At 42.8% G+C, this 72,089-nt stretch overlaps 1 protein-coding gene across 2 annotated transcripts; it reads right to left on the bottom strand.

The window, feature by feature from the left end:
* Nucleotides 1–24,789: 24,789 nt before the first annotated feature.
* On the bottom strand, nucleotides 24,790–53,166 carry LOC148028055 (pentatricopeptide repeat-containing protein At2g13600-like). 2 transcript variants are annotated; one of them, XM_087689751.1, is made up of 3 exons: nucleotides 52,885–53,166; nucleotides 28,147–28,229; nucleotides 24,790–28,064 (listed from the first exon to the last, which is right to left on the bottom strand). In XM_087689751.1, the coding sequence occupies exons 2-3, from the start codon at nucleotides 28,161–28,163 to the stop codon at nucleotides 26,267–26,269; spliced, it is 1,815 nt and encodes a 604-aa protein (XP_087545877.1). In that variant the 5' UTR covers nucleotides 28,164–28,229; nucleotides 52,885–53,166; the 3' UTR covers nucleotides 24,790–26,266. The 2 variants fall into 2 exon arrangements, with proteins under 2 accessions (XP_087545877.1, XP_087545876.1); XM_087689750.1 differs by having other exon boundaries at nucleotides 24,790–28,072.
* Between the last annotated feature and the right edge of the window lie 18,923 nt (nucleotides 53,167–72,089).

The following is a 72,089-nucleotide window of genomic DNA, read 5'->3' on the forward strand; positions in this document are numbered from 1 at the left end:
AGAAAAGAGAAAAGCCTGTATTTGCATCAAGCACCACAAAAGCACTAAGCACAACGTGTGAGTAAGGATCAACGCTGCTTTCAAGTAACAAGGAACACATCTGGATACCTAATAACATTAAGGAACCCACTAGTAGGAGGAGACCCCAAGACTTAGACAGGTGCCTGAGCGCCCTACTAGTAGTACGTGGAGAAAACACAAAGACACGGAAGCAACAAGATAGAGGAGTGGAAGCTACCGGAACTAATTGGATTCATCGACAACCTCGTGGAGCTGGAAGCAAAAACAATGTCAGGATCAAGAGGCAATCGAGGAGAAGACCAATTAGATTTAGGAGAATTTCCAACTTCGGTCCAGAAAAGAACTGGTACACGACTACGATCTACTCACCAGGACTGAGATCCAAGGTAGACCTGTAGAGGAAGTGGTGGCTAACCTGGAAGAAGAGAGAAGAGCTATCAAGAGAGCATTGGAAGGCATAATTTCCTACCACCATGAGCAGAGGGCTAGAAGGCTGCAGCAGGACGTGGATATGTACGAGGCTAGACGAGTACTAGACCTAGCTGGGGCAGCCAAGTCCGGACCGAATGTAGAGAGGGAACGGGCAGTAGAGGCTGGCATGACGTTGAGTGAACTCGTGGCAAAGTGACTCATGGACAATACATCCTTGGAGAAAAGTGCTACTGCCCTAGCCACCGCGCTACTGTCAGGATTGGGAGTCACGCAAGAAGCTAAAGGGCAGGCTAGAATCCCCATAGTAGCGAAACAACTAGCTCGATACGAACCTAGTAGTGACCCATACAGTTTCATGGAGCAGTTCGAGCAAGTATGTGAGGCGAACGGTCTTATTGACCCTGCGCAGCAAGCTCAAGCTTTTGGCCTATGCTTAGGCGACAAGGGGAGGACCTGGTACTCTAGTGTGGATGACACAGAACGTACAAACTTCGCTCGTCTTAAGGGTCTCTTCATCAAGAGGTTTTCGGAGGCAGGGTACTCAAACAACCTCATTGTTAGGTTGATGAATATCAGTCAAAGGGAGAAGGAGGACGTTAGGGATTACGTTACCCAGGTACGCAGTCTCCATAAGAGAATCCCTGCCAATGAGCGATCCACCGAGAGGGTAGTGTCTACAGTGTTCATGAACGGGATTCGAAGCGAGGAGCTCTACAAGGCTTTGGCCAGTAACTCCACCTTACAACGAGACATGCTAGCTCGAGTCTTCGAGGAGGCAATACGCGTAGATGATCAACTCAGGGAACGGAGCATGAGGATTACCAACCGAGATAGTGTGAGCCAGAGGGACCCTGAGAGATCAGCCATCTTAGGGGAAAAAGTAACTGCTAGTGCTTAGGACAAGGGAAAGAGTGTAGACCACGACCAAGGGATGGCAGAGATGAGACTGGAGATTGCGTGATTGCAAGAGCTCATTAGAAAGCCTGTGAGATCGCATGTACAATGTGTGTAGCTCTCTGAAATACGTGTGTAACTAAAATTTTCCACATATAGCTACAGCAGGCCTCTCGCTGTCCTAATGCTCAATGATGGTGCAAATCATACATCAACCCAACCCACTATGTGGAAATAATTGAAAAAATCAAGGGATGACCCTCAAGTGTAGCGCATCAAATACCGGGATGTGCAATAGTCTTGATCAGAAATCACACATGTTTCCAAGATGTTTGGAAGCTTCCAACAAACTCTAGCTCAAACCTATCCAGAAAACTCCAATCTCAACCAGAGCTATCAAGTTTCCACTACTCAAAAAATCCAAAAAAAATAACAAAAACAATTCCTAAGCTACTAGACAAACACAGAAAATCCAACTATGAGATGACAAAACAAACAGCCACGCAAACAACTAAGCTAACAAAAATCCAACCTATCTATAGGTTTTAACGCGCATTCCCCAACTCCACCACCTCACGTTGTCGGAGGGGTTTTTGTCAAAAAAGGTCGAATCCACCGGGGATTAGAGGTAGAAGGAAGTAGAGATAGGAGATGGAAGAGAAGAAAGAGAATACACAAGTGGTAAATACAACAAAGACAAAGCACAATGAATTGAATCAATATGTATTGAAAGAACTTGGAATCCTTGCACTACTCAGGAACAATCTCCATGCATTAGATCTCCTAGAGCTTCTTCATTAAACAAAGCGTGCATCAAAATTATAGCTCCTTCTCTATTGTTGGAAACCCAAATCTAATGGCTCAATTGGCTTCGAAAGGGGGGTAAAACTCCAGGATACTAGGACACCTACTCACGGATCTCCTAGATCTTTCCTTCTTCCTTTTCTAGTTCAAACGGCAATTTTCAGCCCTGTCAACAGCGATCATGACGTGCGCAATTTCATCAATATGTCTTTTTTATGAAAATCCTATAACTTGCTAAAAAAGCAACTTGCTTTTTGCATGCCATCCTAATCTAGAAGCTTTTTAACTTTTTTGGATTTTTTACAATAAATAATATCAAAAATAGACTAAAATTATCCAAAAATCTAGTATTTTTGAATAATCCATACCACGAACACTAGCACTAGAGACTCAGATCACATTGACTCTCTACATTAACAAAAATGCTAAATGATGATGCATTCCATGCTTTTTCACACTGTATTTGCATAGCATCACGACATCCACTCCCTCTGAACTTGCACATCCTCCAGTATGTGCCAAAATCCTAGTTGTCATCGGATTTTGAGTCCTTCTCATCTTTTGTAACCATATCCTTTGCTTCTTCATTTTCCATATCTTCCTAGCTACCCCCTCTATCGTGGCCACCATTTTCTTCCAATTCTGGCAACTCATAGGCAGTAGATTTCTGCCTCTTGAATAATTTGATTCTTTTCCCTGCTACTGGAAGATTTATGGCTATCCCATCCAGTTCATTTAATGCATAAGTAGCATTATCAAATGCATGTCTCACCACATAGGGTCCAAACCATCTTTTGAAAACTTTACACGCACTATGCTGGTTATCTAAACTGCTATCATAAACCAATACCCAATCCCCATCTTGTATGGTTCTTGGTCTCAATCTATGTCTCTTATCAAACCGTTTCTTGTTCTATATCCTTGTTACCCTTAACTTTACAATCGCTGCCTCTATGTCTTATGACTTTCTTTCCAACTGTCTAATGCGCAAGGCCAACAATTCCTCTCGATTCAACTCCTCTTCCCAAGGTAGCACACTCCATGTGACCCTCATCTCTTCTATCGGTATGATATATTTTTGACCATATATCAATTCTGTAGGTATATATCTTGTAACAGCACTATGAGTTGTTTTGTTAGTCCACAAAGCATAAGGGAGCAATTGTGGCCACTCTTTTACCTTCTCTTGACACGCTTTTGCCAATGCCTTTACAATAGGTGGATGACCTCTTTCACTTTTTCCATTTCCTTCAGGGTTATAGGCTGAATTTAAAGCAAGCTTTATCCCCAACCTTGCAAAGAAATCATGAGCTTCATCTGCATCCAACTCACCCCCTATCTGCTGTAATTTTGACCACACAACCATACCTACAAAAGACCTCTTCTAAGAGAAAAGTACACGTGGCATTTTTTGTCTTAGTACGTAAAGCTCTCCCTTCCACTTGATTAGTCAAGTCTTCACGGGCAAGCAAAAGATACCTCATTTGCCAAAGACCTATCACTTAAAATGAAAAGACAATGGATATGTGGGCTGCAATCCATACCGATGTCTCACAGATGAATACATTTGACATGTCGTACATGTTTCCACAAAGTGAGCAACATACTTATAGATACCCTACCACCAATATCTTTCTTCGATATTTGCAAAAGTACCCCAAACACCTCTATGACCAGTCCACAAGCTTTCATAAAATTATTGCATAACATTTACTTGTGAAGCTCTATCACCCAAAACTCGGAATGGCATACCCTGTTTCTTTTTAGCATATTTCCATAAGTATCCATCTTTTAAGAAAAACCCAAAGGCTTTCCTCTTAATTATTTTAAACTCCTCATCTGACCATTCATCTCTCTTTGTTAATGTACTGAGGTATTGGCCAATTCTTAACCACTCTCCTGCATAGTTGTCTTTCAGAAACACTTCTACACAAGATGCAAAACATCTAATTTAGTGCCTTCTCTTTGTTGTCCAAGATTGTGTTAATGATGTAGCAACACCTTGCATTGCTAAATTCACTCTTGCAACATCATTTTCAGTCGCAAGAAAGTCATCATCTTCCTCCTCATCCATCATCCCATCTTCATTCTCATAGTGTGCTCGAGATAACGTGTCTGCCAACCACTGGGTTATCTCTTCTTGCAATATGCTGAAATTCAGCCTTCAAAGATTTAATGTATGCAATCAACCAAAGCATAGCAATGTCCGGGGTAGCACAACTAGTAATCATACTCAATACCGCCAAACAATTAGTCTCAATGACTACATGAGCACCCATAAAATACTCCTTATCACATTTAAGGGCTGTCACAATTCCCTATAATTCTATTTTAACCTGTGGATACCTTCTCTGTCGTTTGGTCAATACTTTAGTACCAAAGCGTATTGCATATCTTTGCCCTTCCTCATCATCTTGCCCAATTTCCCATCCAATCCCGATTGGGCTTGTATCGACAGTAATAATGATAGACTTTCTATGTGAATAGTCAGCCTTTCTCAATGTAGGAGCAAATTTTAAGGCATACTTCAATTTCTTCATTGCTTTCTGATGCTTCCTTTCCCAATGAAATCTCTAACATTTCCTCAGAAGCTGATAAAGAGCATCGGCTACACGTGCAAAGTGAGGAATCCATATCAAATAGAACACACATGCATCCAAGAATCTACGCATCTCTGAAATATTCGTGTATACATCTTGCATTCTATCAATCCCATCTATTTTTGCTAGTGATGGTCTTCGCCCATAAGGCCCACACATATGCCCAACAATCAAAACCTCTTCAACTCTAAAGACAGAATTTTGTCCAAAAAGAGTTAAATGCACCTCTTCTAAACGTGTCAAAATCCTCTCACAATCCACAATATGGTCTGCAACAAACTGTTTGCATCCATGAGCATTCATCTCTTCATTCTTTTCATCCACTGTACACGTTTTGATTGGAACATCATCCAAGAAGGGCATAGTCAATTGTGGTATAAAATCCCTGAGTACCCTATTCATAGCATTTGTCATGTGTGCCACTAAGTTTGTTGCACCATGTGGGAGAGTACACATCCGTACTAACCCCAAGGGAGTCTTCATGGTTGTGATATCCCTGCTTTCAATTACAAGCTGAAACTGATCATATCCCGAGTAAAGATCACCCAAAGAGTAGATCACTCTGTCTGCAAAAGCCTCTGCAAATTCATCAACCACAAGACCTACACCCACATTTCTTATGGTCACTTTATTGACCGGTTGCATCTCTTGACTAAATCTCAAAGCCCCATTCTTTTTTGGCACAATAAACCAACGATTTGAGTACAGGGCTGAAGAAGGCTCCAAGATCTTCATGCAAATCTTTTCATTCAACAAATCCATCAGCTTTGGCAAGTAAGCTTTAGGCACTAGAATAGGCCTCAAGTTCCATGGTACATGTGGCACAATATATATGACCATAGGAGAGACAACATTTGGATCCACACAACCTATTTCACTTGGCTGAAATGCAAATGCCTTTCCATGCCTAGCCAACATCCGCATAAAACAGTCTCTCTCAATATGCAAAAGAAATCCTTTTGCACCAACTTTCAATTCATGTAATGTTTCAGATGTAAACTAATAACCTATATCTTTAGGATCCCGTAAGCTTGCCTGTCTTGACACTTTTTCATACAAACCCTCACTCTCTGGTGGAAGTGGAAAAGCAATTGGTTTCACATTTCTTTCAATTGTCTTATACTTTGTCTCCACAAGTGCTTCAGCCCATTGTAATCCTTCCTGCTGAGCAAACAATGCTATAACATCATACATGTCCAAAGAACATACTGACAGCACTCTATTTTCAGCCTCATTTTCTGCATGTATAGTTGCTGAAATTTCAACCATAATGTCATTAATATTCATCCCATAAACGATGTCTGAAATGCCTTCATTTTCAGCTAATAGTCCCAATGCTCTCAGGTCCTTAGTAGCCCGTTTCATAGATATGTGTTCGGCCTTGCACATAGCTTCCATAGGCTTAAACCAACATGATTTGTTTGCTATAAACTGAGAATAACCAATCATGAATACATGCTTCATACCATCAAGAGGCAAGTACATCTTTTGAATAGCACTACTGTAGCCCCGTATTACATCAGTGCTTAATAAAAATTCAGGTCTTTGAATTCCCTTGTATTTGGAGCCAAAGGAGACTCTCGAAGTGTATCACAATTTCTAGGATAATTAACACAAACAATAAGAAATTGGAGTGCTTTCCTCCCATCCTTGCTTCTAACTCTTGCATAAGCAAAACCATCATCAAGCACATTTGTTTCCATATGCACTCATGTAATATAGGGTTGTCCCAAAATCATTGCTTATGAGGAATTATCTTGCACAAAGAAGTGTTTCTCTTCTTGTACATCACCCATTGTCACTTTTACATTGGGACATGCAGCATAAAGCTCTCCCGAAGAATTATTTGCAGCCCTCATATGCCAACCATGATCACTGTCTACATGCCTTGCACCATTTTCATACAATCCACACTCAATGACATTTATCTCAAACCCATGGTCAAGTAAAGCAACACAAGGAGTTTCACGCTCCCCTATTTTCACTATCGTTTCAGTGGTAGCTCTAGCCCAATGATTTCTTGTGTAGTGACTTTGAGGAATAAATCCTAGATTCTCTTCCCTATACTGTTGCATCTTCCTTACTCCACCATGCATATTGCTACAAGACAATGCATTTTCAACCACTTTCTTCTCTTTTCCACATGTTGTCCACTGATTAGTAGCATCCTGCATAGATAATACAGTACTTACTTCATGCTCATATTTAGCCTGTATACGTAACAAACCAGTTTTCTCTTCAAATTGCAGCAATGTACTAGTGGTATCACCAGGAAAGTGATGCTTCTTCTTAATTATGTTAATGATCTCATCATGAAATTCTCGCTTGGCAATGCCAAGCACCTCTCCCAATGTAAATTCCACCCGATTGTTTAAGATACATTCTTCAAGCACCTTATTAAGATCTGTGGCTGTCTCAATATAACATTGTAACTTATATCCTAGCTGCTTGCCCTTCCTTTTGCCCTCTTGTTTGTTATCCTATTTTTGCTCCTGATTGACCTATTCCATAACATGCTCGGGAGGTGGCTAATTTGCAGCTTTAAGCTGATCCACACTTCTTCTTGTCATTCTTTAAGATGTCCTTGCATTATCCTTATCTCTTTTTCATTTTTGTTCCACAAGTACATCCGTGTTTTGTACCTTTGCTAAATATGCAAACACTAAATATGCATCTACCGGTGATTCCCAACCAGTTATGCCACGAATGTCTTGCCCTACATGAGATATTTCACTATCAGTGACCTTTCTCTTTTCAGCTGCATGTGAAGCATGTGTCCATATTTCACCCTTTGGACCAACCATCACTTAGCCATGCATTCTATCCAATTGTAGACCAAAATTAGAAGCATGTACCACCACATAAGCATTTGAACTACCAAGTCTTTCAACAACTTCTGCATACCTCCCTTTCCAAAATTCAAAGCAAGAGGCAATCCCATTTCTTGCGCATGGAATTTGCCACCTTTCCAAAAGATGAGCTATCATGCCAAGGCCTCCTGATAGGCAACACAATCCTTTCTCTCATACTACAAACTATCACACCACATACATCTTTTTTCTGGCTTAGGGGCTGCTGCATGTCCCCTTTCCTCTTGTCCTTTTTCATTCAATTTTGCAACCTTCAATTGAAGATCCCGCATGCCTTTGACCAATTCATCTAAGACATCTTCCCCTAGCAGAGGGAACAATAGCAGGTACAGCGATAGGGTTAGCCACAGAAGTAGGTGGTTACTGGATACATCAACTGTCTTGCCCGTGATAGTGGGCAAGCTAGAGACATGCATTCTTTCTCTTTTTCTATGCTTCTTCACAAGTGCAGTAACAGCTTCCTTGACATGTCTCCACTCTATTTTAAGACTTGCCTCTGTAGTCTAAGACGTGGGAGAGAAGAGCACACACAATGTTGGTGCTATCAACAATGTTATGACAGCCTTATTGCACTTTCATATATATATATATATGAATAAAGAATATGGGCGGTCACTGTACATGGGCAGGCCCAAGGGCCTTTTACCCCAACACCTCCCTCTAAAAGGCCAATGGGCCAAGGAGTGAAAAAACAAAACAAAACAAAAGAGACAAGGTGAGGAATCATGACATCTCACCCAACACCCAATCTCAAAGCGAGTTGTGCAATAAGTGGCGAGAACCTCCTCACAAGAAGAGTCAAGCATCCCTAAGTCCATGACATCCAGGAGATAAGCGATCCCATATCTCTAGACACAATAGAGCAATCCATGACTACTTTCCATGAAGCAAGAAACACAACTCATAAGTGCACGACTGTAAAGCATCAGAGTGGCGCATAGCATCAACGCAATGCATGAAAGATAGCGGAGAGCATACAAACTCTCCAAGGTCAATCATCGAAAGAGGGCCAACATCCCGGCGGCAGACACAAGTCGAGACACAAGTTGGACACAAGTCAAATGGGGTCTCAAGACAGTATGCGGCCTCAGCAAAGCGAAAGACTGATATACGAATGTAGAATCAGCCATAAAGCGCATTGAACATGCATCGAGTGGCCTGAGAGGTGTCTGTGTCTCATAAAAGACAACATGACGGCTGCATAGATCCTTTTGGGCATCTAAATCCCAAAACTTGTAAGCCGTAAAGTCACCATCTCCATAACCAAGGAGTATGCATCTGCGTGACATAGGCTGATGTGGCATACTAACAGATGCCTGGTAGCCAAACATCCTCAAGTGATCATAGGAGGGTCTCATGCCACTCCATGTCTCATGCGGAGTAATAACATCCAAAGATAAACACGACGTGCAATTAACCAAGTAGACTGCTGTCATAAGGGCCTCAGCCCAAAAGCCATAAGACAACATAGTTGTGGTAAGCATAGAAGCAACCTTTGCCTGTAAAGTCAGGCACATGCCATGAGCAATCCCATAATACTGTGGGCATAAGAAATCAATGCCATAATGCTAACAAGAGATCAATAAGCTGGGAGAGATAGCATGACTCTCATAATCCATCTGCAAGCATCTAGCAATGCTACCAGCAGAATCCATAAACCTGTCAAGCTTAGTAACAGCATCCTCAATCCGTACCAAAGGGTAAGCCCAAACACGATGGGTAGCATGATCCATGAAGGTCACAAAATACGATGCTCCACCAAGTGACTGGGAAGGCATAGGTCCATATACTGCAACATGAACTAGATCTAGAGAAGCTTGCCTCACACGATCGCCATAAGCCAAAGAGGCCATAAGCCAAAGAGATGCTTAACCTTAGAGACATTCTCTCACTCTTTCCTCTTCTAGGTACTTAATCTTCATGAGCAAAGCAATGAGGTTATCTCAATAGCCAGCTTCTACAAAGCACTTGATGAATAGATGTTTAAGCTGTATAAATTCTATTCTTTCTCATCCTTTGAATATATACAATTTAGGGTCAGAATTTCCTTGTCCCTTTGGGCATCATGCCCATTATATGGTCTTTTTAGAGGCAGCCATGGCTCTGTTTACATGCTTATAGATTCTCATTCTATGATTGAAAATTGAGTAATACATTTGACAACTTCAAAGTATTCAATGGGATTATTTCAACTTGCATGGTGGCTCTCATCAAAATAATACGAGAGTGGATTTTAAAGCTAGATTTTAAGTGTGAAAGAAGCCTGACAATTCGTAGAAGATGCATTTTTTGTGAAAAATGAAATAGTTACAAATCGAGGAGCTAGATTTTTCCTAGATGTGTTTCTATGCCAGGAACCTAATGCAAGTGTTCATTCGTCAATCATCGGAGTCTGCTTGATCCCCCATTTAATGGTCGCAAGGTTTGGCGTTATGAAGCAACTACTGGATCCAAAAGCTGAAAAGCATGTGATGGAGGCTAGACTGATAGATTTTGATGCCAAACGGTCGTCTATTCACTCGGACTACAATATTGAGATCATTTAACCCTCCAACTAGGAGGGCTAGAACCACTTTACGCAAGTGTTAAAGGCTCAAAATAGAACTAAATGAGCTTTAGGTTAGTATTTAATTATGATTAAGAGCCCAAAAACTCAAGAACTAAAACAAAGGGGGAAGGGAGGGGACACTTTTTTTTTGACACCTCCTTCTCCCCTTTAAAAATGATATTTTTAGCCTACAACCATTCCTCTCCTGCTCTTTGGCATTAGATGCATCATTTTTCCACTCTCCAATGCTTCTAGTGCACTGAGGGGCACACTCGCTATAGAAATACGGCCAGGGGAGGGGCGCGATGGCAATGGCCAATGGAACGTGGGAGAGTGGAACAGGAGTGAGCATGAGGGAGAGGCGAGGGGGTTGGCGCGTGTTAACCCCAACGCGAAGAAAGCAAAAGAAAGTAGAAAAGACGCAGGGCAAAGGCAGAAAAAAGGTAGCCCAACTGAAGAAAGAAGAGGAAAAAAGACCAAAAGCGCAAGGGCAACCTTAAAAGTCCAAGGCAAATGCCGAAGGGGAAAGGCGCATTTTAAAATGGAAAAGGCGCACCCTGAAATCTTATAAAAGAGCGCAGGGCTCTCACCCGTGCAATTTGTAAATGTAGACAGGCGGTGGAAAGGAAGCCAGGAGGATAGACGGACAATGAGAAAAGGAGCCTAGGCTAATGGCCGGCCATGAAAAAAAAAGGGATGACCGCCCATGGAAATTAGGGCATGTATATAAAGTCAAAAAGTAAATGAGAAGCTCATTCTCGTGTGTGGCAGAAAGCGTCTTCTTCTTCTCCTCTTGTTTCTTGCCTTCTTGCCTCCTTGCTTGTGCTTGAGAGAGGGATTGAGAGAGTGTGAGGGAGTGAAGTAGTGATTGTGTGAGGGTGAGGGATCTTGGAGAAGAAGCTCTCCATCTTCTCTCTTCATCGTTTCCTCATCTCCTCTCTTCTCTTGTCTCGTACGTGGCTATGGAGGATGAAGCTCATGGGAGAGGGATTGAGGTTTCTTGAGCTTGCCTCAACGATCGTGGAGCTGCAGGGGTGCAAGAGAGAGGAAGGTACTCGATCGAGCATCAAGGTCAGCTCACTACACCCATAAGGTAGGCATTGTGCGATGGCTATGTGAGAGGTAGCCATGGCTGCTCAGTTCGAAACACTTGAGCAATAAGTGGTCCGTAGATCTCGGGGTAGAGCTTGAAGAGCTCCCACATTTTGGTTCAGTTGCCGGGACCACGGATTTGAGCTTTGAGTGCTGCGCGCATTAGATAGAGCATGGAAGAGGGTTTGCAGCCTGAACCAGTGCTCGAGATAACTAGGAGACTTAGGAGGTTTTAATCTGAGGAACAGGTAAGTATTTGGGTTTGTTGGAAGCATTAGATTGGGACTACTGTTCTGCATTTCTGTTTTTCATATTGGCTGCACTAGATTGAGGTTAGATTAGGGTAAAACCAGAGAAAACGGAGTTCTGGCTGCTGTTGGAAACAGGAAAACAGGGGACCAAACTCAAGCTTCTGGGTAAAACAGGGACAGGGAACTGGCTGTAAGGTGTTGCAGTGCTGGAAAAGAGCCTTAAGAGGCCTGGGAGGCTAGGACTGACCTCATTTTCTTAGTTGGCTTTGTTTGTGAGAGAGACAGAGAGAGAGAGTTTCTGGTTCACAGGACGAGGAAACGCAACCCCAATTCTAGGCGCATTCGATTCATGCTACTTCAGGTGAGTCCAGTGTGTTCCAGTAGAGCTCTGATCGGTTATGGGATGTTTTGTGATGATTGAGTGCAGCGGGCATTAGAAAGGATTCAGACGCCCCGGAATCGCGCCCATCGCCGACGTAGTCGGACCAACCTACAGTGGTCCGATTCCCAGAATCGGACCGCCCGAGTTCTGGAGTCGGACTGTCTGACTTCCAGAATCGGATCGTCCGACCGAGAGTGAGTCGGACTAGTCTGGTCTGATTACCATAATCGGACCAACACAATCGGACGTGCCATGTGGCACTCGGACTACCCCTTACAATCGGACACTCAACTGCCCGATCGGACCATCCTGTCCGATCGAACCAATCGGACCGGCCTGTCCGATCAAACACCTCGTCCGATCGAAGAAATCGGACCCACCCCTGTTCGACTCGGACCAGTCCAGAATCGGACCAACCCCCGTCTAACTGGTAGAGTTGGACCATACTGTTAGAGTCGGACCATCCCGGTCTGATTTCCAGAATCGGACCATCTTGCCAGAACACAAAGATAAGGATCCTTTGCTGACCTGACCACAGATCTGACCCTAGGACGCAACCTTGAACACCCCCAGAACCCAAATTTGGCCATTAGAACCTCAGAGATTTATCAAACTCAGGGTGCGGAAGGACCATAGAATAGCCGGGAACCGAGTTGAAAACTCAAATTAGGCTCACAACGTGGGTAGAAACAAGGTGGAGTTTGCATTAAACTCTTTTTGCATCGGCATTTCACTTTTGTGCTCCACTAAACCTGCACATCAAGAAAAGAGAAAAGCATGTTTTTGCACCAAGCACCATGAAAGCACTAAGCACAATGTGTGAGTAAGGATCAACGTTGCTTTCAAGTAACAAGAAACACATCTTGATACCTAATAACATTAAGGAACCCACTAGTAGGAGGAGACCCCAAGACTTAGATAGGTGCCTGAGCGCCCTACTAGTAGTACCTAGAGAAAACACAAAGATACGGGAAGCAACAAGATAGAGGAGTGGAAGCTACCGGAGCTGATTGGATTCATCGACAACCTCGTGGAGCTAGAAGCAGAAACAATGTCGGGATCAAGAGGCGATCAAGGGGAAGACCAATTAGATTTAGGAGAATTTCCAACTTCGGTCCAGAAACTAGTGCACGACTACGATCTACTCACCAGGACTGAGATCCAAGGTAGACCTGTAGAGGAAGTGGTGGCTAACTTGGAAGAAGAGAGAAGAGCTATCAAGAGAGCATTGGAAGGCATAATTGCCTACAACCATAAGCAGAGGGCTAGAAGGCTGCAGCAGGACGTGGATATGTATGAGGCTAGACGAGTACTAGACCTAGCTGGGGCAGCCAAGTCCAGACCGAATGTAGAGAGGGAACGGGCAGCAGAGGCTGGCATCCCCATAGTAGCGAAACAACTAGCTCGATACGAACCTAGCAGTGACCTGTACAGTTTCATGGAGCAGTTCGAGCAAGTATGTGAGGCGAACGGTCTTACTAACCCTGCACAGCGAGCTCAAGCTTTCGGCCTATGCTTAGGCGACAAGGGGAGGACCTGGTACTCTAGTTTGGATGGCGCAGAACGTACAAACTTCGCTCGTCTTAAGCGTCTCTTCATCAAGAGGTTTTCGGAGGCAGGGTACTCGAACAACCTCATTGTTAGGTTGATGAATATCAGTCAAAGGGAGAAGGAGGACGTTAGGGATTACGTTACCCAGGTGCGCAATCTCTATAAGAGAATCCCTGCCAATGAGCGACCCACCGAGAGGGTAGTGTCTACAGTGTTCATGAACGGGATTCAAAGCGAGGAGCTCTACAAGGCTTTGGCCAATAACTCCACCTTACAATGAGACATGCTAGCTCGAGTCTTCGAGGAGGCAATACGCGTAGATGATCAACTCAGGGAATGGAGCATGAGGATTACCAACCGAGATAGTGTGAGCTAGAGGGACCCTGAGAGATCAGCCATCTTAGGGAAAAAATTAACTGCTAGCACGCAAGACAAGGGAAAGAGTGTTGACCATGACCAAGAGATGGCAGAGATGAGACTGGAGATTACACGATTGCAAGAGCTCGTTAGAAAGCCTGTGAGATTGCATGTACAATGTGTGTACTGCGGTGGCAATCACCTCCCAGTGGAGTGCCAAGATCCTAGATCTCGGCCGTGCTCAAATTGTGGTAGATTTGGACATGATGCAGCGCATTGTAGAATGCCGAGGAGACTCCCATATACGCAGCAGTACAACCCTCCATACTTAGGTAATAGGCCACCTAATTTCTTTGGCAGGGGAACCCAGTTAGCTCTTCCAGCACCAACTGACCCAAGACCTGTCGTGCCTAGGCTGGAGATGAACCCAACTGGTATACCTAGGTCACCAGGGCCTTTTGTGACTCACCCACCTAGCGATGCTCCTGTTCACTTTGTGGAGGAGCCCAATAAGGAAGAGGCATATGTCAATCCTTATGTATCCTACGACGAGAAGGGCAACCCAGTCTTGATGGACTATCGGCCAGTACCGATAATGGCCTTAGGAAGAGGATGAGGCAGAGGCTTTGGAGGGCCAAGCCACGATCCGGTCACATGCTAGACTTACGGCCGCCCAGGCCACATTTCATCACGCTGCCCAGAGCGAGAACAAGCTAACAAGGACAAAGCGGATCTCCGATGCACAGAGTGTGGAATCAAACATCTGTTTACTGATTGTCCTAGGCGGAAGCCATCAACGAGCGCTACCAACATGCCATCGGTGCCTTTGGGGCTCTTTGGAGTTGAAACTTTTGGTAGTGAGGATATGCCCATCCCACTACATGCTATGACGCGAGCTCAAACGAAACAAGCAGGCATCTCCTTACCAGGGCCAAGTAACCTTAATGCAACCTCAATAGGAAAGAAAAGCCGGAGGAGACAGAAAAAGAGAATTGATGCGAAGATAACCCTTAAAACCGAGGAAACGACTACGCTGGTAACGGGAAAGAGAGTCACAGATGTAGAGGCAGAGACCTCGACTCCTAGGACAGCAGAGCAAGGGGGTGCCAAGGTAGGGGAATATCCCCATCCCAAAAGGCAACTCGAAGCTATAGCCAAGGTCAAGGAGTGGGTCAAGGACACCCAAAAGCACCTTGAAGATGCCGAACCCATATTGGAAGACCCTATGGACGACTTCTCCAGTGTTAGCACACCAGTCTCACCCTCAAAACCATAGGCTAGGAACATGCCTGTACCACTAAAAGCGGCTCAACAGCAAGACCGGGGGGAAGCTTACCAGGGCAGACAAGATGCATGGCCTAGAACTGTCGGCGTCAGAGGAAGACAAGGGTCCAATAGCCCCCTCACAACCTGTCCACCCCAGTAACTCTAAGCCTAGAGGATCTGCTTAGGAAAAATCACTCCTTGTGGCAGGAGTTAAAAGACTCAATCGAGGGACACACAGAATTTGTGGGCACTGATCCGCAAGATCATGCCGCAGTTACACGGATCCCAAGTCTAACTCTACACGCAGATCCTAAGTCTTTACATATCAATGCTTTTTGGGAAGGCACTGAAATGCACGCAGTTTTGCCCGTCCTAGCCTTAGGGGACATGACTCGAAAGGGAATTGTAGACACAAGCGCCGGTGTTAGTGTGCTAAACCATGCAGTCCTAGAGGCATGGGGAAACCCTCCTGTAGAGACCGCTAGATTCAATGTCACGCTAGCAAACGGAATGAAGGTAAGACCATTTGGGGTCTTAAAGAATTGGCCGGTAAAGATCGCCGGTTTGCAATTCTCGGTAAACTTCATTGTCATGAAGGGAGTGGATTATGACATACTATTTGGCCGACCTTGGATGAGGAATGCACGAGTCATAGAGGATTGGGGCAATGGATTGATTTTCCTAGGGAACAGAACTAGTGCAGTGAGGGTAGAGATGGACACTTGGATGACGACATCTGTTGACCTGGCTGCCATCTCAGCCATGCTAAAAGGCAATACTCAACTGACCAAGCCCTATGGATCGCTAGCTAGATATATTCCTTGCCCTGAGGATGAGAGGGATTGGATGCACGTGCTGGCAACCATTGACTTACCATTCTCGAATGAGGAAGGACCACATCAGCAGGCTGCTAAAACCGCCACCGGGCCAACTGAGGAGCCAATTATGCCGCTTTGCATGATGGTAGGAAGCTCGCTCAACCCAGGCAAACCGGCCTTGTCTCGCATCCCCAACAACAAACTAGAGCTTCAGGAGATCGTAGAGTATCTGACCGATAAATTGAACGGCAATTTGGCCACTAACTTAAAGCCTCTACATGACCTTTTAGCTACACCAGAATGGAAATGGAACAAAGTCCATGATCTGAACTTGTTATATAACTGGGCTTTAGTTACTGACGACAAGGAGAGTGAAGGAGGAAGCGTAGGGGATGATGAGCAGTCAGAAGAACAGGACCCGGACGATGAGGAGTATGAGGAATGTCGCTCTGCAGGAGAAGAGAGTGAAGAAGAGGTAGACACGATAGAGTACGACATGGAGGGAAAAGCGATAGAGCAAATCAGGGCAGACTTAAGACCTAGGAAAGAAGGGCTCAGTCAAAACGAAAAAGGAGTCATACTAATGGAGTGTGACAGATCCTGGCTAGAACAGATAGAAGTCGTAGATTACGAGCAAGCTAGAGTAGCACAACGATGGGTAATCCCAGTGCTCAAGACACATTCACCTACGGAACTAAGACCCCTTGAGGAAACACCTTCCTCAAGTGAAGGATGCGAGTTCAACTCAGAGTCGGAAGTTAGTACTGAGAGTGATCCCGAGATACCGCAACCCTCTGAGGTCAAACGCACCAAGGGAGACTTGCTAGTCCACCTGAGGCACAGGAGGCTAAAAGAGGAGGCCAGGAAGCAAGCAAGGGGCTCGAAAGCAGAAAGGTAGAGGAAACCACAGGATCTACCCAAGCGGTTTACAAAATTTAAAAAGGGTGACAGAGTGGTGGTCCTGCTAGGTGCAAAAAGACAAGGTCAGACTAGTGAACCGATAGAGGGACCCGCCAAAGTCAAAGAGGTTAACTTGGCTGGGAAAGGCAAAAAACCAAGACTGAGTCTCGTCGTAGATGACTTGGCGGAAGAGGAAGAGACCAAACTTGTTGCACTCCTGCAAGAGTACATCGACGTGTTTGCCTGGACATTGGACGAACTTAAGGGAGTCGACCCTAGGGTCGTGACTTATAACATCCCAATGATTCCAGATGCAGTACCAACAAAACAACGACCTTACCCCATGAATCCTAAACACGCCCATGCAGTGAAGGAGGAGATTGACAAACTCATGAGGGCAGGTTTCATATGTGAGATCGAGCACACGGACTGGGTGTCACCTATCGTGATTGTCATGAAGAAAAATGGAAAAATCCGAGTGTGCGTAAACTACAAAAAAGTAAATGCCACTACGAAAAGGGATAATTATCCTTTACCTTATACCGAGCACATGCTGGAGAGGGTAGCAGGGAAGGAAGCCTACAGTTTTTTGGATGGCTTCTCGGGTTACAATCAAGTGCAAGTGCACCCGGATGACAGCCACAAGATTGCCTTTGCCACGGAATGGGGCGTATTCGCCTACATTGTCATGCCTTTTGGGCTAATGAATGCACCTGCAACTTTCCAATGCCTAATGTGCACTATCTTTAAAGACATGCTTAGGCGCGAACTGGAAGTGTTCGTAGATGACCTATGTTTACACTCTAGTTGGGACGAACACTTAAAGAAATTGCGAGCTGTCTTTGAAAGGTGTAGGTTGTACCACCTCTCGCTAAACCCCTTAAAGTGCCAGTTCTGGGTAAAACACGGATGCATCTTGGGACACGTAGTGTCAAGGAACGGCATTGCCACTGACTTTTCCAAAGTCAGAGTCATTGTTGACCTGCCACCACCCGACAACTACAAGGGAGTTCAGTGATTCTTGGGATACACTGGATACTATCGACGATTCGTGCTAAATTATGCATTAATAGCTAGACCTTTGTACAAGCTATTGATAGTGTTTGAGTGGACGGAGGAATGCCAGCACGCATATAAAGAATTGAAAAAGGCTCTTACGACTACACCAATCTTGCAAGCCCCAGACTGGAATGTAACGTTCCATGTACACATAGACGCCTCTAAGTTCGCTATTGGAGCCATGCTATGCCAGCCTGGTGAGCATAACTTGGATTACCCGGTGAGTTTTGCCAGCAGGCAGCTCACAAAAACCGAGATGAACTATTCCACGACAGAAAGGGAGGGGTTGGCCATGGTATTTGCGGTAAAGAAATTTAGGCATTACCTATTAGCCACTCCCTTTGTCTTCGTCGTTGACCATCAAGCCCTACTGTATCTTGTGAACAAGCCTTGCGCTACGGGGTGCATAGCTAGATGGTTACTCCGTTTACTGGAGTTTGACTTCTGTGTGGTTGTACGCAAAGGAAAGCAGCACTACATGGCTGACCACATGTCCCGCATACCCACAGGGGAAGCTGCTGGACAAGGCGTGCCTGATGATTTACCAGACGCCCATCTTTTTAACTTGTCTAGTGAACAAGAACTGTTTAGAGCGGATCTGACGCCATATTGGGCCGATGACATAGTGCAAGTGCTGGAAAATGGACTACCAGAGCGACCCATTGAGAAGGCCAGGCTGAAGAGACTTATCCTGAAAATTCAGCCCTACCAACTGATAGGCTGGCCAACTCTACAGGATGAGACAAGACGGTTTATTGCGCAGATATGTGTGTGAGCACGAGATGCACGACGCATTAAACGAAGCACATGGCGGAATAGCTGGCGGGAATTTTAGTGGGGACACAATAGCTCGAAAGGTGCTACAATCCCAGCTATGGTGGCCCACCCTATTCCGCGATGCAGCTAAATTTGTAAAGCACTGCGATAAGTGCCAAAGGACCAAAGTGCATGTGCGAAAGGACAAGATGGAGATGACCCTTTTCATAGCCCGACAACCCTTTGAAAAATGGGGCATCGATTTTATTGGGCCTGTCAGTCCTGCAGCACAATATTCCCAAGCTCGATACGTCATGGTGGCAACCGACTATTTAACGAAATGGACAGAGGTACGAGCCACGAGGAAGAATGATGCTAGGACCACTGCACAGTTCTTGTGGGAGCAGGTCATTTAACGGTTCGGTTGTTTAATCGAACTTGTAAGCGACCAAGGCACACACTTCATTAATGAAGTGATTGCCCACTTGCTCTCTATCTTCCTAATAATTCATCGGAAGTCCTCTCCCTATTACCCTCAGGCTAATGGCCAAGCCGAATCCACGAACAAAATCCTAGTCAATGTGCTTACCAAAGTCGTGTCTACTTTGAGAAGTGACTGGGATAACAAGCTAATGGCGGCCTTGTGGGCCTATCTCACAGCTTATAAAACGGCTATAGGACAGACGCCCTTTAGGCTGACTTACGGAACTGAAGCCATTCTGCCCGTAGAATTCTTCATCCCTAGTTTGAGGCTAGCAGTCCAAGAATGTTGGGAGGGAAGAGAGGCTTGGATCAACCGCTTAGTAGAACTTGAGCGCTTAATGGAGACCCGACTTCTCGCCACTCACTCTCTGATCTGTGAAAAGGCTCGACGAAAGATGTGGTTTGACAAGCATGTCACGCAGCAAGACTTCGAACAAGGGGACCTTGTTCTGCTGTACTCAGTAAAAGGACATAAACAGAAGATGAAGTTTCGGGGGCTAGGGCCTTTCAGTGTACGTGTAATCGGTAGAACTGGAAATGTCGAGTTGGAGACACTTGACGGTGAGGGAATAGGCTTTTTTATGGCAACCGCATTAAGAAGTACTATCCTCCTTCACATCCGTTACACGAGCCACCCATGCTAGAACCCCCATTGAACGTCCGCATGGCTACTGTAACTGACCTGACAAACCAGGACGAAGAAGTAGTGGCACCGGCATACCTGTAGATCACAGTTGCAGCAGGAGTGGTGTATTCTTTCAACACCTTGATTGATGAAGGTGCTGACTACAACATCCTAACACATGACCATTGGACACGCATTGGTCAACCGCAACTATAGCCCACTAACGCTCAACTCACCCCGTTTGGGGATACCGCTTACCCACTCCTAGGGAAATGCAAGGTGGTCATTTTCATCGAGTCTGAAATTTTACCGGCCTTCTTCCATGTGTTGCCTGACACTAAGGACGCTGGTAATGTATCACTATTAGGTCGCACTTTCAAGAAACAAGCCAACTATAATGTGGATTACAACCTAAATCACATACATCTTGCCATCGGCAATGTGCGCATAGTGCTGACTTTCAGCAAGGGCTGCCCTAACTCCCCCACTTTTACGAAGCCGCCGATAGAAGCCCCTACTACCACGCTTCAGCTTGAGTCTAAACAAACGGAAACTACAGCCTCGTGCCGAGTTCTCAACCCTAGACCCATGCCCACCAGGAGCGCTCACATGGTCAAAGAGTCCAAGTTTCTATGGGTGCCAAAATGGCAAAAACCACATACGGGTAAACCACCCAAGTGTGATCCTAAACGTCCAAATTATCAACTGTCCCGAACCAAGAGGCAGTCTAGGCGCTATCGCTGTAGACGCACAACCATGCTGCGTTGGATTCCCAAAGCCCTCTTGCGGGCACAAGGATACCACGAGGGCAATCCCTGGATTTGGGTGCCTAAAAAGGGCCAGCTGGAAAGCTCATCTACAGGCAATCTCACCCTAACGAGAAAGGTTTGCACAGGTGGCGCCCAAAGCACAATTAACAGGCCAGGGCCAGCGGTGGCTAACAAGCCTCAGCTCATCTATCGAGCAAAGCAAATGCCCCAGGCCCTAAACCTACCTAATCCTGGGAACTTACAAACCACGATTACTGCTCACTCAAAACCAAGTACAACCCCCGTGCCTCTAGAGCTTCCTACAGCATCTCAAAGGGCTTCCCATTGCGAGGCCCAACCCATGACACCGATGAGAAAGTCGCAACTATCTAGTCCACTTGCACCAGCCCCACCAGAGGGTCTTAAACCTTCATACGCAATACGACCTTTCCTCTCTTTGGCTAAGGACCTTGCCGCAACTTCTGGGGAGGATTTAATAACCTGCATTAAAATGTTAGATGAAACTTTCACTACATTTGCTAGAAGCTACGAGAGGCTAGACCTGGGTCTTCTTGACAAAACGCTTGCTTCGGATGTTCGTGCATTACCATGCACTTGGGAGGAATACGAACTTATGACCACTTAAGTTCCCAAAATTGCTGCCGAACTGATAGCAAACAATGAAATCTCAAAGGATCAGGCTGCACTCAGAAGGCTTATCACTTCTTATCGAAAGCCTCTGCGTTCTGCTCCTGAACAAGAGCTGCAAGAGCTCACGCAGATGGCAAGCTCACCTTCCACATTCTTGCAGCAGTGGTTTACGCTAAGGATCCAATGGGAGAAACAAGGTTGTCGCATAATGACCAATGCTGAGCAACGCAGGGCAATCAAAACTATCGAATATGACCCCACGTACGTGGCACCTACCTCGTTTAGGGTCTTGGCCATCACCCGTGATCAGCATTTGGACGAACATGTGCTCGCCCACCCCTACATTGACCAATTCTTCACCCAAGAGGAATTACATGTTGCAAGTCGCCTCAGTACCGGAGATCTCTTCCACCAGCAGGAGGAGAGTCCCCTGCCTCAACAGCGTGCTCCGCAAGAAAGAAGCCTGCGTCGAAAGCAGCTACAATCAGATACGGGGGCATCCTGACAGCCATCATAGACGAAGCAATAAAGAATGAGGGCGTCATGGAGGAGGAAGCGGTGCATCAAAGGTCAACTCACCACAGTGGAGGGGAATCAAGCGAAAGAACAGTAAGCGACAAGGGAGAGCAGGAAGTGCCACCTCCACGAGTAACCACACCCGAAGAACAAAGCAAAAGTGATAGGAGACAAAAGGAGAAAAAAGAGAAATTAAGTAAGAAAGAACGGGCTGACATCAAAAAGGCTAAGAAAGAGTCTCAAAGGGCCGAGGAAGAAAGGAGGAGGAAAGAGGAGGAGGAGCTCGCCAGAATAGGAGAGGAGTCGAAGAAGGCGGAAGAGGACAAGAAAAGGAGGGCAGAGGAAGAAGCTGAGGAGCAGCGACTCAAGGAACTGGCCGAACTGGTGGAAGCCACCCGAAGGTCGGTGGAAGAGACCCATGGGGGCGGAGAACTCAAACCTGCAAGCCCTGGCCATGAAGCCGAAGCCAGCACAAGTGTGGAAGCAGCACCGGTGGTCGTAGGCAAGGGCAAGTCCCTCCTACATCCACTCCCTCCCTCCTTTGTGCCAACAACAGGCTGAAATCACAACCGCCGCCGCTGCACACCCCACGCCTCCTCTTGACGTGGCACAGCTCATGACCATGATGCAAATGCTCGTGAGTAGGGTGGCCGAAAAGGAGCTGCAGCAACACGACGTGACGGGCGGAGCATTTCAGAGTGGGGTATGACTTTCATACAAATGATAGTGTTGAAATATGAGAATTGAAGAAAAAAGAATACACAAGCAAAAGAGTGTAGGTTTGCCATGCTCGAGGTGTTACCCCTATGGAGAAGCACGTGAGACTTATTTTGGTGAGAGACCATACCATAGGTGATTCGGAGGACTAAACATCTAAATGAGCCATGAAAATTTAAGTGTACATTTGTGGCCCTACTTTGCCCTATGCAATAGTGCATTGATATTTGGAGATTGTTTCCTATATGTGTGTAAAAAGCATCCCAAAAACTAGTTTATCTAGTCCTAGAATGACATAAAGAGATCATATACAAACTCTCATGAAAGATGATTTGGCTAAAGCTAAGGTATAGATTGAAGTGTAACCCATGGAATCCCCATAAGTTGAAATAGTGATGGTCCTGTATCAACCCAAGGTTGTGGTAATTACACATAACAACGATTGGCCAAAGATGACAAGTAGGTTTAAGTAAATTATGAATTCATTATTTAAAAAATTAATCCACCTCAAAGTCCATGATACTCTCTTAAACTTATATATTTTAGCAATGTATATATATTAAACAATCAAAAAAAGTGAACCTGGGAATGTTAGAGAAACATGTTAAAAATAAGATTTTACTTGTAAAATTTGCATATAGCGGAGAGCTAAATTAAACCTAAGAGACCTTTAAATTGACTTAAATGTTGATTTTCTTTTTATAAATGAAAAATAGGAACAAAAATAAAAATATATTCATAAATAGCATTGTTATTTAATAATTAAATGTATTATACTTTTTGTTTGTGGTATAATTGCTTTTAGTTTTAATTGTGATTAAGGTTATCATATTGTAAATCTGTGCTTGTGACAATCAAATAGAAAAGAGAATATATTGGTAAAGACCATTGGGATCCCTACATTAACAAACCTTGAGCATTTGTGAGACGCTAGAAAAACTCATCTTGTGAGATGAGAGTTATGTACCCATGTGGAAAAAGCATGTATTTTATTTGTATTGACCATTCAAGTTCCTATTAGGAAAAAGGGCCGAGTAGTAAGTAACCCCATTGGTGAAGGATGGCTCTAGAGGCACCAAAGAGCTTAATGGAACTCTAAGCTCATAAATCTCCTAGACCGTGAAAGGAGTGCCATACATACAACTTGATCTTGCCGGGTTGGAAGGTTCCATCCTAACCGAAATAATTTTGGCCATTAGTTTAGTAATAAAATTTTAAGCTAATATATTTTCATTTTCCAAAGCATTTGTTCATATGCTTAAAGACCACACTATTTTGGCGTTTGCTTCAATGCTCATGAAGTCAAAATGGAAGGATGTCACTTAAAGAGTTTTCCATTTTACATCTTTCCAAGGTCATGAGAACGAGGTTGTTTCCTAACTAAGTGTGGCAATATGTTGAGTTCTGAAATGATTAGATTTGTTACTATTTTTTGTCATTTATTTGGAGATAAGTTGCTTGTTTATTGTATGCTTTGAGAAATGTGATTCTTTGAGTGGTTCGGATGGGTCTAGTTTGTATTGAATATCTTTTGTAGCTCATTGAGGTTTTTGTTTGATTTGCTATTTTTTTGAGTTCAATTGGATTAATATTTAGTTTTTTGTAGCTCATTAAGGATTTTTGTTTTATTGGCTATGTTTTGATGAGTTCTCTTAGATGATTATTTGGTTTTAATATATTCTCTTTGTCTCTACAAAGCTTTGTTCTCCAATATTTGTGGTTGTGAATAAATGAGCCAAGATATGATTGAAGATTCTTTGAATGGCTTTTGATTGATTAGTATAGTCTTATTTAGACCATGTGGATTTTGTTGCCGTTTGTTGACCTTATGTATCTTTTGTGAGCTCTTGTATACTTTTATAAAATGTTTTTCTAGTACAACAAAGTTCTAGAAATAGGCTTACCTTCTATATGTGTTCTATATGATGGGTTTATAGCTTGGAAATGTTTTCGTTCTTTGAAAAGAGGGAAATTGAAAAAAAAAATTGCTAGTTCAAGTGAAAAAAGTAGCGGCTAAAGACATGGGAGTAATAATTGACAATAGTTCACTCTATAAAGAGAGATTGTAGTGGTCTTGGTACCTCTTCATATAAGACATACCCTTTGGAGGGCAAAACCATGACCAAGAGAGGATTCTTGGCCTTTGTTCCATTATATCTTTCTGTGATGGCATGTGAGAGTGATTGAGAGTAAGATGGACATTTTTTGTGATCAAGCTATTGTATCTATCAAAGCTTGAGAGATTAGGAGTAAGATATAGATATTTTTTGTGATCAAGCTATTGTATCTATCAAAGCTTGAGAGATTATGAGAGCAAAAAACTATGGATATATTATTAACAATATGATTTCAAAACCATATGATCATTTTTCATTAATATTATCATGTGGATGAGTTGTTCTTTGTTTATTGAAAAGAAGAATGCTATGCTTTGTTGAACCTATTACATGGGAGACATATTTTACGATGTTGCATGAAGTTTTATTCTTGTTTTCCTTGTCTGTTTCTAGAAGATTCAAACTCTCTCAAAATCTCCAAGAGCTTAGGTACATCCCGAATGACTTCTAGGCCATAGTTGATAGCTTTTAACAAGTTGCTGAATTTGACATCTCCACCATGACTCCTGATGCCATGGAAAGAAAAGGCCAAGGGAAAAACACCTTCAATCAACTATAGATATGAACGATGACACTTGGCATCACTGTGACCATGCAAATGAAAAGGGATGGTATTTGTAGGATGTTATTGAACACATGAGCAATAGGCTCATTACAAGATTTCCTCTCGGATCTTATGCAACAATGCATGTTTGCCCATTCTAATATGACGCGAGTAGAGACTCACATTGCATAGACCATCCTAATCAGAATGGGAAGCACATCAAGCAACACTAGAGATCAATCAAAAATCCCCTTAGTGGTGAAACAACGGGAGAAATACTGCATGACGATCCCTATAATTTCATTGAACACTTCAAGAAAGTTATGAGGCAAATAACCTTCTTGGTTATGCCAAGAAAGCATAAGCCTTTGGACATTGCCTAGGAGAAAAGGGGAAGACTTGGTTCATAGGTCTAGATGCCACTGAGAAGGCCTCATTTATACTGCTTAAAGATCTATTCATCAAGTGCTTTGTAGAAGCTGACCTATGAGTAGTGAATAGGGCCCTACCAAAAAGTGCATGGGCAATTCACCAGCAGGAAAGCTCCCTGTCCAAAAGAATAGAAAAAATGGGCAGTGAGTGCACTAAAGGGAGTCAAGAAAGACGCTCTCAGCTTAGTCCTGTGTGTAAAGGGAGGTGTTCCTGCCCACAGAAGCCGAGTTCTCATCGGGCTTTTAATAGATCATTGGGCAGCTCCCCACCCTCTATGTAACCACCATACATGCTACTTTACAATCTACCCTAACATGTACATGTGTGCACATGATAGCAATTGTGCATAAATGTACTCCTGCAAAAAAGCTGTCACACTGTGAGTCTTCTATGAAGAGAACCCCAGAATCCCTTTGCAGAGCAATGGGTATTCCATATGGCCATAGGAGAGAACAAAGCTTCTTTTTTCTACTTTCCCATGGCAGTTGTCACTGTGGACCAACACTATTTAACAACCTTGGTTTTTTCCAAAATGTATGCAAAAAGGCTCATGTGTGCCTCCTCTTTAGAGTATGCATATTGGACTGCACATTTCAATGCCCTGGATGCTGGAGAAAAGGATGAAGGTCATTAATGCCAATGTGTATAAGGACATTTCTTCTATAAGTAGATTTGATCAAATGAACTTAGCTGCAGACTTTAAAGTGTCAGCAGCATGTACAGAAAAATTCCACTGCTGAACTATTCACTGACTGCATCCTGGCTTCTTCATGTATTTTCCACTCTGATAGCTTCAATCTTGTGTGCTTCCTCTTACATGCCAGCAGGTGGCTATAGTTTGACCTTGTCTGCCTCCTCTTTCATGTCAGCAGCTGCATAAATATTAGTCAAAGCAGCATACTCAGCAGCATTGCGTTTATCTAATTGCAGCGCATACTCAAAAGCCAGTCTCCCAAGCTTCACATTTCCCCATTTACGACAAGAACCCAACAGAGCAGTCCAGACTTGAAGCTGATCAAAAGAGGGCAACTTCTTGATCATTGCTATCACCTTGTCAAAGTGCCCTGCACGGCCAAAAAGCTCAACCATGCAAGTGTAGTGCTCTAAACTTGGTGAGATGCCATAGTTTGAACTCATACTTGCAAAATACAGTTGGCCCTTCTCAAGTAGACATGAGTGACTGCATGCATTAAGTATACTAACAAAGGTGATGGCATCTGGAGAAAGGCCCTCACATTGCATCTGTTCAAAGCAGTTTAATGCTTCCTCACTATGTCCTTTTAGGGCATATCCAGCAATTAGTGATGACCAAGTCGCCACATTTCTAGTAGGAAGCTCATGTACCACTTCTCGTGCCTTTGCAAGGGCTCCACATTTGACATACATATCAACCACAGCATTGCCAAGCACAATATCTGTCCCAAGCAATCCCTGTCTAACAATCTCATCATGAATTTGTTTGCCCTTATCAGCTGCTCCCACACTACCACAGGCTTTCAAAATGCAAGCAAAGGTGACTGCATCTGGGCAAACACCCTCACGTTCCATCTGTTCAAAGCAGTGCAGTGCTTCCTCACCATGGCCCTGTTCAGTATATCCGGCAATTAGTGCAGTCCAAGCCACTACATTCCGAACAGGCAGCTCATTCAGAACTTGTGCTGCTTTCGCAAGTACACCACATTTGGCATACATATCCACCAAAGCATTGCCAAGTGAAATATTTTTCCCCAGCAGCTCCTGCCTGACAATCTCATCATGAACTTGTTCACCCTTTTCAGCTGCTCGCATACTGCCACAGGCTTTCAGAACACAAGTGAAGGTGACTACATCTGGACACAGGCCCTCATTTTGCATCTGTTCAAAGCATTTCAGTGCCTCCTCACCATGCCCATGTTGGGCATATCCAGCAATCAATGCAGACCAATTGATAACAGTACGAACAGGAAGCTGATCCACCACCTGTCGAGCCTTTTCAAGTGCACCACACTTGGAATACATGTCCACCAAAGCAGTGCTGAGTGCAGTATGTGTCCCTAGCAACCCCTGCCTGACAACTTCTTCGTGTATCTGTTTGCCCTTGTCCAATGCTCTCACGTTTCCACAGGCTTTCAAGATGCATGTGAAGGTGACTGCATTCGGATGAAAGCCCTCGCGTTGCATCTGCTCAAAGAAGCTGAATGCTTCTGCACCACCTCCCTGCTGCGCACATCCAGCAATAAGTGCATTCCAAGATGCTACATTCCGTACAGGGAGCTCCTGGAGCACTCTTTGTGCTTTTGACAGAGCACCACATTTCGCATACATACTGACTATGGCACTTGCGACGAAATGGCTCTTCTCAAGGAGCCCATTTTTCAAGATTTCAGTATGCACTCTGATGCCTGTGCACAAATCCTTCTGCTTAGCACAATCCTTGAGAGAGGCAAGAACAGTAGAACATTCCTCAGTTATGTTGTCTCTGCAAGGGATGACCTTCCCATTCTCAGTGCTTCCCATTAAGCTATTTCCTTCTTTATTATCGCATGATTTCAACATTCCTCTTTGTAAGAGCTCTTTACTAGTCCAAGGAAGAGAGTCCATCCATGAGGACTGCTTGGTGATTCTGTGCTTCAAGTCTGGAGATGGTGGGCTGATTTTCTGCAATGCAAACTGTTAAAAAGCAGTAAAAATCCTAAAACTGGAAGGCATAAGAAGAGGGGAAGGGCCTTAACCTTGATGCCCCCATCATCCCACCAGTGCTGAGGCACCCCTGCAGCACTCCTTCCAAGCACAGTCATCATAGGAGATCCATGTCCTGTCAGTAGCAAGCAATATACTTTTATCAATCACATTTATAATAATGATTCATCTATACGACCTACATTTATTGTCTATAAAGCAATATTCCATATTGTGTAACTTTTTTTGGGACAACATTGAAAGAGAGAGAGAGAGAGAGAGAGAGAGAGAGAGAGATATCACAGTGGCTCTCTCTCTCTCACGTCTGCAGTGATTTCAATGTTATTAATTATCCCTTATTTTTGTGTGTGTGTGTGTGTGTGTGTGTGTGTGAGAGAGAGAGAGAGAGGTGGTAGTGGGGCGCTGCTAGTGCTAGCGGCAGGCACTGACAGTATGTCGTGTCTAGTGGGACTGGCAACAGCTCCTGTTTCCCAGCATGGCAGGGGGGGAAGGAGGGGAAGAGAGAGACAGAGAGAGACACACACACACACACACACACACAGATGTGTCTGTTTACAATGGTAGTGGCAGGGCAGTGAGGGAGACCAAGGGAGGGTGGAGGGGGGTGCATTGAATGTAGAGAGAGAGAGAGAGAGAGAGAGAGAGAATTCACAGTGGCATGGAGAGAGATGGGAATCTTTTATTTATTTTCATGTAATTTTAAAATATTTTAATTATAAGTATGTAGTTTTAATGTGAAATATAAGAATCTTTAATATATTTTTATCTTTAATCTTTTTTTATTTTTAACTTTTATCTTTAGTTTTTAATACTTTTTTATTTTAATCTTCTTTAATATATATTATCAAAAGCTTTTTGGGCTAGTCAAATGGTCCCTTAAAGCTATGAAGATTTGATAAAAGAAGAAAATGGCTTTTTTAATCACACATCTAATTCATAATCGTTTTGGGTACTAACAACAATAGGCAGGTAACTTGGGTAGCAGATGAAGGGTGCAGAGGGGTCGAACAAGGCCAATAGCGTGGCTAGGCTAGGCCAGTATGCCAGATGGCTGTGCATGCCAAGTAGGAGGTCATCCATCATGTGTGTCAAGCAAGGTACCCATCCTTGAACCTGCGGTTATGGTGAGTCTCTCAAAGACGAATGCGGGGCATATAAAGGAGAACACTCTCTTTCTCTCTCTCTCACCACACATCCCTGCTTAGATAGCCGTGTCATTGCCAACAGTACCTCAAACATTGATTCTCCTCTTGCTATAAAATAGCTATTTCCTATCTCTAAACCCACCTTCTACCCCTACCACACCTCTTTCCTCTCATTGTAGATCAAGCACTTCAAGCAACCTAAAAGCTAGGATAAATACCCTCAATCTTGCCTTTGTACTTGATGAATATTTGATTGAATGAGAGTGACGTGTTTATCTTTTCTATAATTGTGAGAAGTGCAACCATATCTTCACCAAGCATGTGGTGTGCGGCCATGTGTGTGGTGTGGTAGTGGACTAAGTAATAGTATCACGCACGCTTGAAGCTAGCCTCCATGTCAATCTGATGCCAGTAAGACACATGCATAATTGGCATGGCCATTGATATGTTGGGGATTAAAGGCGACATGTGCCTAGCCACCTACATTTATTATACACTTAGTGCCCATATACACATACATTGTAGGTGGGCCACCCATCACAGTCACTTTATTCTTTATTCTTTACATGACAATAAAACAAGGGAAGGCAAAGTACACATTGTACCCATTGGAGTTCCCACATATCGTTATACTCTCTCTTACTTGAACCTCCATAGCTCTTGCTTCCCCTCATGCTTCCACTTCTGGTCGACCTTTCAACTAGTATTAGAGCGGGTATTCGAGGAGCTTCTTCCGTATTGCATTCAACTTGGGAAGAGAAGCTTGACTTGAAGCTTTCATGGCAGCCACTTGAGAAGATTGACCTGAAACTTGAGAAGATTTATTTCAGCATTGTCTAGGAAATTCCAAGTAATTTAAGCCCCAACAAGCATCCATTGTGCTCAGTTGTAGTAGTAGAAACCTCCAATACAATGGCATGATTTACGCAAGTTATCCTAGCTTCCCTGACTCAGTTCCCTTTGGTCCCTACAGCTTGCTCCAACTCTTAGCTCCCACTGGTATTGGTTATTTGCTTGGGTATACTCTTGGGTATTGCGGGCTTGCAATTGGGCACACATTGAGGTTGAATAGCTTTAGTCGTTGACTGTGACTTAGGACAGATCTGCTGTAATACCCTCAGTGTAGCATGTATTTGAATGCCTATGGCTTATGCAATGCTTAAGGGGCAAGTTTGTAATACCCGGATATTGGTTTGATGCTTGGGCAAGCTTCTTAGATCAATTAGAGCTCAAATAGCTTAATATTTGAAGGGTTATTTATTGCAGCAAAGTCTAGATAGCAAGCATTCATACTGGATGTTTATGTATTGAATGCCTACATACTATTCAGGTATGCTACATGGTTATGTTGATACTTGGGATTGATGTTTATGCCTAGATATACTTATGTTGAGCTATACATCTTGGATTTAAGCTCAATTGGTTGCATTTGGGTGATTTCCACTTGCGAGCTTGAAGACATATTATCCGTGTATTTGAATGTATATATATAATGCATTTTGGGCACTTGGATGCTATGAGCTTTATACATCAAGCTTTGTTTTCCTCTTGGACGCTCTAGATTCACTTCCAACAAGAAGTACTTGGTATTTTCTTTGCAGAGCTTAGTTCATTTGAGTTAATGGAGGACTCTCTTATGTCTTCTTGGTTTATGTATATACTATCACTACTAAGGTTTATGACTGTGGGCTAATTTTCGTTTGATTTGGACACCTTACACCACTTATTGTCAATGGGTTGTCTGTGATGGATATATGCTTGGCATGCATATTGATATACATCTATGTACATGACACCTTGGATGTTTTGACAATCTTTGGTACCCATTAGTTTATGCCATGACTTTACACTGCTAATTGCATTGTACATCTTGGCTACCTAGATTTTCTTAGTAGTGGAAACTTATACTTTTACATATTTTCTTACAATTACATATTGATTTATTGCAATTTTATGGACAACTATGCTACCTCGCCACCCTATTCCCCTCTCCCCCCCCCCCCCCCTTATCCTTACCCTCCATGCGAACCCCCTCTCCACCCCGCGAACGGCCCCACGTGATGCATATGTGTTGGTCGTTGATCGAGCTTCAAGGTTTCATCCCGCTGTGTGACCGCCCTTCTGCCAGCCCCCTGTCATGCGCAACAGAGTGGTCTTGCTCATGATTTGCTGCTGTTTGCGTGCAGGGACGTGGCTTCATGCGTGGTAAGCCCCTTATCATGCGCGAGGACGCTATCGAAGCGTTTAGGGTCGAAGGTCTACCACGAGGGTAAGAGACAATGGGGTGAAGGGAGATTCAAGGAGAGTAGTAGATGAAAGAGAAGGGGTTTGAAGAAATAGAAGATGTAGAAGAAAACTAATAGAGGTGAAGCCTGTCAATTTATTTCAGCATCTTGTCATAGATGGAAGACATCAGCTCATAATCATAACCAAATACATCCAAATAAGGGTGGGTCGAAACCCAAGACACACTGAGACAATAGCTCAGCTCATGCACAAATACATAACATAATCAATGATCATAATCCATGATCCATGCTACTGCCATCCATTGACTGTTATAGGTATTCACCTCAAAATTACATGTAAACTTCAAACTATTAGTGGTAGAAGCCACTACACCCAAGACACATCAAACTCTCCTATCAAATCCTTGTCAAAGCTAAAGAAACACTTTGGCCCTGTCAATAATAGTGTATTCCAACCCTCAATCAAGGCTCCAAAATGCATACAAATCCAATCATAAGCCTCTCTAATGAATGCCTAAGGTTGCCCTACTATTTAGGGACTGTACCCAATACATACATTCACTTAGATCACTTGCAAGCTCTTCCAAATTGAGTGGACTGTGGACTTCTCTATTTATGACAGTTTTGAACAGTCCAAAACAGCCCATAGACCAAGAAAAATCACACCTTTGGCTGTCCCAAGTGGTATACTACATCCTGGGAGCAAGAACCAAGCTCTAGGCATCAAGAAAAGCTTTGAGAATGAAGATGAAGCAAGAAGTGACCTTGCTGGTCATGGATTCCCTGTTCTTCCCTATTCAGGATAGCACCATAGCTCTCTTCCTCTCTCCCAAAATGTATATCAAAAAACACTTTTCCTTCCGCCCCTTAATCTTGCCCGTTCCTCCTTGAGTTGAGCTTCAATTACATGCCCTTGGAAACTCCTCCTACGGTCTGGCACTTTCCCTGCAGCCCACGCCTGTGTTTGCGGCACATTTCACTTTAATGTTGGAGCTCAGTTGTTAATGCGCAGAAGTTTGAGGAGGAGAGTGAGCGTGAGAGTGTGACGGCTAGTGAGAGAGAGAGAAGAGTGAAAGTACGATTCGATATGAGTGTACCGACAATGCGTTGGTACACAGAATAAAATGTATTTATACTTAGGGCACATAAGGGTGCGTTCACATGTACAGCTAAATAATGTACGTGTACTTTTACACGGAGGTCAAACGGGCCTTTATCCCAACAACCTCCCACTTAAAGGTCCGAAGTGAACCTCTAACCAACACCCACTAGTTGTATGCAATGCTCATGCTGAGCTTTGCTTAGATTTTTAGTGAGAACATCTGCAAGATTGTCCTGTGTTTTGATCTTGGTCAATGTGATTTGACCATCTTCCAAAATCTATCTAATGAAGTGATATCACAAATCTATATGCTTCGTGTGTGAATGATACATGGCATTCTTAGCCAAATATACAGCACTTTGGCTATCACATCCCAAAACTGCAGTACCCATAGACATGCTGAGATCCTCTGCAAGTTTGCTCAACCATATAGCTTCCTTAGAAGCTTCAGTGGTTGGCTGATATGTATTCAGCTTCAATGGTACTCAGTGCAATGATGTTCTGCAACCTGGAACACCAAGAAATAGCCCCACCAACATTTCTAAAGACATATCCCTTGGTGGGCCTAGGAATGTCCAAGTCACCTGCCATGTTTGCATCACAATAACCCTGCAAACTAAGTGCACCCTGCCCATAGCAAATACACTTTCTTTGTGTACCCTTTAGGTATCGAAGAATACACTTGACAGCCTCCCAATGTGTTTTGCCAAGATTTAACATAAACCTACTAACAACTCCCACTGCATAAGCAATGTTTGGACGAGTAGCAACCATAGCATACATAAGGGAGCCAAAAGCTGATGCATAAGGGGCTCCCTTCATAGCATTTGCTTCCATGTCATTTTTGGGTTGTTGGCTTTACTAAGGTTAAGATAAGGAGGTAAGGGTACCCCAAAAGGCTTAGCTTCAGCCATGTTAAATCTATCTTTGCAAATCCTCATGCCCAAAATTGTCAGAGTTCAGCGGTGCAGAAGCGTAGGACTGAGAGAGAGAGAACGCAGAGAGAGAGAAGAGAGAGAAAGAGAGAGTGGAAGATGAAGATCTGCTATATAAAGTGTGCAATATACAAAGATATGCAGATATATACACGGGCACAGTGCGCTGGACTGCGTGTCTCCACCTCGACGATGCAACCTGCTGTTCACCTCGAAGTCCGCTGCAGTCTGCACTGTCTCCTGTCTGAAATCTGCGAACAGAGACGGGATCTGCGCAAGCCTCCAGCCTGTAATCTGCGAGCAGAAGAATGTGGGCAGAAGACTGAAAACTCGGCTATAAATAGCCAAAAAACTAGGCACCAAAATATGCAGGTCGGCTGCATTAAATGCAGCCGACTGTACTGCAGCAGGTCAGACTGCCACGTGGCAGTCCGACTGGACTGCAGTCCTGGCACTGATCGCTAACACCCCCTCTCAGAGCCTGGGCGGGGCAGAAGCCTGAGGGATCTGGAATGTCTCTGAAGTAGGGCCTGGGGAAGCGCCTTGGTAAACAAATCTGCAAGATTATCCTCTGTCTTGCAATACTCCACAGTGATGGTCTCATCCAAAAGCTTCTCTCTGATGAAGTGGTACTGGATCTCTATGTGCTTCGTCCGGGCATGAAAAACAGGATTCCGTGCCAAGGCAATGCAACTCTCATTGTCGCATTGCAACAAAGTAGGACGAGTCTAGGGGCAGCCAAGCTCCTCCAACAATCTACGAAGCCACACAGCTTCACATGTGGTGGAAGATGCGGCTTGATACTCCGCCTCAGTAGACGAAAGGGCTACCGTGGGCTGCTTCTTGCTACTCCATGAGATAACACCTGCACCCAAGGTAAAACAGTAACCTGTAGTAGACCATCTGTGGTCCACATCACCGGCCCAATTCGAGTCGCTCCAACCTGCAAGAACAAGATCTGAACCACCTGTGCCTGCTGGATAATGAATCCCTAGATCAGACGTCCCCCTCAAAGACCGAAGTATCCGCTGAGCAGCCTGCCAATGCACCGTCTGAGGTTCACTCATAAACCCTGCCAAGAGCCCAACCGCAAAACAAAGATCAACACGAGTGTTAAGGAGCCAAATCAATGATCCAATCAACTGACGATAGCGGGAAGCATCCGCCATGGGAGAAGCTGAATGGGAAGTGGCCTTCCAGTTCGGATCCATAGGAGTAGAAATGGTCCGACAATCCTCCATCGCAAAAGAAACCAAGAGCTCCTGTACATATCTCTGCTGAGAGATGAAAATCCCCCTCTGAGACTGATAAATCTCATGGCCCAAAAAGAAATGGAGTAGACCCAAGTCCGTCATCTCGAACGTCCGATGTAAAGCTGTCTTCGTCTCTTGGACCTTCTGTGCATGATCACTTGTGACAATCAAATCATCAACATACAACACAAAAAGCACACAACCAGCCTCGGAAGTGTGTACATAAAGCTCCGGATCGGCCTTAGAACGCCGATATCCCAACTGTGACTGAAGGAACGAATCAATCTTCTCGTTCCATGCATGTGGAGCCTGCTTGAGGCCATACAAGGCCTTCTTCAACCTGTAGACTTTCCCATCTGAAGATCCAAAGCCAGGAGGCTGCTCTACGTAGATCTCCTCCTTCAGATCACCATTGAGGAAGGCCGACTTCACATCCAACTGGTAGACAAGCCATCTCCTATGGCCAGCCAAGGCAAGAACAGCTCGAATAGTCGCCATATGAGCAGTGGGGGCAAAAGTGTCATGACAATCAATCCCTGGGCGCTGTGCAAAACCTTTAGCAACAAGGCGAGCCTTGTGCTTGTCCAAAGAACCATCGCTAAGGTACTTGGTCTTGAAGACCCATTTGACGCCAATCACCTTCTTATTTGGGGGGCGTGGCACGAGTGACCAAGTGTCATTCCTCTCAATAGCCTCCAACTCGGCTTCCATAGCTTTCTTCCATGGTGCGGATTGTAAAGCCTCCTTCACGAAGGTGGGCTCTCGATCCTGCATAACACGGGTCATCAAACAGTAGTTAGAGCAAACAAGCTCCGTAGAATGTGTCTAGTGCCTCCGTGACCACCGCGGACCATCCTGCGGTCCCCACTCCTCAGGAATCCCCTCGATCCCTGAATCACGGAGTGTGTCACGGGCCCAACGAGAAGGAGGCCGAACCTCTCCTCATTTCTCTCCAATAGCTGAAGACTCTAGGATATCCACCGGTGGTAACTTCTCGGGGGTGACCGGTGGAACAGTAGACTCTGTGTCAAAAACAGAATCAGAATCAAAAGGCGCGAGCTCCAAAGGAACTGTAGTGGGAGCCCAACTCTCCCCTGGATCTCCAAGAACGGGATGCTCCTCACCCGCTGGTATGGACGGAACCTCCACAAACCACACATCTCGACTGGTGTACACATCCCGCTTGACGGGATCATACAAACGATAGCCTTGGGACTGGGAGCTATAGCCAACAAATACCTGTCTTCAGGAAGTTGCTTCAAATTTATCACGATAAGCCTTGGGAATGTGAACATAGGCATCACACCCAAAGACCCTAAAATAAGCAACATCGGGCTTAGTCCCAAAGTAAGCCTCAAAAGGTGTCATCCCATCAACGGCCGAAGTGGGGGATCGGTTAAGGATGTAGACTACAGTAACCACAGCCTCGGCCCACAGAAACTGAGATGTCTGTCGGTGCTCCATCATGGTGCGTGCCATCTCGATCACACTTCGGTTCTTCCATTCAAGAATGCCATTTTCTTGAGGAGTGTTGGTATTAGCAAACTCCTGGTAAATACCTTTATCTGCACAAAAACGAGCAAACTCATGAGAAACAAATTCACCACCCTTGTCGGATCGCAAGATCTTCAATCTCTGGCCTGATCGGTTCTCCTCAAAGAGAAGCCAATCCTTGAAGTGGGAGAAAGCTTCTAACTTCAATGCCAAAAAATAGGCCCATGTCATCCTGCTGTAGTCATCTACGATCAACATGAAGTACGAGCTCCCTCGCAAGGACTCGTTCCTCATAGGACCACAAAGATCCCTAGATACAAGCTCCATCGGTGAAGTAGACCCCCGCGAAGCTTTGTGGGGAATGGCATCCCAATGCTGCTTTCCACGAATGCAGGAGACGCATGGCTGTTGGCTCACCACTATGTCCGGCAACCCTCGAACAAGGTGTCCACGTGACGCCCTCCGAAGATAATCATAGTTGAGGTGACCAAACCGAGCATGCCGTAGCTCTGACTGTGTCTGAGAGGTAAGAAGAAAAGTAGAGAGGGCGGTGGAAGACTTCAATTTGTAGATGCCGTTCTCCTCATATCCAGATGAGAGAACCTTCCTGGACGCACGATCAAGGACTCGCACCGAATCACTGTCAAACTCCACCAAAAGTCCAAGGGAGCAAATCTTATGAACTGACAGAAGATGATACCCTAAACCTGGTACATGCAAGACCTCTGAGGTATGGGTACCACCACGTCCATCTGGAATAAGTTGCATCTCCCCCCGTCCTGCAATAGACACTGAAGAGCTATCTCCAATGAGAATCTGCCCACGCGAAGGTCGCAGCTGGGCAACACCATCTGATGAAGGAGTCATGTGCCGGGAGGCACCACTGTCAACGATCCACTCTAAAGCTTGGGGAGCCGTCATCGCAGCATCAAAAGCATTCGGTGTAGAGGCCTCAATGACAGCTAGATGAAGAAATGCAGCTGATGAGGGTACAACCACCGCTCCAAAATCCTTCGTGTCCTTCTTGTTGGTATCCTTCTTGTCTTTGTCAGGGCAATCCTTCTTCCAATGGCCAGTCTTTCCACAAATATGGCATGTGGATTCTTTGTCCTTATCCTTGTCCTTCTTTGACTTGTTATCCCCCTTCTTCTTCTTTTGGTCCTTCCCCTTCTTCTAAGAGACTTGACCTATTAGTGCCTCCGACTTGGAAGCATTTTGTCCCTTTAGTTGTTCCTCTTGGTCCAAGACCATAGGAACCAACTCTTCCCACCGAAGAGTGGACTCCCGCCCCGAAGCAATGAGGGCGGATTAGAAAGCACCGAATCGTGGCGACAACTGGGACAAGAGTATGATCGCCATGTCTTCGAAGGAAATCGGCTTCCCTACATTCTGAACCTGCATCTGAAGCTGTCTAAGCTTGTTGATGTACTCCCGCATCGAAGAAGACTTGTTCACGGACAAGGTCCGCATCTGTACCTCCAAAGAAACCCGCTTCATAAGGGTCATCCGGTTATACATCTGATCAAGCTCCAACCATATCTTCTGAGCCACCGTCAAGTACTCGATGTGAGCTATCATGGCTGTAGTACAAGACAGAAAAAGAAAGGAACGAATCTTGGCATTCAGTTTGTCCCAAAGAGACTGTGCCTTGGTTAACTCCGCCGAGCATCGGAAGAGAGTTTGGACTCATCTTTCACCGAGGGCTGGTCGATCTCCTCCTGTATAAGCTCTGCCAAATCGTAGGACTCAAGGATGGCCAACATTATCACACGCCAGATGCGGTAGTTGTCGCCATCGAGCTTCTGATATGTGGGAAGAGCCAGTAAGACAAGCACCTTCCGGTCCATAATCGTCTGGAATTCCAAGTCAATCTCTGTAGACATCTTCACCTGTAATGCATTGACAAACACAAAAGCAGCCCCCTCTGACTGTGAAAACGCAGCCTGCTAGGGCTCTTCCGTGTCCCAAAACTTCTTCACCCGCCGGAGGCGATGAAAAAGCAAAACCTGCACTTAAAAGCTGAAAACTCGAGCTTCCTCCTCGTCAAACAGCAGAAAACAGTAGCAAATCCACCACCTGGACTCCTTTCCCGCGCGCCTACGCTCGCTTCAGCCTTGTTCCGAGACACAGCCCTCCTGCCTGCCCTCAAACGCTGAAAACACAACCTTGTGTCGCGATAGAAACTCCTCTTCAGGTTGGTTCTGCACTCAATCAGCCCTTCTACACTGCTCTGATACCATGTCAGAGTGCAGCGGTGTGGAAGCGTAGGACTGAGAGAGAGAGAACGCAGAGAGAGAAGAGAGAAAAAGAGAGTGGAAGATGAAGATCTGCTAAATAAAGTGTGTTGTATACAAAGATATGTAGATATATACACGGGCGCAGTGCGCTGGACTGCGTGTCTCCACCTCGACGATACAACCTGCTGTTCACCTCGAAGTCCACTGCAGTCTGCACTCTCCTGTCTGAAATCTGCGAACAGAGACGGAATATGCGTGAGCCTCCAGCTTGTAATCTGCGAGCAGAAGAATGTGGGCAGAATATTGAAAACTCAGCTATAAATAGCCAAAAAACTAGGCGCCAAAATATGCAGGTCGGCTGCATTAAATGCAGCCGACTAGTACTACAGCAGGTCGGACTGCCGCATGGCAGTCCGACTGTACAATCCGACTGGACTGCAGTCCTAGCTCTGATCGCTAACAAAAATATGCTCTGTGTTTCCCTAATCTTTCATGGAGAAAGCTGATTTTGGAGAGTATCCAATCTAGTCTTCCTTTTCCCAGCTAGTAACATATCATCCACATACAAAATAAGTATGATGGAGCTGCCATATGTATCCTTTTTCATGTACAAGCAATGATCTGCAAGGCTGTGTATAAACTCATGAGATAGCATATAAGTGTCAAACTTTTTGAAACACTATCGTGGTGCTTGCTTTAGCCCATACAGGCTACGTTTTAGTTTACACACCATCTACTCTTTTCCACGAACTACAGAGCCCTCGGACTGTTTCACGTAGATTTCCTCATCAATGTCACCATGCAAGAAAGTTGTTTTTACATCCATTTGATACAGCTCTAAGTCCAATACAACAGTGAGAACAAAAAGCACGCATAGAGTGGTCATCTTCACAACAGGTGAGAAGACCTCTTGAAAGTCAATCCCTTCCTTTTGTGCATACCCTTTGGCAACTAGTCTTGCCTTGTACTTGGGTTTCCCATCAATTGTCTTTACTTTGTACGCCCATTTGTTTGGAAGTGGCTTCCTTCCCTTGGGTAATGACACAAGATCCCAAGTATCATTTACATATAGAGAATTGATCTCTTCTTGCATAGCTAGCTCCCACTTACTGCTGAATTCACATGACTTGGTCTCTTTGTATGTAAGAGGCTCACCCTCATCTGTAAGCATCACGTAATGCAAAGAGGGGTCAAACCTATATGGTTGCCTTCTTACCCATGTAGATCTGCGTACACAATGATCAACATTTTCAAGAATTGGATCTACATCTGGAGGTATATTATTTTCAACACTTATTGGCTGCTATAAGCCATTTTCAACATGCTGTTCATGCTGTACAGCACCTTCATTTTCATTACCAGCACCTGCATTTTCATAATCAGTAAGTCTATCTTGCTGTCCATAACCTCCTTGTGCTCCTATTTGTTGTCCATCATCATCTGGCTCAAAAATAACTGGCGGATCATCAATTTCAGCCTGTGGTACAACACCATGAGGCTCATTTTCTGAAGTAATAGGTGGCTGCAAACTCTAAAATTTAACCTTTTTCATATCTCCATTTGAGGTTAAAGTACCTTTCAGCAATTTAGCCACATTAAACACAACATTACGGCTGCGAATAATATTCTTGGACTGAGGTAATCACACTCTGTAGCCAAATTCACCCTCATCACCATAGCCCATGAAAATGCCTTTGGTAGATTTTGGGTCAAGTTTGTTCCTTAGCTCATTCCTAACATGCACAAAAGCATCACAGCCAAATATGCGTCAATGGTCATATGAGGCTGATTTGCCAGACCAAACCTCCTCAGGGATGCCATTATTTAAGAACCTGTTTGGAGAGCGGTTGCAAATGTGAACCGCGATTTTGAGGGCCTCTCCCCAAAATTCATGAGGGAGATTAGCAGTGGACAGCATGCACCACACTCTTTCACATAAAGTCATATTATATCTTTCAGCCACCCCATTTGAAGAAGGGCTGTAAGGGGCTGTAAGCTCCCTCTTAATTCCATGCAAGTCACAAAAGGACTTGAATTCAGTTGATGTGAACTCACCCCCATTATCAATTCTCACACATTTCAGCTTTCTACCTATCTGAGTGGTCACAAATGCATGAAAAGTTTAAAAACAGCAAATACTTCACTTTTCTTTTTCAACAAGTATACCCAAATCTTTTTGGAACAATCATCTATAAAGGAGATAAAATATGCAGCACCAACCAACGATTTTACGAGCATACTACATACATCAGAATGCAGTAAGTCCAAGATATTGGACTTACGAGAAACACCAAAGTAAAAGGAATTTTTTATTTGCTTTCAAAACTGACACTCATTACAAAAGTCAAGTTTAGAGCCTTTTCCATCAACCCTCTTCAGAGAGGTAAGGGCATCAAGTCCTTTCTAGCTCATATGGCCTAATCTCTTATGCCATAACTCCAAGTGACTGCAAATTTCAGCAACTGCAAGAAACTTGCCATTCAAGGCTTTACAATGCAAACGATACAAAGTGCCCTTCTTGGTTCCTTTTGCAATCAGCATGAAATCCTCTTTTACTTTCCACAGACCACCACCAAACAGTGTGGTGTAGCCATGCAAGTCAAGCTAACCAACAGATAGTAAACTCTTTTTAATGCCAGGCACATATCTGACATCTTTCAACACAAGCTCTTGCCCACTATCTAAAGACAAGTGTACAGTGCCAATCCCATCAATGCTGCAAGCATGATTATTTCCAAGATACACATTTCCATAACTGTCTGCATTGAACATAGCAAAACACTTCAAGCAAGGAGTACATGGAAAGAGGCACCAAAGTCTACAATCCAAGTCTGAGTGACACCATCATCAACTGACAAAAGTGCATCAATCACATCAGCCTTGGTAATCTACATATCCTGCATGTGACATACAAGGGCATCATAATCAACTACACATAATACATCTGTCTTATCCTCCTTTTTATCTCCTGTATTCTTCTTTCTCTCTTGTTCCTTCTTGTAATACCTACAATCAGGTTTCTTGTGGCCCTTCCGACCACAGTGATAGCAAGTAATGTCACTCTTTCCTTTCCTTTGCTCTTGCTCCTGTTTCTTTGTCATGCATTCGCATTTTTCTTTTCAGCCTTGTCTCTTACATTATAAGCTGAGTTACTGCCTTCTCCACTAGACATACGTTTAATTTCTTCATTCAAGATTGAACCCCTCACCCCATCATATGAGAGATTGGGGTTATTACTGAGAGAAACCACCAAGGTCTCCCAAGAGTCAAGTAGTGTAATGATCAAAAAGATCACCCTCGACTTATCATCAAAGTCCAAATTTGCATCCTTGAGCTGATTTAAAATGCCTATAAATGTACTCAACTGCTCAGCTGCAAGCTTTGACTTATCCATTCACATTTTCACCAACTTGTGCATTAAATGCACCTGATTAACAAGTGTGGTGATCTCATAGGTAGTTTTCAGCTTCTCCCATAACGCATAACCTATATCTAAACCCTTGATGTCTGTCAAGATGCCATTAGTGACACCCATCTTAATGTTGTAAGCCACAACCTTTTTCTTTACTCTGGCCCAATCTACATCAAACACTAGTGCAGAGTGCAGATTTATCTTCCTGCAAAGCATCCTCACAATCCTTTAGGAACAATATGCCATGCATACGGTCTTTCCAAAGGTCAAAGCCATGACCATCAAACCATTTGATTTCGATCAAACTCTTGATGTTTGAACCAGAAGAAGTTGCATCCATTTTATCACGAACACAAGAGTCAATGCTCCTAGACTACAAAAGCACAAGCTGAACCAACAAACACACTGTTGTTCTTCCTCAACCAGAAATAAATCTCTGATGTTTGTACATAAACAAGCCACCACACAGGCAAAAATGCAAAAATTTACCAAATTCTGCACAAACCCCTAAAATTGCATAAATGTCAGCCAATGACCCACTTGATCAAAATTTTATCAATACGTGAAAAGCCTCAAATTTTTGGGATCCAATGTCAAGAAATTTTACTCAAAGGAGTAATATCTTGACAAATTTGGCAAAATCCCCAATTTAATTGAGGTCACCACACGCAATGTCTGCAATTTCTGACCTAAATGTCACTGCTAGGTATGGACAAGATCAAATCTGAGAAAGGTTTCAAATTTTTTAGCTCAAATTTGCACAAATCTGAGATTTGTGCCTCTAGCGTGTGACCTTCAGTTAGAGGAAGGAGTTTCAAAAAAGATTTTGAAGAAAATAATGGTTTTTTGAAAAAAGAACCACAAAATGACGGATCCATCGACATCAAGACTAACGGCGTCTAATCTAACCGTGTGACTTTCGTCGACTGTCATGTCCGCCACGCACGGTGCATGCCTGGTGGTGGTTACGCTTGCCTGTACGCCTCTCCCTATTGGTCACGTCTGCCAGTCGTCTTGTCCCATGTTGTTCGCTCGTCGACAAGTCCACGACTTGTCTACCCCATCCTACGCTTGGACAGTTCGCTTGCCACTGCCCCGTCGTTCAACTAGTCACTCGACCTACACACCAGGACTGCAGCTTGCCTATCACCTGTTGCCCGACACGCTAGATAAAAGAGGAATCCAAGAAAGCTGAAGAGGAAAGGAGGAGGAAAGCAAAGCGAGAGGCCGAGGAGTTAAGGAGAAAGGAAGAAGAAGACATAGCCCTGGACATCCGCCTCTCAGTGGAGCAACCTTCAAGAGAAGAGGAGCTGACAGCCATGAGCCCTCACGAAGAAGAACGTCCAAGCACAAGCTCCCAAGCACCCAAAAACATGCCACCCCCCAATAGCCGAGGGCAAGGGCAAGGGCAAGGGCAAGGGTCTAATTAACCCTATCCCGCTTGTCCTAGTGCCCACCACCCCAATCTCTGCACCCATCCAAGCCTCTTCTACCACGGTGGATGCCACTAACCTTGTGGCCTAGGTGCAGTTCCTAGTCAATAAAGAGACAACTCAAGGTGCAAGTGAAGAAACTCTAGTGACTAGAGTAAAAAGATCGACAACTGCGGATGCAGAGTCTAGACAGGACCCCAAAAGGCAAAAGATAGAAGTATCTACGACCACTACTCCCACCGCACTGCCGTTGTCTGCAAATATGACGAATATGTTCAAGAACTCCAGTCCCAACTCGAAAAAGAAGAAGAGGAAAAGAATGTGGCAGTTGTTGGGCTAGAAGCAGAGAAAGACGCATTAGCGGTTTTCCAGCTCGAGAAAACCCATCAAGTAGCTGAGTATCAACGCGAAATAAGTAACCTAAAGGCGGCACTCAGGGCTAAGGAGGAGCAAGAGGACAGCTGGTGAAGAAAGCTTGAAGATGAAAATTAAGAGCTAATGGGGCTTCAAAGGGAGTACATGCTCCTGATGCTACAACAAGAAGAGTTGCAAGGACAAATGAAGAGGGTTCAAGACACCATGGAGAAGTTCGCAGCAACTCGGGAAGAAGAGAGAGCCCAAAGCAATCAAGAAAACATGGACAAGTTGGAGAATACGGTGGATGTGGAGCTAGAAGGGCAAAAAAGGCTAGAAAGAGAAATGGAAGAACAAGAGTGGAGAATAAAGGCCTTAGCTCAAAGACAATGAAAGCTTGAAAGAGATGAAAAGAAAAGCAAATGAATGGGTAGGTAGGAGTGAAGGACAAATAAGAGCCTTAGCGAGCCGACTAGCCCTTGCAGAAGGTGACAAGGTGTTAGCAAAAAGCAGGGCAAAGGCCGTGCAAATAAGCTTGGAAGCCCAACAACGCGCCTTCCTCAATACTCTCTTCTTAGACGCCACACAAGTAGAAGAGAAGGAGGCCATTGAATCATTAAGAAGAAAGCTGAAGATGGCCCGCAAGGCTCTAAGACACGAGCTACATGTCCAACCGCCAACTGCAAGACCCAAGGAAGCAAAGCCACAAGAGCCCAGGAGTGAAACTGAAAGGCAAAGGGATGCCCAGGAGTGAAACTGAAAGGCAAGGGCCACTCCCAAAGGTCAAGCCAGAGTTTGAAATGGGACAGCCAAAAAAGAAACTAGTATCGCAACCTCCCTCTCCACAACCAGAAATGCAACAAGAAGTGGACACCACGGCCAAAAGAAAAGAAAAACTCAAGAAAAAAAGGGTGAGGATTTTGAAGCACGCAAAGAGAATATTAAAAGCCCAACCAACAATAGCTCCTAAAGCATCCATTCCACCATGAGCGGATTGCTTCCCAATGGATTGAAATACAAAGCTCATAGTATGGAAGCAAAAAGAAAATGGTCGTCGACCCTTCAACTTCACCTTCGAACTCCCCTTCACCTTATGCAAAGTGCTATCGACCAAAGTGGTGGAGGTAATAAGTGTGGGAGGAAGGCTCGATAGGAGATGGAACCAAGAAAGGGAAAAAAACTCGACACGATAGGAAACGGAAGCACCTGAATACTGGGAAGACAAAGTCATGAAGGTGCTCTAGACAGTTCAAGGCTATGAATCCCAACCAAAGTAGTGAAGGAGGGACGGCAACATGGAGGCCCAATGTTGTTTTGCAACACACTACCCTTCGAGAGAAATGACCCCACACATATGCCATATCCAAGAAGGGTAGGGGTGGATTTCAACCATGACATCCATGGCAGATATGATTTTCCAAATATATATAACATAAATGCCACCAAGCCATAGGACACCCTGACCTTCTCCGAAACCGATCTATGGGACTCAATTGCCAATTTTCTCAACGAGTTCACTTTTTTTCCAAATCCTGTCTTTATTACTACTTGTAATTATTTGAGATTACTTAGGATATCACTTAGACAAAAGCCTTAAGCTAGATCAGAATCAAGAATCTACAAAAGAACCTTCATGGTTAAAGGAATACACAGACATATTTCCTGAAGAGCTAATAGAACTTCCTCCTCAAAGGAAATTCAATCACGAAATTAAGCTAGCACCAAGAGCTGCACCAATCGCACCACCTCCCACCACTCTTTTTTTATCTCAATGCCGGCATAGATAACTGTGCAATGGCTAGGCTAACGATGCATGTTACCCTCCTGCCACCTTTTTGCGTAGCCCTCTTAGAGTATATGAGCGATAGTGGTTTCACTAGCTACAACCATCCCTTCCTATCTACCACTCCTCTTAATGCTCGATTTAGGCCTAAGGGGATACATCCAAAGTAAACAATTTCTTAGCAAATCCATTAAGCTCAGGTCTGTCACTAGTATATAAATCCTATATATCATGTGCATTCATGGCATGTTTTATATATCCCTATGTAACCTATATTGTGATATTTTCTTAACCCTTCTATGACTTTTGACCATAATTTATAAATCCCTTACTGTAAGTTTATTTTTTTCATTAAAAATTTTAACAAATCCTTATGTAATAGATACAAAACACTAGCTCTATCATAGAATTGATCACAAACTAGTTGAGGCACGACTTCAAGGTATTATGTGGAAGGGTGCAAGCATATTAATGGTTCTCACCAAATAACAAGTGATGCAAGCTTCTGCTCAAACAAAAAGTGTTGTGATGAATGCTTTGCAAGCAGTTGAGTGTGAGGTGAAGTTATTCAATGGCAAAAATATATCTGCATATGTACATACCTATGCTCAAAAGATGAAATTCTTTGGAGTGGCTCAACTCGCATGGAGCTGGTATTTTGTACGTGTTACTGTACATGAACTGAAAGCACGGATTACTGAATTATACATGCAAGATGTTGACTTGGTAGCTTTCAAGAAGATGCTAAGGGAAGAATTTTATATTGAAGAAACTAGTTTGATTACGCGCAAGACTTTTCAAGAGTGGGTTTTACAACCCAATAAGGGTCTTGTGGCTACAGAATTGTTAAGAGAATTTAAAAGTCGATTTGAACAATTGGATCTTGCAGAACAGCAAGCTCTTGCAAGTCAAAAAATTGAATTGTTTCTATAGGCAGCTGATCCTGAGCTTCAAGAGAAGCTTGATGATTTGCTGGAGGATCTGATTACAAAGACAGATCTTAAAACAGAGTGGAGACATATCAAGAAAGTTGTTACTGCACTTGTGAATAAGCATAGAATAAGAGAAAGATTGCATGTCTCTAGCTTGCCCACTATTACAAGCAAAACAGTTGATGTATCCAATAAGCCACCTACTTCTATGGCTAACCCTATGGCTATACCTGCTATTGTTCCCTCTGTTAGGGAAGATGTATTGGATGAATTGGTCAAAGGCATGCATGAGGGAAAGATGGCAAGATCCATGCATAAGAAACGGAATTGCCTCTTGCTTTGAATTTCAGAAAGGGAGGTATGCAGAAATTGTTGGAAGACTTAGCAATTCAAAATGCTTATGCGGCGATACATGCTTCTACTTTTGGTCTACAGTTGGATAGAACGCATGGCCAAGTGATGGTTGGTCCAAAGGATAAAATATGGACACATAATTTGCATGCAGTTGAAAAGAGAAAAGTTACGAATAGTGAAATATCTCATGCAAGGTAAGAAATTTATGACATAACTAGCTGGGAATCACCGATAGATGCATATTCCATGGATACATATTTAGCAAAAGGGCAAAACACAGATGTATTTGTGGAAGAGAGACAAAAGAGAGATGGCAATAATGCAAGGATATCTAAAGAAGTGATAAAAAAAATGTGGATTTGTCTAAAGCTACAAATCAGCCACCTCCCAAGCATGTTATGGAAGAGATTGGGCAAGAGCAAAAACAGGATAGAGAGCAAGAGGACAAACAGCTAGGATATAAGCTGCAGTCTGATATTAAGACAAGCACAAATGCCTTGGAAGATCCTGTACTGGAAGATTCAGCCATTGCATCTATAGATTTTCTTAATGTATCTGAAGAGATTTACGAAGATCATATTTTACTTAATGCAAAGAGTCAAAGGGAGATTGATGACTTGTTGGATGCACATGATTTGCAGGATAAAGTTATTACCTATGAGACACTTCATGAGCTTGAGGATATGCCTGTATTAGAGGACACTAGATATGATGAGATAGGATCCATCATATCGATCTTGACCACGAGCTCCAAGAATTTAGGATCACAAACCAAGATGACCTTAAGGTCAAGCTAGCTGAATATTGATACTTACTTGCCGAGTTCTCTACCACAAGCTCCTAAGTGCCCTGACAACTAGGTCACATTGTTCCTTAACAAGCTCCCTTAAAAATATTTCAATTCCATACAACAAAATATTTCACAACAAATGTAAAGCCCTCAAACAAGCATCCATAGTGCCTCCAATCTCTCCCTCCAAGAAATGCAAAATGATACAAGACAAGCATGAGGAGTGACAATATACCAATGCACTCAGACAATGTGAGGTGTCCGCTAGTCCCAATCCACGGCACACCTTTTAGTAGTCCATCAGTAGGTCTTTCCATAAATGATGCCGCCCGATGTTCCCTTGGAACATCACGGGATTGTCACTTAGGCCCTACCGAGTCTACTTCGCAATGGGAGAATTCTGGCCGAACCCACTAGGATCGACCTGAAGACTTGGGTTCCTAAAATCGGATGGGTCTCCTGGCAGCCAGCTAGCGTCAGTAATTTTGAGTTCCACTTTTTAGAGGATTACTCAATCTGAAGCGGACTTGCCATTGCACTTGGTTCAAAGAGAATGGGAGACGAAGGGGAGTGTGGTACGTCAACCCTCCTGCCCATAAGGCAAAATCCCATTCCGGTCCCCTAAAACAATGCAAGTCGGTTCTACCTAATGACTACTTGGTCAATTTATCGTCTTCCTATTTCTATATCCGATGTAGAAAAGCTCCCAGCTAACCGGGACCACCCTACCATTAGACGGACCCGTCGGGGGTTACGCCCACCCGCTTTCCTCTGATGATGGGTCATCTTTAGTTTTTAATTACCTACAACACATTTATTGGAACATATACAACCAGCTTCCTTAATTAGTCCATTTAGTCACACGTTCCTTCACATAATTTATCTCACTAACACGCATACAATTCAAACAGTAAAGCGAACTTCTTTATTATATTGGAAGTCTATTACAATTTCCATCATTCCGTCCCAGCGGAAGATACACAGAATTCCATAAGGACATTCTGTCCACCAAGATTCCACCCTCATAACTAGTATTTAGGGTTCCAGGATCCCATCCTGGGTCACGAAGGGGCTCGTCAGATTCTTGGAACAATGCAGGATTTACAGCCAGAGCCCCCTCTGGCACCTACAATTCCTACTGCCCGAGACTATCCCTACTGACAGACCTTTCGCTTACGGAGCCGGTCCAAGCCTCTCGTAGCGATAATCATGACCCCCTTGGAGTAGGGTCTCGCCGCTAGCTTGGGGGTAGCCTAGCGTGATCCTTCCTTTTATTCTGTTGGCAATAATTTCAATCAAAAATCTAGATTCTAGCAAACACAAACAGTCCTTTCAAATATGTATCAAATAGTGCAATGACAATCATCCCAACATGTAAATCACAGTTTCACATAGCCAAGGTAGACCTTATCCTAAGGCAACCTTTCATTCTAATGAGGATTCTTCTCCCCATAAAGAAATGTTGAGTACACCTCTTAAAACATGTTAAGCAAGGCATGAGTTTTCCATTTGGATTCACTTATCTAACATAAGCAAAATCCCTTAAGAAAATATATCGTGTCAATAAACTCAACGAGATGATCTTTAGGATTCCTAAATAGATAACCAGTTTCTATAACCTTCACTAATCAGTTCCTAACCTTGTCGCATTTGATCATAACTATATTGAATACGCATAAAGACATATGTACAAGAACCTTTGGCAATTAATTCTATCATGATTCAATGCCTTAGTATCCCAACTATTCTAGCTAGAAATCATAGTGATTAATCGTTTTATGCTTGAACTAATATGTCTTTCTAGATGAGTTATCAGTTTAATGTGTAAGCGAAGAATATGAAAGCTAATATCCTATGTAATTTATCTTATATTGTAAAATTGATAATCTAGTAATGAGTAACCTGGTTTGGCGGCATGACAACATTAGGAACTTCATCTTTACTCGCACTCGCATTAGCCACACCCGATGTTCCAATTGTGGTGGCAATTCCCGCAACCTCGGGCACTCCCGTATCATTGGCAATACCCGTTGCTTGACCGGTTGCATTGATTTCCATAGTTTTTCCACTTCGTCGCTTTGGAGCCATCGTCCACGAGGAGTTTGAGAGATAGGGAAGGTGGGATAGATTTTAGATAAGAGAGGGTAGAGAATATGGCTTAGTTAAAGATCGAGACAAGGGATTTGAGCTAACTCTCTTCCTCTTTCTCTTTCTCTCTCTTTCTCTCTCTCTCTCTCTCTCTCTCTCTCTCTCTCTCCAGCTTCTCGCAGCCTCTTGAAGGAGTATTCTTCCTTCTCTCTTCTTCTCTCTCGCAGCCTCTCGGGGTCTCCTTATGTCCCTTATGCCTCTCCCATGCCTCATATTTATAGTGAATTGGGGAAGAGGGCTTGTGGTTGAGAAGTGGAGCTCTTTGTGGAGGGGGCTCTTGGAAAGATCAGTGATCTGATGCTCAGATCATAAATCTGATGGTTCCATTGGCTCTGAAAGGGGGGTAAAACCCCAAGACACTTGTTTAGAAAGCTCTCAGTTCACTCCTTTTCTCTGTTCGAAGTGCTCTCTACTGCCTGTAAATTGCGATCGCGGCGCGCACGATTTCGCCAATCACTTTTCTTTATTTTTCTTTTTATAAAATCTTCAAACTAACTAACACATCACTTGTTTTTTCTTTTAAATGACATCTAGTTCTAGAAATCTCCATATCTCTTTTTTTTTTAAATTAAGATAATCTCAAAAATATCTAAAATATTCTAGTCTTGTCCAAAAGTCTAATATTTTTAGACCATCCAAACTATACACATTATCCTAGTGACTTTCGTTCACGTTGTAATTTACGTGAAGGATGGCCATAGTCCTTGCCAATTCGAAAAAAATATCGAATTTACGACTCTTAATTTTTCTAAATAAAATATTTTAAATTAAATAAAAATTATTAATAATTAATGTTAGTTAGTTTTTACCTTAGTTAGTCTTTAGTTAGTAATCTTACTAACTTATTAATTAACTAACTAACTTTTGAACTAACCAACTAACTTTTATTGTATGGAAATATTACAGACAAGTCGAGCCAACATGAGGTCAACCAATCATAATGCAACTGCCCACACTAAAAGATTTGCTATCCAAATGTATAACATGCCATCCTAATGATTCCCCACTAATGATGGGCACTACCACCCATCCAATATATTAAGCTAACAAGTTATCTCCCTACATAGTTGCCAAGGGTTTCTAAAACAAGAGGAAAGAAACTAGGTTTCATAGGTTTCATACGAGTTTCATAAAATGTTAGAAACGAGTTCCATTCGATATATAAAAAAATGAAAGTTTTATATACATATACTATATGACTCATGTGATGTAGAAAACACGTATTGACATTATTTATTATTCTGTACAATGCCAATGAACTTTCAATATAGCATCGATAATTGCATGCATCATCGTCTACTATCCATGCCCAACATCAACTTTAACTATTAAAGGAGCCATCAATATATCATGGATAACTCAAACAAAACTCCGAAAAATCAATGCGGATATCAATATCAACATCCTAAGTAAATACATGATAAACGATGATTACAAAAGTCCCAAGACATTTAGGGTGTGGCATTTATGAAAGTTTAAAATAGGTGTTTCATATGTTTATGAAAAGCCTAGATACAAAACAAGTTTTCTAACCTTATGAAATGGGTTTCTTGGCAACTATGTCTCCCTACAAGGGACAATGTAACAAATCAAGACTTCTTCAACAAATCATTACCCATCATCAATAGCCCTAGAGATATTTTGTCTCGAACTGGAGTTGAGCTTTCATGATTGTATCATTCTTTGCTCAAGGGGACCATGTTTTAACTTTTACCCCTCAACTCATTGTGCTTTTGTTTTTGTGTGGCCCCAAACTCATTCAATATATCCTTCCCCTACTTGTGGCTAAGAGGGGTGTTGATAGTCCATATCCAATCCATGCTGTAGGCAATTTGCATCGCATTCTAAGTGCCCACACGTTTGCCTTAAGTCACATAAGTTTGATCTAAAAGTTCACCTATTTTTCCCTCATCGTCATAGCAACCAATTGTACCATCACTACCTGTTTATAAGTCACTTTGTTGTACAACCTTCACTATTTTGCACCACAGCCATGAAGCCTTGCTCATACTTACATGTCCACCACATATTTGCCATGTGTCACGCCAATTTGATCTAAAAGTTATCCCATTTCCCCTCATGATCATGCCGTTCAATTTCACCTTTGGTGCCTAACTATGGGCCATCTCAATTGTACGTACTTCAATATTTTATACCACAACCTAGAAGCCTTGCTCATCCCTACCATTTTCTTGTGTTTATTCTCCCTTCATTGTTCACCCTTCCTTTGTAGAATTGTTTCTATCTAGCATGTTTAGGCCAATCCAAGGCTCATCAAATTATCTAAGAACACCATAAATTTTAAGGATCTCTATCAAATTTAAAACCCTTAATATGGGTACAAATAAAATCTCTTCTAAAACACATCTCTAAAAAGATCTCATTCTAAAGGCCATGGACTTTGGAGCTTTCCATGTAGAAGTGATTATCCCTTTGTGCCAAGACCAAGAATTCAAGGACAACCTTATGATGTGCCCAAAGGACAAGACAAGAGTAAGAAGCAACAACATGTACATTGTCACAATAAACTAGCCAATCACATGACAAAATTGGTTGGACTATTTTGGACACCTAAGGCAACCACTTATCGTTTTCAAGGATCATCACACTTTAACAAGGAATAACTTGTTTGTTGATTGCCAACAGACCTATAAGTGAAATAAAAATGGAACGAGTGGACAAATCTCTGCCTATCTCAGATATGAGAGCCTCATTATAATGTGTACAACTGCTCAATGTGCAGGCTCCTAAGCTGCCACAACTCTCATAGACCTCTGAAAGATTCATGTCACACTGTAGGTAATAGTAACCATGCTGAAAAATAGGGTTTACAGTTGTAACAAACATTGTTAGTATACAATAACATGCTCGCTCTCCAGGGGCATGGGCACTCCATCCAGATTAGCACGTAATGCATAATGACAACAAGACCTAGAAGGAAAAACTGATTGGCTTGTGTGAAAAATGGTGGACCAAAATGCTTCGATTTAATAAACGACGGCACTATAGCTGTTAGACTCTGAGACGAGATGTAACAGAACACCGTGTGAATCTGATGAGTTAAAATACAGTAAAAACACACCATTTATAGTTTCAATGACAAGCTACACGAGGAATGCAAGAGAGAAAAAGTTGCTAGGGTTTGAGACCTGGAAGACAGTAAGGGCAACAAACTGCTCGAGCTTGAGGGTGAGCTGATGCCAAGAGCTTCCGCTCATAGAGATCCGCCAACGAAGTGTACCATTCGGCGAGCTCTGGCTGAGCGGCCCTCTGACTCTCCAGATACTTCAACGCTGCAATAGCCAATAGCTCTGCTCAGGGAGCGCGTGACGACGTAGTCCTCAAGGGGGGAACGCTCTTCCTGTTCTTCCAAGGAAGTTGTGAAGACAGTGCCTTTCCTCCTAAATACATATATATTTACAAACCCACCTTCGCTAACAAATTATATACACACGTTGTCATGTTGTCACGCATATACCTATACATATATATATATATATATATATATATACATATATATATTATGTGACACATGTTCCAATACCAACACATCACATCTCTCCTTCGAGGGAAAAGGATGTGGCATGTCATTGGCTTCATCCCCTTGCATCTATCTGTCTTGTTGTTAGTGCTCAGTGAGGAATTCAACATCTTCATCATTGGCCTTTTGTAGAGTTGATTCAAGGTTTGAGTTGTCAAACGAAGCTTTATTTGTTATAATAGCTATGGCTTCAACCTAAGCTTGTGCTCCTTGTTTTGTATGATCGATTTGGCTATTGTTGTAGTACACCTTTATCCTATTTTTGTAGGTTCTTGTTACTTAACTATTTTTGTCTCTTTGAACTTTGAATGCGATGACCCTCCTAATTATAATATATGAATCAACCCAATGGTGCATCATGAGGGCTTCACTAATGTCTTTCCATTGATGGGGAAGTAAATGTTGAGTTTTTGTTGTTCTAAATAATAGATAGGTTTATCATTGGTCACAATGTTTCTTTTGTTATTTTGTGCCTTGGTGCATTCACTCATAAATTTATGTGTGTACCACGTGGGTTCAATATAAGAAAAATTTGTGGTGTGTAGTAAAGCATGTCTTGTGATTGGTAGTTTAGGAGGGAATTGGGGGTCTCAACCAAGCTTGAATGGGCTTACTTGTGTAGATGCCCTCAATGTTGTATTGTATGCATACAGTATATACCGCAATTGGATGTCCTATGTTTTATGGTTGTTTAAGACTTCACTTGTGGATTGAGTTCCTTGATTTGATAAAATTGTTTTGGGGCATATGTGTCTATGCATGACTTCCATCAAGAATTGTGCTCTAACATCAACGTTGTTGTCTGGGATAGCTTTTGCTTCACATCCTTGAGCTAGATATTCAATCAACACCCCTAATGGAGTCATAAGATACCCACACCTAGATAGGCTGGAGGAGGTAACCTTTAATAGTCACTCAAACACCTTTCCCAAGTAAAACTCTTCGAACTTCATAGTATTCATGGACTTAGCTTGTCAAGCAACTTCTAAGTCTACATCACAAAAAAATGACAAGATCTCAAGCCAAAAGGACCAACCTAAAAGACCTTATATAGACGCCCTAAGTAATACTTGTCTAAGAAGGTTCATTGTTTACTTATTGAGGCTCATCACACCCTTTTGTAAAATAATTTAGGTCACTTTTGTAAATTAACAATACCCTTCTGTAAAAATCATGTATATGAAATATAAAAACCGATTCTGTGAATAAATTTATACATCTTAAAATATTTCCTTTTGTGAATGTATATATGTAAGCTTATCTTTTTTTATCTTAAAATATTTCATTTTGTGAATGTATATATGTAAGCTTATCTTTTTTTATATTCCCCTTTTTTGAACTCACATTATACACATTTTTGTACACAGTGATAGACCCGAGCCATTAAGCCTCCAACCTCCCCCTCTCACAACTCTGATGTGACGAGGATTAGATCTTCGTCTAGTTATATTTTATTTTTAAAGAAAAAAGAAGAGGGAAGAAAAGAAAGAAAGAAACAAGAAAAGAAAAGAAAAGCAAAGAAAAGAAAAAAGGAAAGCAAACGAATAAGAGATCACCCGAAGGAAATCACAGGGAAAGCAACCGAATGATCTCGTTACATATAGGCCACAGTCACTACACCTAGGGGTCCTTAAGTTAGGAATGTACGGTGGCTTCATTCAACTGGATCCGTAACCCCTTGGTCCATTTTAATTCCCCACATCATGCCTAGGGCACATCAAGGATAGGACATACCTAGGGAGATCGCCCTCGCCAATGGTTAGACATGTCTCCTTAAGCAACACTCACCGCACCCCCTTAGGCAAGGACTGGGTCCTTAAGTGTAGACACACCCCCCGACAGTGCACCTTCTTTTCTTTACAGGTAACTCCAAACAATGCAAGCCACCAACTTTGGAGGCCCCATCATTATCAACTCAGATGACCACCTATCAAATCACCAGATCTTTATCAGCTCAAATCTGCAAGTGCCATGGGACTGCACTTGTCTAGGAGGGGGTAATGTTACAAGACATGTCACGGACACGGACTAAGAAGAAGCAGAGGAAGACCAAGGAAGCCCAATTCAAAAAGTGAATGAAGAAGCTCATTCTGCCAAGGTAGGAAAAGTGGAGAAGGCAAGATTTAAAAAAATGTGGGAAAGCACTGAATATTCTAGCAAGGCTCTCTCAAAGATGAAGGAGACCCTCTCAAAGACGAAGGAGGCCCTCTCAAGGATCAAGGAGGCTCTCTCAAGGATGAAGGATACTTTCTCAAGGTTCAACGAGAACCTACAAGGGCTCTCGCAAGGAAAGTGTGGGGTGCAATGTAATTCATTTTATAAGAGTGCCAGTCTCCCTCCTGTACAAGTTGTAAAGTCTAAATGGACATAGGTGAAAGGATAAGGCAACTAGAAGGGAATAGGGAAAGAGGACCTTGGCAAGATGCCCGGTCATGTAAAAAAGGGGATGGGTGCCCAAGGGATTTAGGGCTTATATATAAACCTAAAAAGTGAATGGGGAGCTCATTCTTTGGTGTGTGGCAAAAGTGGTCTATCTTCTTCTCGTATTCTCTCCTTCTTGCCTTGCTTGTGTGTGCTCGAGAGAGGGAGTGAGGGAGTGAGTGTGTGAAGGTAAGGGATCTTGGAGAAGAAACTCTCTATCATCTACTCTCTTCTTCTTCTTCTTCTCTTATCTTCTCTTGTCTCGTGCATGGTGTTGGGGGTAAAGGCGCCTCTACCTAACCGCCCGTGTATTACTACACTGACAGTCACCGCCACTGCACACTGTAGGTGGCGGGCGCCCGTCACCGCCACTTTATTCTTTATTCTTTTAGTGACAATTTGAATAAAGGAAGGCCCGGTCACACATTGTGATTGTTGGAGTTCCCATTTCTAGTCTCTCCCTTTCTTGCTCTTGCTCTCCCGCCATAGCTCTCGAGTCCAACCTTCGATCCGTCGCTCCCTTTCAAGTGGTATCAAAGCTTTGCTTTCCGACTCTTGAGCTTGGTTCTTCGCATTCTCAGCATCCCATCGACTCCCTACTTGCATTGGGTCTCCTTCCCGGCAGCCATATCTGACTCCTTCGAGCTTCCGTCACTCCCCGGCTTCCCTAGCACCTTCCTGGCATTATTGGGCACCTTCAGGGCATTACATCAGAGGTATTTGATCATTTTCTTCAGGGTTTACTTCAGTTCTCAAGTCTAACAGGCTGTAAACAAGTTGTGGGCAGCCATAGCTCATACCTCTCAGAGCTTCCTTCACTTGGATCTTGCTTCCAGTCTATCAAGGCTTGCTAAGGCTTGGTGTAGGCCTTCTTTGGCCCTCATTTGTGTCCCCTTTGGGCCCCATTGTTGACACGTGGGACCGCAAACCCCCCCAGCCAGCTCACGTTTTTTTTGCGCCTGTTTCAAAATTTGGCCCAAAAATCATTCTTTTTGTTATATCTCGGGCATTCAGAACCCAATTCAGTCAAGGTAAGAGTCTAAGTTGTGATTTTGGCATGCTCCGAACGCGATGGTGATGCCGGATTTGCCAAATTCTGATGATAGAATTTTTTGCAACAGATTTCAGATTTGAGACAGCATGTATTTGTATGCCTATGCTTGTTTGGGCATGACTACATAACCGGTTTGATGCCTATTACATCCCGATTGATTGGGGGATTGAAGCTACATGTAATGCTATGGTTTTGGCCTGATTTTGGGGCTGGAAATACACAATTTATAACAGTAAATGCATGTTGAATACTCTTGGGCTGAAGCTATCTTTCATGCTTTGACATATGCCTATTGGTTCCGGATGTATGTCTTGGGTTATGCTATGATGTATTGATCATCGAGGGATGACTTTGAGCTTGTCATTGAATCCGGATGCTTTTGGAAGCTTGAGCTTATTTCAGCCCACACTTATTGACATTGGTAAATGCTTTGACAGTGATGCTTCTTGGGTTTATGCATACTTGTTGCCTACGGCTTGATGCTCATGTCCGATTGATTACTCTATGCATACGTTGATCTTGAGTGCTCATTGAAGCTCCACCTTGGATTCATTTTGGATTATTTGGAGTAGTCTTGGATGTTACTTGACTTGTCAAAGTTTGGATTGGGATGTATTTGATGTCTTATATGCTTACGGATGCTCTACCGCCTACATGTTCGGGATGTACTATTGATATATTGTCTTGGACTTATCAGACATTGAGCAGGCAGTACTTTTATGCATTGAGCCGTTACATGCCATTGAGCAGTTATAGACACTTGAGACTTTGGGACTTCTTACCTTTTGGGATGATACATCATATGTCTTGGTTCACCGTATGCTTATGAGCTAAGTCTCAGTTTTGGATCTGTATCTTTGTGAACTAACACCTACTTGTGTCAAGTTTTGATAGTGGCAAGAACAATTTGCTCCGTTGATTGGGGGGTGTGCCTACTCACTGGCAGATGTTTGTATGACATACTTGGGTGTTGGATTCATGCTTATCGACCATCATATGCTTATGCTATGCCCGCATGATATCGGCTTTGGTCTTAGCAATATCTGATTGCCTTGGGATCCGATTTTGGCATTGTTAGCTCTCTTTTACTGAAATCTGAAATTTATTACAGCAAGCATATATGTATGGACTTGGTGCGCAGATCGATCACTGTATGCTCATGTAGTGAATCCCGGAAGGTCCCCAAAAACAATGAACTCTACTTTTTGCACAAGTTACAAGGTAAAAAGCATGAATGACAAGAGCAAGAGACCAATTGGGTTCAATCTCCCCCCATGCCTTGTGTGAGCGCTTCACAAAGCATGTATTTTATGTATATTTCTTCTTCATGCTCAATAATAGCCCAATTTACAAAAATATATCAAGATTTTAGCTTTTTGAGTTTGCTTTTACAAAAATAGGAATAAAGCTAATGGACGGTGCCCAAAGAGTCTAGCATGCCCAATACAATGTCCAAATAGAAATAACATAACCGTGCGCATGGGCGCATACAAAATAATAATCGATGCCTCAATAGACATGACAAAATATAGGCGTGGCGCCTATCAAAATATAATCCATAGATCGAATACTCGCTAGACTCCAATGCTTTCCTTCGCCACTGCTGCTATCTCTACACATCAACTGAAGCATTCACAATCATTAGTAAAATAATACAATTAAACCGACAAAAGTGAATACCTAGCAGTCTTCAGCTACATAAATAAATCAACTGGTTAGAAATAAATCCTAACCTTAATTTATTACGAGTGCGCACTCTAAACTCATAAACGTTTATTAATTTAATATGCATTTTGCGGAATCACCCACTATGGAATCACCCATGTACACACTAAATTAATGAAACGCCCGAAAAGAACAGGCGTCCCCATCAACTTCTCGCACAAAGAATCCACTTTGTGTATGAGCCCCGGTCATCAAAGTTTACGGAATCCACCGTAAAACCTCACGGAATCCACCGTGGCACGGAATCCACCGTGAAATATACCTCCTGGCATCATACCCCTGGGGTGGGATAGCAATTGACCTCAATTGCTATTAGCTCAATGTGGAGCTAATAGAGTGGGGAAAGCATTTAAGTCTCTAGCATGCATCCATTGTGCTTCCTCGACAGGATGGTTCTTAAATTTAACTAGATATCTAGAATACCTTCGGCCAGTTCTAGTAGTCATAAGTTAGTGTCTATAATAGCTTCTAGTTCAAGTATTTCAGTCTCTTCCTCTAATAAAGGTGGGTTTTCATAAACAGGGTGTACAGGTAATTGGCCTCTAAATGGTCTCAATAAACTAATGTAAAATGTATTGTGAATTTTCCAATGAGGTGGTAATTCTAACTTGAATGCATTGTCATTAATTTTATGAATGATCCTAAATGGTCCATAGAATCTGGGAGCTAATTTGACAACTGGATGTCTATCTACACTTTGCAGTCTACGTTTTTCTATTCTCAACCAAACATAATCATCAACTTTGAAATTCATGGCTTGTCTTTTCTTGTTGGCTTGTTTAGTATATGATTGTTGGGCTTTAGCAATCATATCTTTAACCTCATCAAAAATACTGTTATGCATATTAGCAATATCATCAACACTCTGAATTCTATTAGACAAAGATGCAACATGTGTAGATAATCTATATCCGTAAATCACTTCAAACGGTGCTTTCTTTGTAGATGTGTGCGGTGTATTGTTATATGCAAACTATAATAAATGCAAATGAGTGTCCCATGTCTGAGGTTTAGAGATAGTATATGCACGTAAAAGATCTAGAATGGTGCTATTTGTGGCTTCTATTTGTCCATTAGTTTCTGGATGAAATGCAGATGAGAAATCAATCTTGGTGCCTAGGTTAGCAAACAGGGTAATCCAGAAGTTGTTACAAAATCTAGAATCACGATCTGAAATAATAACTTTTGGCAATCCATGGTTAGTAAAAACAGTTTTAAAAAACAATTGTGCTGCTTGTGATGTTGTTAAAGTTTTCTTACACAGAATAAAATATGCTTGTTTACTAAATCTATCTACAACTGTCCAAATCATATCATGGTTAGATTTAGTATTTGGTAAACCAGTAATGAAATCCATAGAAATTTGTTCCCAAGGTTTAGATGGAACAGACAAAGGCATAAGTAATCCATACTGTTTACCATGATGTCTCTTAACTCTTTGACAAATCAAACATTCAGAAACAAAGTTAGATACATCAGCATCCATATGCGACCTATAAAAATCTTCAGTTAACATACGTAAGGTAGATATGATACCTCTATGACCTTGGTATGGGGGACAATGAATTTCATTCAAAACAAAAGATCGGAATGGAATTGTAACACACAATCTCTTTTCATAAAACATAAATCCATCATTATATGACAATGAATCAATAGGAATAAAATTATTTTGAACTAATTTATTCCAATCAGCATGAAAAGTAATATCCTGGTGATATGTATCTTTCATAGCAATCAAAGAATCAAAAGATATGACAGAAATATTATGAATGGCAGGTCTTCTACTCAATGCATCAGCCACTACATTTTCTTTTCCAGGTTGGTATTGAATGATAGGATGAAAACTTTGAATAAAGGAAGCCCATTTGATATGACGGTCAGAGATTTGGGGTTGGCTAAGTAAATGCCTAATACTTTGCTGATCAGTATTTATCATAAATTCTGAACCCATTAAGTAGTGTTTCCACTGTCTTAATGCTTGTACAATTGCTAATAGTTCTTTGTCATATGTGGAATATTTCAGCTCAGAGGGTTTCAGCTTACAACTAGAATATGCTATAGGATGATTGTCTTGTATAAGTACGGCTCCTATTCCTGATCCACTAGCATCGGTCACTACTAGAAAGAATGGTCTATTAAAATCAGGCAACTGTAGAACAGGGGCATTGGTTAATGCATGTTTTAGTAAGTCAAAGGATTTCTGTTGATTTTCGGTCCATTGATAAACAATTCCTTTCTTGAGAAGTTTGGTTAATGGTAAAGCAAGTAATGAAAAATTACGTACAAACTTCCTATAGAAACTAGCAAGACCAAGGAATGAGCGTAACTCATGCACATTTTTAGGTACAGGCTAATTCAATATTGCATCAATTTTCTTAGGATCAACTTTAATTCCATCAGATGATACAATATGACCTAAATACTCAATTTTCGTTTTAAAGAATTTACGCTTTTCAGGATTTGCATACAGTTGATTTTCTTTCAATAACTGAAAAACCAATGACAAATGCTCATAATCTTCTTTCTCATTTTGACTAAACACCAAAATATCATCAAAGAAAACAATTACACAATACTGATATTTCAAAAAGATACGGTTCATCATTCTACTAAACGTAGCAGGTGCATTAGTCAATCCAAATGGCATGACCAAAAATTCGTAATGACCAAACTGTGTTCTAAATGCAGTCTTGAATATGTCAGACTTATCTAGTCTCACTTGATGATAACCAGACTTAAGGTCAATTTTACTAAATATAGCAGATCCTTGCAGTTTGTCCATAAGGTCATCAACTCTAGGAATAGGATACCTATTCTTTACAGTGATCTTATTTAAAGCTCGATAGTCAATGCACATACGATAGGTATTATTCTTTTTCTTGACTAACAAAACAGGTGCACCGAATGGAGAACTGCTAGGTCTAATCAATCCTCTATTTAGTAATTCCTCAACTTGACTCTGGATTTCTTTTTGCTCTATCTCGTTATGTCTATATGGTGCTTTGCAAGGTGGTTGTGTGCCAGGGATCAAATCTATCTTATGGTCTTCTGGACGTGAAGGAGGTAAACCTGGTGGTAGGTCTTCTGCAAAACAGTCCTTAAAATATGCAAGAAATTCTTTATGCCTAGGGTACATATGATTTTCATTTACTTGCAATTCATTCACCCAAATGAGATAGGATTTAGTACTCTTGCATAATGCACGTTTAGCTTGAGTATGCGAAAGTAGTGGAAAAACATTAGATGCATGCATACCATATAATGTAATAGATTTTCCTTGAAAATTAATATTCATTGTGTGTGTGGAATAATCTATATCTGGGTTATGCTGGTGTCACCAAGGCATACCTAAAATAATGTCACTCGACTGTAATGGAACAACCAAGAAATTTCTTCTTTCAATGTATGAACCAATTTGAATCTCTAAGTCTTGCACTTCCTATGTACCATTATACCTAGTGCCTAAAAATGCAGCTTTTATGCGATAATGCGTAGGTATAGTCTGTAATTTCAATTCTTTTACTAATTTTGCTGAAATAAAATCATGAGTACTACCGTCATCATGCAACATAGTCTTTTCCTTTCCATGCACCAAACATTTCATAGTCAATAAAGAATGTGGAGTAGGCATACCTGGTAAAGTATCGGAAGTAGTAGTAGGGTTGTCCTCATCTTCAGTGAAATCAGGCATATCTTCATGTTCGTCTTCGTCCTTGGCTCCAAGGTAGTTGATATGAGCTGGTGGCTTCTTTGAATGACAATTTGCTGTTAGATGTCCAGGCTGATGGCATTTATAGCATACTATTGGCTTGGCTTTGGTTACATTGTTTGCAATGGCGGGAAGTCTAGGTACATTAGGATTTGGTTGTGGAATAGGCTTAGGATTTTGATTTACATTGGATGGTAATGCAGGTGGTTTTGCCCAATTCTTGCGGAAAGATGATGAAGAGAAATGACCTAGATTAAATCTTCTAAAATTGGAATTGAATTGTTTAGATCCATAATTACCATTAGCTTGGAATTGCTGTGGTCGTCTGTCTCTACCGCGTAACTTATCTTCAGTGTCGTGAGCTAGTGAAATGGCGTCTTCAAGAGTAGCAGGCTTGAACATGTTAACTTCAGCATAGTAATGCCCAAGGAGTTCAGACATATACTTGCGCTTGTGTGTCGCCTCTGGTACATCTTCAAGCATGCGTAGCTGGAGGAGTGCATTCCAAAAACGCTCTGTATACTGAGGAATAGGCTCACGATCCCGTTGCTGGAGAAGATCCCATTGCTTGATAGCTTTCTCATGAAATTGCGGTGGAAGGAAATTCTACATGAACTTCTTCTTGAAATCTTCTCAAGTAGTAGGACATTCTATGCTCTTGCGTACTACATTCCACCAAAGAGATGCTCTGTCTACTAAATGATTAGTAACACACTTGATTTTATCTTTTTCTGCATAGGTTTCCTCATGGAAATAGTCATCAAACTGACTAATGAATGGTAGAATAGTTTTTCCTTCTTGTATGCCATTGAAAGTACGAAATTTGAAACTTCGTTTACTTATCTTTGATTCCTTGCAAATGGTTTGGGCTTCAAGAGTGGCGTCGATGGTACGTCGAATCAAATCTTCAGCTTGAGGTTCTTCTTTGTCGGTAGACGCTCTTTGTAATTTTGCCAGTTGTGCTTGCAATGCTTGCCTAGCCCTTCGTTCTTCTTCCAATTGCATCATGATTAAGTCCAGCTTTTGCTCCATCGTAGGTTCAGGTAAGTCGTCTTTAGCCATAAGATCATCCATATGTGGTTCCGTCATCCTGTAAAACTCAAAAGACCTTTCTCACTCAAAATCAGGTTAGCGGGATGAGCGTAGCTCAAGTTCGGGGTTACAAGGCTTATGTGTTTTGGGATATGTCTTTCTCAATCTTCAGAAATTCTGCAATTTTTCCTTCTTCGTATGCTGAAAATGCTTTAGCAAACCTGCGTATGGGTAGAGTACCTTCCAATGAACAACTTTGCAGTTCGGAGTTTCTGCGCAGGAACAGTCCTGCTAGGAGTTTTGAGCACAAGTCAGTTCTGACTCCAGTTGACTAGTCTGACTTGCAGAGTTGCAGACTTATGTGACTTGCAGAGTTGCAGACTTGCAGAACTTAGCCGACTTAATGAACTTGCAGAACTTGACTTCTATGGTGTGTGGCCTGGAGTTGTTGACTTGCAAGGTTGATTTATCTTAAGTAGACTAAGCTTAATTGCTTAAGCTTAGTTGGGGGGGGGGGGGGGGGGGGGGGGCTTATCAGAAAACGGTGAGTTTCGTGGGGGAGGGGGCTGTTTTTTTTCGCCGTGCAAAAAAATCGAAGGTCCTCAGAGACCTCACGATTAAAAAAATTTGAAGCTTAAGCTTCTATTCTCTAAGCTTTGAAGCTTAAGTCTTGAAAGATATGGATTTGAGAACTTATTCTCTGATTAACCACGACTTGTTGATGGAGATATAGGAGTGGTCCTCTGTCTCTATAGCCCGGTCCTTCGCGATCTGATGACAAAAACAAGGGTTCTTGATCGCCAGAAGTCTGCATGTATCGACGATTCGCGACGAGATTGACCGTAGAGCCCGATCGTTCCAAGAGCTCCGCCTTCGCATGAGATGGATAGCGATTGGAAGCTCTTGATCTCAGTTCCGCTCTGATACCACTGGCGCGTAGATCGGTCATTGTATGCTCACGTAGTGAATCCCGGAAGGTCCCCAAGAACAATGAACTCTACTTTTGGCACAAGTTACAAGGTAAAAAGCATGAACGACAAGAGCAAGAGACCAATTGGGTTCAATCTCCCCCCATGCCTTGTGTGAGCGCTTCACAAAGCATGTATTTTATGTATATTTCTTCTTCATGCTCAATAATAGCCCAATTTACAAAAATATATTAAGATTTTAGCTTTTTGAGTTTGCTTTTACAAAAATAGGAATAAAGCTAATGGACGGTGCCCAAAGAGTCTGGCACGCCCAATACAATGTCCAAATAGAAATAACATAACCGTGCGCATGGGCGCATACAAAATAATAATCGATGCCTCAATAGACATGACAAAATATAGGCGTGGCGCCTATCAAAATATAATCCATAGATCGAATACTCGCTAGACTCCAATGCTTTCCTTCGCCACTGCTGCTATCTCTACACATCAACTGAAGCATTCACAATCATTAGTAAAATAATACAATTAAACCGACAAAAGTGAATACCTAGCAGTCTTCAGCTACATAAATAAATCAACTGGTTAGAAATAAATCCTAACCTTAATTTATTACGAGTGCGCACTCTAAACTCATAAATGTTTATTAATTTAATATGCATTTTACGGAATCACCCGCTATGGAATCACCCATGTACACACTAAATTAATGAAACGCTCGAAAAGGACAGGCATCCCCATCAACTTCTCGCACAAAGAATCCACTTTGTGTATGAGCCCCAGTCATCAAAGTTTACGGAATCCACCGTAAAACCTCACGAAATCCACCATGAAATATGCCTCCTGGCATCAAGACTGTCATGAATTTTTCATGCTGAAACCCTCTGAAATGATGTACTTTCACTAGTACTTGGTGGGCAGCAGCTTTGGTTCCACTTTCCTTGCCATTTTTCCTCGATTTTGGTGATTTTTTGGTCATTTTTTGCAGTAAACAGCAAGCAGTTTTGAACTGTCTACAGTCTTCTAGCTTGCATTATGGCGAGTTCGTCCACTGATCATGCTATTTTCAACATCACTAAGCTTGATGGTACGAATTACTCTTATTGGAAGAGCCAGATTTGACAGGTGTTGGTGTAGAAATCGTAGATCAAACGTTTGAGGTTAAGCGGGCATCCACCTGCAACTATGCCAGATGAGGAATGGCTTGAGCTTGATGAGTTATGCAAGTCAACCATTGTATTGTCTCTCACAGAACAGGTTCACTATAATGTCTTTGAGGAAGATTAGAGTGCATGGCAGTTGTGGGAAAAGATAAAAAATCTCTATGACAAGAAAAGTCCAGCGAGTTAGATGTATTGGCTGAAGCAGCTTATGGATTTGCGCATGAAGGAGAATGTGACTATGTCTGCTTACTTGAGCTAGTTCCATGCTATACTCAAGAACTTGACTTTGCAGGACATCACTTTTGTAGAGGATGTCACTCCTCTTTTCTTGCTTGGTACTCTTAATGAGTCATGGGATGTATTCCGCATTGCATTATGTGTCTCTACTACTACCTTGAAATTATCTGATGTTGAGAGTGCTCTTCTGCAAGAAGAGGTTAACCGTAAGAATTTGGATGTCTCTCGTGTGTCGCATGCTATGATAGTTAGAGGCAGGAATGATGGATATGGAAAGCATGACAGTGGCAGTGGCCGTGGACGGGATTCTAAAAAATCTCGGTCCAAGTCTCGTGGGAAGTCACGTAGCAAATCCCGTGGTAGGAATGCAGATGTTACTTGTCACCATTGTGGAAAAAACGGCCATATTAGGCCACAATGCCATGAATTGCGCAATGAAGGGTGCAAAGATAAGGGGAAAGACAAAGTGCAGGATAAGTCTTCTGATCACAGCATAGTGCCTACAAAGTCCAGTGTTAAAATTGAAGAGATCAATGTTATGCAACCTGAGGATGTTGATGATGATGATTATATCCTTCTAGCTTCTTCTAGTGCTTTGCAGATGTCAGAGATACACTCTATGTATGCACAGTGTTGGCTGTTGGACTCAGGTGCATCCTTTCATATGACACCTTGCTGAGAGTGGTTTAATTCATACCGTACTGTTTCGGGTACTGTGCGCTTGGGTGATGACAGCTCTATTGATATTGTGGGCATTGGTGATGTTAGGCTGCAGTTTCCTTCTAGCAGCAGTTTTGTTAGGCAGGATGTACGTCATGTACCTACTTTGACACGCAGTCTCATGTCAGCTGGACAGCTTGATGACTTACGTTATCATGTATCTTTTGGAGACTCTACATGGAAGCTCACTCGTGGCAGACTTGTGATTACAAGAGGTGCCAAGGCTGGCAGTCTCTACCCCTTGATTGTATTAGCTTCTTCTATTGATCATGTTTTGCCTGTGGGTCCTATCCCACAAGTATCTCTTTGGCATGCCCGTTTGGGCCATGTGTCTTTGAAGGGAATGAAAATGCTTTCTAGTTTGCAGTACTTACCGCCTCTTGATTATGCATGTTTTGATTCATGTATTGTCTTTATGGCAGGCAGACTAGGTCTACGCATAAGAATTCTGGTAGGCCATGCATGAGTGAGCCCTTGGCATTGGTACATTCGGATGTCTGTGGGCCCATGCCTTGTCAGTCTATGGGTGGTGCAAAGTATTTTATTACGTTCATAGATGATTTTTCACAGAAAGTTTGGGCTTATCCCATTAAGTTGAAATCCGATGTCTTGGCTATGTTTCAGAGATGGCTTGCATTGGTTGAGAACCAATCTAGGTATAGGCTAAAATGCTTAAGGACAGATAATGGGGGTGAGTATGTCTCACGTGCTTTTGAGCAGTTATGTGATGAGAGGGGTATTAAGCGTCAGTTGACCGCCCGTTACACCCCCCCCCCCCCCCAGAATGGTTTGGCTGAGCGGATGAATAGAACCATCCATGAGCGTATACGCAGTATGCTTAGTCATGCAGGCCTACCACAGAGCTTTTGGGTTGAGGCAGTTAGTACAGCTGTGCATGTCATAAATAGATCACCTTCTAGTGGTTTGGATTTCCAGGTTATAGAGGAGGTATGGACTAGAAAACCCCCCTTTTATGCGCATCTCCGTGTCTTTGGATGTGAGGCATTTTGCCATGTGCCTAGGGACAAGAGAAGTAAGCTAGATCCCAAGAGTATCAAATGCATTTTCCTTGGTTATGGGAATGCAGGCGAGATGGGTTACCATCTCTGGGATCCACGGGCACGGAAAGTCATCCGCAGTCATGATGTAGTCTTCCATGAAGACAAGATGCATAGGCAGCCTGAGAGAGTTGTTGAGATCCGCAGGGTCATATTTTAGGAGGAGCTGAGAGCTCCCGCACAGCCAGTTGGATAGCCTACAATTGCAGTAGATGCTCATGGTTAGCGCATTGGACAGGCAGCTGGGCAGGTAGCAGAGCCTGCCGTGAGATGGTCTACTAGAGACAGATGTCCACCAGATAGATTTTAACCCTCGATGCATTATGTCTTGGTTACATATGCAGGAGAGCCTTTCACTTATGATGAGGCTATGCACAGGGGTGACAGTCACTCCTGGGAGAGGGCTATGCAGTCTGAGATAGACTCCATGCATAAGAATGACACTTGGAATTTGGTTTCCTTGCCTATGGGCAAGAAGGCTTTGCCATGCAAGTGGGTGTACAAGCTAAAAAGTACCCCTGGACACCCCAAGCCGGCATACAAGGCTAGATTAGTAGCAAAGGGTTTTAAGCAGGAGCATGGTGTGGACTTTGATTAGGTTTTTTCTCCTATGGTTAAGATGACCACCCTGCGCTTAGTCTTGGCTTTGGTTACTCAGCTTGATTTGGATTTATACCAGATGGATGTCAAGAGGGCTTTCTTACATGGGGACTTGCATGATGAGATTTTTATGAAGCAGCTAAGGGCTTTGCAGAACCTGGCAGGGAGCACCTAGTGTGCAAATTGAAGAAAAGTCTTTATGGCTTGAAACAGGCACCTAGGGAGTGGTATCATAAGTTTGATGCCTTTATGCAGTCACAGGGCTACAACTGGAGTGCTATGGATCCGTGTCTTTACACAAAGAAAGCTCGTGATGGTTCTTTATTGATTTTGGTACTCTATGTGGATGATATGTTGATAGCAGGGAAAGTTCATGATGAGCTAGATGCTCTTAAGGCCTAGCTTAAGAGAGCTGGCCGCTCACATACTTTGTATGCGCATTACACGCGACATGCATCAGGGACTCCTCTACTTGTCACAGAGGGAGTACATTCATAAAGTCCTTAAGCGCTTCCGCATGCAGGATGTAAAGCCTATTGGCTGTCCATTGCCTTCTTACATGAAGGTATCACAAGCTGATTGTCCGCAGATAGAATAGCAGAAGGCCGAGATGGCCAAGATTCTCTATGCATCCGCAGTGAGCAGCCTTATGTATGCCATGATAGCCACTCGTCCAAATATTGCCTTTGCAGTTGGTGTTGTGGCACGCTATATGGCTACACCTGGCAAGAAGCATTGGGATGCGGTGAAGGGTATCATAAGGTACCTGAAGGGCAATGCAGATATGTACATATGCTATGGCAGTCAACATTGACTCTGATTATGCAGGACATGCAGATAGTAGGAAGTCCACTTCCGACTATGTATTCACCTATGCTGGAGGTACTGTTTCTTGGATGTCTAGGGTGCAGAAATGCATGGCTCTTTCTACTACAGAGGCCGAGTATGTTGCAGCCATTGAGGCATGCAAGGAGGCCATTTGGTTGGCTCGTTTAGTTGCTAACCTTGGTATTGATGCTATCCCTACACTGCATTCGGATTCTATGAGTGCTATTCAGTTAGCCAAGAATCCGGTCTTCTATGCGAAGAAGAAACACATTGAGGTGAGGTATCACTTCATATGTGGGGTCGTTGAGGACAAGTCTGTTGATCTTGTTAAGATCTCGATTGACCAGAATCCTGCAGATCTACTCACGAAAAGCCTCTCTATAGAGCGCTTTGCCTTCCTCAAGAGGTTGATGGGCATGGGATGAGATGATGTCTTTCCTCATCTTGTTGTACATGTGTACATGTTGTACTGTCTTTTTTCTTTTTCTTTTCACTCCTCATTGGGGCAGATTCGCCTTTAAGTGGGAGGTTGTTGGGAGTAAAGGTGCCTCTACTTAGCCGCCCGTATATTACTACACTGATAGTCACCGCCACTGCACACTGCATGTGGCGGGCGCCTGTCACCATCACTTTATTCTTTATTCTTTTAGTGACAGTTTGAATAAAGGAAGGCCCGGTCACACATTGTGACTATTGGAGTTCCCATTTCTAGTCTCTCCCTTTCTTGCTCTTGCTCTCTTGCCATAGCTCTTGAGTCCAACCTTCGATTTGTCGCTCCCTTTCACATGACTATGGAGGATGGAGCTCGAAGGAGGAGACTTGAGGTTGCTTGAGCTTGCATCTCAAAGAATCGTGGAGCTACCAGTTTGCTCAAGGGAGGAGGCTACTCGTTCGAGCATCAAGGTAAGCTCACTACAACCCCGTAGGATTGAAGGTGTGTTGGCTAGGTGAGAGATAGCCATTTAAACACTTGAAGCAATAAGCGACTAGTGGGTCTTGGCGATTGAGCGTGAGCTTACACTATAAGATGGAACTTGGTGCTATCATTTATATAGATCTAGAAAAAGTTTCACCTTCAAGAAAGGGGGTAATAATTTGACCATGTGACCAAATATTGACCATCCTATAAATTCCCAAAGTATATGAAAATTTCCAAACTCCTTAATATAGTATTCTTGAAGGAGTCGGATCTATATCCAAAGTATATGAAAATTTCCAAACTCCTAATATAGCATTCTTGAAGGAGTCAGATCTAAACCTAGAAGTAGTCCTTTGAGGGATCTTCATCTTCAAAGTGGAAGGTAAAAAGAAATTAACTTTTGTGGATACAAATGGCATTGAATGTCACTTGAAGGTCGGTATGAGTCTTCCAAAAGAGGACCTATCGGTCATGCGCAAACTACTGAAGGAGAACTTGGGTTTGCATGGTCTTACAAAGATCTAAAGGGGATTGATCCCATGGTGTGTTAGCATCGTATTGACCTTGAGTATGATGCCAAACTTATGAGGCAAAGATAAAAGTGCATGAATCCAAATTACCAGCCCTGGTTAAAGTAGAATTATTAAAGCTCCTTGAAGCTGAGTTTATCTATCCAATGGCTAATAGTGAATGGGTTTCCCCCATCATAGTAGTACCCAAGAAGAATGGAAAGATGTGTATATGTGTGTATGATTGACCCTCCAACAGACACCAAGAACATCAAGAAGACGTGAGAATACTCCCACAAAATCTATGTGGAAAGCTTGGCTTTTAACCTCAAGCCTCTCTCTCTCTTCTCTTCCACAAACAAGGTACACAAAAGATAAACACTCTCCTCATCCTTGCTCTCTCTCTCCTCCAAAGATACAACAAGAAATACACAGAGAGAAAGAATCAAGAGTTGTGCCCCAAAAAGAGATAGGAAAAGATACATATGAAAAAGATGATAAAGAGAGAGCAATTCAATTGCAACTCCCCAACCACCTCTCACCCGACTCTTCCATATTAATATTTCTTGATAAAAAGTATTTTGAGTACATCAAAAGTTAATACTTTAGAGCCTTAGCATTTTTGTCCTCATGGTCCACATGATAGACATACAATATTGTGCGTTTGATATTCGGATAGTTCACATGACATTTTGATTTTAAAAATTCACTTTACATGACATATCTTTTTTGCATATTTGAGCTCCATCATACTCCCACACTATGAAATGAAGCGTCCTCGTGAACCAATGAAGAAGAATCAACACCAAGGAATATGTTGAAAAAGGGAAACCAAAAGGGGGAATTTCTATGAAGCTTGCAGGGAAGGGACCCATGCAAACTCCCACACTATGAACTTCACATAGCCTTTAGGAACAATAGTCTTTCACAGCGATCCATGAAAATGGCCACCAATTTGCATGAGAGCATGATAGCATGCCACTTTATTGTTATGTACTCCACACGACATGCGAATAAGGCTTCTCTATAGGGTTTTTAAAATGCTGACTCATACGGTTTAATAAAGAAAGTCTTATGTAGGTTAAAAAGAAAAGATAATAAGGGTTTGAGGAGGGAAAAGAGAACTTTGCAGGATAGGCCGTTGGATGAACAGGTTGCTGCCACACAAATTATGCGCAGAGGATAGGCCGTTGAATCCACATGAAGAGCATGCCAAATCTATGTGCAGAAGAGAGTTGAGCACCTGAATCTACGCAACAAACTGGCACACTAAAACTAGAAAGATAGACTTAAAATCAATATTGTCTCACAAACTTGCATCAATCCTAATGCCAAGATGTTCATTTCATCACAAACTTGCACCACAATTGTTGCATTAAAGACCAATGTAGAGAGAATAGGTAGGTGCCATGAGCCAAATTTGGAAGAGCAATCAGTGCCAACAAGCTTCTCTCCTTCATGACTTGAGATTGGAGGTTTCCCCAACTGCACACCACTTGATCGACCCTCCCAGAGACACCAAGAACAACAAGAAGATCAGAGAATACTCCCACAAAATCTATGTGGAAAGCTTGGCTTTCAACCTCAAGCCTCTCTCTCTTCTCTTCCACAAACAAGGCATACAAAAGATAAGCACTCTCCTAATCCTCACTCTCTCCCTCCTCAATAGATACAACAAGAAATACATAGAGAGAAAGAAGCAAGAGTTGTGCCCCAAAAAGAGAGAGGAAAAGATACGTATGCTGAGGATGATAAAGAGAGAGCAATTCAGTTGCAACCCCCCAAGCACCTCTCACCCAACTCTTTCATATTAATATTTCTTGATAAAAAGTATTTTGAGTACATCAAAAGTTGATAGAACCTTAGCATTTTTGTCCTCATGGTCCACATGATAGACATACAATAT

This window comes from Lygodium microphyllum, chromosome 12, assembly GCF_053477565.2.
Source record: "Lygodium microphyllum isolate KBCC chromosome 12, Lygodium_microphyllum_v1.1.10, whole genome shotgun sequence".
NCBI classification, from domain to species: Eukaryota; Viridiplantae; Streptophyta; class Polypodiopsida; order Schizaeales; family Lygodiaceae; genus Lygodium; species Lygodium microphyllum.

Excerpts from the sequence above, each read along its gene's own strand:
- LOC148028055 (XM_087689750.1), bottom strand. The coding sequence starts at position 28,215 with ATGATGACTGTGCTTGGAAGGAGTGCTGCAGGGGTGCCTCAGCACTGG. Across the intron at positions 28,073-28,146 it reads GGGATGATGGGGGCATCAAG|AAAATCAGCCCACCATCTCC; the intron begins GTTAAGGCCCTT and ends TTTGCATTGCAG.